This window comes from Lathyrus oleraceus, chromosome 3 (assembly GCF_024323335.1).
Source record: "Lathyrus oleraceus cultivar Zhongwan6 chromosome 3, CAAS_Psat_ZW6_1.0, whole genome shotgun sequence".
Taxonomy (NCBI): domain Eukaryota; kingdom Viridiplantae; phylum Streptophyta; class Magnoliopsida; order Fabales; family Fabaceae; genus Lathyrus; species Lathyrus oleraceus.
In genome coordinates, this window is record NC_066581.1 from 338134492 (window position 1) to 338206580 (window position 72089).

General features: G+C 33.7%; 1 protein-coding gene across 1 annotated transcript; it reads left to right on the forward strand.

Annotated features, from left to right (window-relative positions):
- Positions 1-26895: 26895 nt before the first annotated feature.
- On the forward strand, positions 26896-27363 carry LOC127131168 (uncharacterized mitochondrial protein AtMg00240-like). The gene has a single exon (XM_051060103.1). It carries the CDS (start codon positions 26896-26898, stop codon positions 27361-27363), a length of 468 nt encoding a protein of 155 aa, XP_050916060.1.
- The last annotated feature ends 44726 nt before the right edge of the window (positions 27364-72089 follow it).

Consider the following 72089-nt stretch of genomic DNA (forward strand, 5'->3'; position numbering starts at 1 on the left):
TATGTTTGAATTGGTTCTCAGAGAGGCTACATTAACTTCAGATTGTTTGGAATTGAGTACACCTTCAATCATAAGGAGTTTGTTGAGTTACTTGGTTTTCAGTGTGGCCTTGATGCTATGCCTGAAATCCCTTTAGGGTATTTTATGCAGGATGAGATAGACAAATTATGGAGTGATATCATAGGAGGAGAGAGCCATGACCCTTCTACCTAGTTGTCCTACATAATCAAAAACCCAGCCTTCCGATATTTCCAGATGATCCTAGCTCATACTTTCCTTGGAAAGAGTGATATAGATACCCATGTTAGTGCTGAGGAAATCCTTTTCCTATTTTGTATCACCCAGTCACGCCCTGTTGCCTCTGGAAATTTTCTGATTGACAACCTTAACCTTACAGCCAACTCTTCTGAAGGACATATTCATATGGGAGGAATTGTGTCACATATAGCATCTGCCCTAGGTCTTGACAGAAAATTACTTCACCTGACTTCTTACTGTGGGTACACCCTGATGGATGCTACCTTCTGTTTAGATCGTGGCCTGATGAGGAAAGACTCCTTTAACCCTAACCAATATAAGCTTCGGACCAATCATGATACCATCCATTACTTTCCTTTACCTGATCCCACGAAGACTAATGTCCATGACAAAGCGAATTGGACATACGCCTTAGAAGGCCAGGATGAGACACCTGATGTACCTAGATCCCATCCAATACTAGAATACCATCCCTTGCCACCATCAGATAGGATCATAGTGCTTTCTAATAATCTTGATATGCAGAGACGCGACACTCACACTAATATCATTGAGTTGCACAGAAAAATGACCATCCTTTGCCAAGAGATTACTGACCTTACCTTGCAGTTAGAGGTATCCGATGCTACTCATCCTTTTGCAGGTACATCCTCTAGATTCCACATTACTGAAGAAATATGGTGAAAGCTACAAGCTCGAGAAGAAAGGAGGGATGTCTTATTATCTGCCATGAATCAACAGTTGTAGGACAACATGGACTTCATGCGTGAATCACAGCGGCAAACTGATAATTCACTTCGCAGCATTATGGAATCCCAGCAAGCCCTCCTCTCTAACCAGCAGCGTCAACAAGTGAACTTTCAGAGACACCTTACCCTGATGGAGGCCACTCAAGGCTCCGTACTGGGTAACCTTTGATAACTGCGGGAATCTGATGCCTTATTATCAGCTATATTTGATCAACTAGAGGTTTCAAGAGAGGAGCGTCGTCGCAACAGGAGTCATCGTCCCAGGCATTTAGAGCCAGGAGGCGAGGGTACTAGTGGTCAGCAGTAGTGTCATCCATGTTACTCTTTTCTCATCTTTTATCGAAACATTAGGGACAATGTTCGGTTTAAGTGTGGGAGGAGATTTCTAAACTTTCCTTCTTTTTTTAATTTTTGTATTTATCGTTTTTTTAGGTTATTTTAGTTTGTTAATTTCTTTTCAATAAATTGCATGTGATATACGAGTCTTCTGTGTAGTGTAACCTTACATCCCCATTTCCTGAGCCTTACAAAAAAAAATAATTGACAAAGAAAACAACTTTTATTTTGAAAAATTTGGGCTTTTAGATAAGTTTAGGATAGAATGTTAAAGACTTGGGAAAACCTTTAATAGATATCGTCTCAACACTGTAAGCTTCTTGACTTTGAAATTGATCCCGATACTTACTATATTATAACCTTAATTTTAATCCCAAAAAAATAAAGCCCTTAAGTAGTTTATTTCAGCAGTCAGCTTCGGCTTAAGCATATTCTATGTAAGGAAATCAATGAAAATAAGTGAATGATTCTAAAAATCATGTATACAAAAAAAAATACCCGTTGTAGTTGGTTCAGAGGTATCTGGTGCTGGACTTGGTAGGGTTGATTACGATTTGATCCCCCATAGCTACAATAGGGAAAACAAAGGGGTTACACCAATTATGTACCAGAGTCCCATACAAAAAGAAAAAAATGATAAAATAAAATACTCGTTGTTAGTTGGTTCGGAGCTGTCTGGTTCCGAACTTGGTATGGAGAATTACGGTCTGATCCCCCGCGACTGCAATTGGGTAAAATAAAAAGGGTTACCAAACTTATATACCAGAACCCTACGAAAAAAAGGATCAGAATCACTAACCGATCGCCTTACTATGGACGTGTACGGATAATGGGATTAATGTCACTAACCGATCTCCTGAATGAAAAGGGATTTAAAAATTGGGATGAAAAAGGTAGGCTCAAGTATAGTAACATGATATGGATTGGTTTGTATAGGAAAGAAGTTTATGACCGCATTTGCAGGAAGTGTAGCCCTGATATCTTTGGTTCATCAGTTAGTACCTATCAACACATCCTTGATTGAGCTTAGAATATTTCATCCTAAATTGAATACCTGTATGTTGTTGTTTTTTTTCGTGACCCATAAAAGTTTTGTTTGAGGACAAACAAAGGTTCAAGTGTGGGAGAATTTGATATCACTAAAACACACTGCGTATTTGACTCGGATTGCACATGCTTATTAGGTTTTATTTGTCATTTTCTTGTGTTGTTTTTTCTTTTTGTCTTATTTCAGGTACTTTTCCTTACAAGAGCCTTTTGTGAAGAAACGAAGCCAAACGAGCAAGAAATCGAAGTTTTTATGGAAATTTGTGCACATGGCGTCCAACATGACAACCGCCAAGGAGGGTTCCATGACGTGTAAGTTGTCAACCGGTGGTAACTGCCACGTCCACATAAAATTTTCATGTTGTACACATGGCCGCCTTGGTGGGGATGGCGGGCGCCACCTTTGTTGGCATGACCCCACTAAGGGTAGTTGGAGGACAGCTTTGTCTTTTGCTAGCTTTTTAGAACCTCTATAAATAGGCATTTTCACTTCACGAAATGGCATCCAACTTATTTCACAACACTAAGCCTAAAGTTCACCATTATAAAAATGATAATCCATCACATTGGGGGGTTATCGCACTTGAGTTGTAGTTAGGTAGGAGCACTATACAAATAATCTTGCCGCCATTTTACTTTCTAGTCAAGTTTCTTTTTAAGTGTACCAGATTAAAGTCTTCGATTTGGAGCAGGTTTCTTATTCAAGTTCATTCGCGTTTACGTTTTATTTATCTTGCATGCTTTACTTTATTTATTTGCTTGTCTTGCTTTTACATACTCACTTATATAACTTGCACGTTTTATTTACTCGCTCTTTTAAACATGATTAATTCCGCTATGTTGATTTCTATTTCCATGTCTGGCTAAATCTTTAAAGGTTAGGATGTAAGGATCATTGTCAAGATGATACTCCATTATTTGTATCTATAGAAGTGCTTTAGGGGCTGTTTTGATTTTAACACAAGTTTTCAGTACTTATTTTGGCCGGTAACTACGAAAGTAGAGCCGAGGTATAGTTGGGTAAGATCGAAAGCCATCCAACTCTTAAAGATAAACTTGGTTAGTTTTAACAGTTCAAAAGTAGAGAAAGAGCTTTGTCCGGTTAATTGGTAATTCTTAACACTACTAGAAAACGATTTTAAAACTATTTTCAGACGCGTTAGTAGGTTTAAAATCGGGAATCTTGAGCGAAAGCCATGGATCCCTTTTAAGTTAAACTTTTCAAATCAAAATCACTTTTTAACTAAGTCAAGAATTTAATTTCTTAAAAATAGGTTTAATACTTTAACGCATCAAGCACCCTTCATCAATGACAATGAATGGCATTAATTAGGGAGTAAACTCGGTTCTAAATACGCGAAATCGACAATTCCTGTTAAATTGATTCTTCTCTAAGTAGAAAATATTGCCCCGTAAGTAGATCTGTTTAGAAACAATTAGAGTATTTCCTAACTGATGTGAATTACATCTGAACCTGCATTTTATCTGAATTTATTTACTTCATTATTTCCCTTTTTGCGTACTTGAACCTACTTATTTGATATACCTTAGATAAACATCGTAATAATAGAAATCGATGGATTGACAATTTGATCTTTGTGGGAACGATAATCTTTTGTATTACTTTGACGTGTTTCGTATACTTGTGGATAACAAATACAGACCCATCAGCGTGACAAGCTAAGTGATTGATTGGCATTCCCAATTGTCATTTTTTAGCTAATTAGGAGACATCTGGTGGACGACTCATCCCTCAAATTTAAGGTTTTCTAAGAAAAACCCAACATAGGGACTCACCGTTTAAAATTAGTCTCGCTTAACTAAGGGACTCGCCCCTTAAAAATAGCCACCTTTAATTGAGGAACTCGTCCATAACTGAGGAACTCACCTTTTAAATATATTCATCTTCAGTTGATGAACTCACCCTTAGCAGATGGACTCAGGCTCTTTTTATACAATAGGCTTAGGCACTAACTAGTAAGGCGAGGGACACACTTTAAATGAAAATAGAGCTTAAAAACACTTTGTCCTTAGCAAACTCCTCGTGCTTTATGGACTATGTAGTGTTATATTTGTGAAGGTCCCAATCTATGATATCCTCGCCCAAAAGTTGTATCGCTCAGACGATGTCTTGAAGACTCGCCCAGGGATACCGATGACTTGTAAGGACATTAGTCAAATGAGAGAGAGTCCTCTGCTGACCCCTAAATGATGGATGGTCAATAACTCCTACTTATTAGGGGGAGCGGTTTCCGCCACACGGGTAACCTAAACCCTAGGCACAAATATTCTATACAAAAATATTCCTCCCATCGAGGGAGGATGGGAATTAATTACACCCTAAGCATAATGCTTATTCGGGTAATAAGTTATACTGATCACACCCCTCACATGCTAACAAGAGGCACATCGGTCATCTACAGAACATCTCACCTCACGTGAGCAAGACTCCTAAAACCATCACAAAACACTATCTTACATGGTTTCTCGCTGCAGTGGGAAACTCCTAACCATCCCAAATTATTATACACCTACTAAAACCTCTGAATACTCCTATCATCGTAGAAGGAACAGAGAGGTGTACTTCTTTACCATTACAATGAAACAAACAATTGTTTATTTATATAGCTATTTTGTTTCCAAGTAACATGTTCTCAAAATTAAAGACATATTATATTAGTCTATTATTTTTTAAAGTTAATAATGATTTTTTTCTTTTACAAATAGACGATTGTTTTCTTCTGTTAATAAGAAATGTATGATCTGCATAAGGGAGTTTAATTAATATGTGCTAATTGAGTTAAATAAGTATAAATATTATATTCAATATTTATTTGAATTTATGTGTTAATGAAAATAAATCATTGATATTTATATGTCAATAATTTTTTAAAAATTCACATATCTAGAAAATCGGAATTATGACCTTGTCTTATTACAACCATGCTTGAACTCTAAGACACTTAATTTCAAATGACTGTATCTATAGTTAAATACATACAAATTATAAGAGAAATATTTTTTTAAAAATAATATTTAGAAAATCACTTACACTAATTATTATTTAATTTAATATATATTTAAAAATAAACTTCAATTAGAATAAACAAAATTCATCTGTGTCATTAGACAAATTAATATTAATTAGAACGATGTAAATTTAATGAGTAAAAACTCATTATATATGTCACAAATTATTATTTAAATGAATTGAAGTTAGATATTCATATAATTGGTAATCCTACACGTCACAATCATTGCTATTAAAAAGTAAAAAAAAAAGAAAAAAAGAAAAAAAGAAAAAAGAAAATATATATCTATATATATATATATATATATATATATATATATATATATATATATATATATATATATATATATATATATATATATATATATATATATATATATATATATATATATATATATATGTCTTAAATGCATTTTTGATTTTCGGTAAGTTATTGAGTTTCTAATTTTGACCTCTGTAGATTTTTTTTGAGTCCCTATGTCTCACTTTTTGTCCCTAAAGTCAAAATCAGTAGTTTTGTTGCGTATTTTCCTACAGATTTTTCTACGGATTTTTCTTTTAGGGACTAAAACCAACACAAAAGTAAGATATAGAGACTCAAATCCAAAAAAAAATTACAAGTACTCACTAACTTACCGGGACAAAAAATAAAAAATAAATAAAAAATAAAAAATAATATATATATATATATATATATATATATATATATATATATATATATATATATATATATATATATATATATATATATATATATATATATATATATATATATATATATATATATATATATATATATATATATATATATATATATATATATATATATATATATATATATATATATATATATATGCGGTGAACATTATGAGCCAGTTTCTGAACGCTCCTTGTGATGGTCATTCGAATTCTTAGATATATAAAGAATGCACCAGGAAGAGGACTATTATACGAAGATAAGAGTGATGTTAATATCATTTGTTATTCTGATGCAGACTCAGTCGGATCACCATCGAATAGGAGATCCACATTCGGATATTGTATTATGATTGCAGGTAATATGATCTCATGGATAAGCTAGTTAAATAAATAAATTGTGATTCTTATATGAGTATGTGGGTCATGGGAGGGTGTACGGAGAGTTTGGTGGGTTGGTAGAGTAATTAGAAGAAAATGGAATTTAAATAATATTTTAGATCATTTAAATAATTAAATTTGTTAGTAAATAAGAAAAATAGAAGAAACTATAGTTAGTACAGGAATCAGAGGTATTTTGGTGAAAAGGAGAATAAATGAGGACATTGTGGAGATAACCAAATTAAAAAGAAGTTATGTTTCTAATAAAAAGGGATCAATAAAGAGATTTTGGGTTAGAACGTGAAAACAAAAGTTTTGGAGAAAGAGACAAAGATGTGAAGAACAAGTCTAGAACTCAAAGAGAGAAGAACCAAACTTGATTATGGAGCTTGCTTGCTGGAAATATAAGGTAAGATTGGGGAATTGTTTTTAATAATTGTTATATGTATGAAGGGTAGAATGGAGGGACTCCTAATCTCCTATAGAGTTTGTTCTTCCTTTGAGTTATGATTAATGTTGATGAAAGTTTGATGATAATTATGTTTTTACATGTGATGTGAATTGCAATTGTATGTGTTGACATGTTGTTTTGTTCTTGAAATCAATTGAATCCATGAAAATTGATATGAGATTGAATGATTTAGGGCATGAATCTAAGTGTTTAATTCATGAGAAAAATGGATAGATTGATGATAATTATTGAGATATCTGTAGTGATCATGGTAAAAAATATATGGGGATATCAGTAGTTAAATTTGTTTTAGTGACAATCGATTGCATAAAATGATAATCGATTGCACCAGGCCAAATGGTGAAATTTTTTGTCTTTTGTTTTATTGGGTTGTTCGACAATTTTGGCTGCATATTTTGATTCGTAGGTCCAAATGACAGGTTGTTTGAAGTGTTTGAAAGCTAACACGCAAAGATATCTCATGGTAGTACTTGGTGAAATGTTTCAGTTGCAGTAATTTACCTACTATAGGGATGTTTGTGATGGTTTTCATGATCGGTTAGTTAATCGTTATGTTTATACGATGATGTGTTGTGGTTTGATGAAGTAACATGAATGAATACTACAATGAATTTGCTCATGACTTATGAGTATGAGTTGATAAATTATACATGTTAAGGTGTGTATTGTTGAGTTAAAGGTGAGTTGCATGTATGTGATTTAATAATTTTATTGAGTTGAGTTATCATATGTGCCTGAGTTGTGTTGCTATGACGATATGTTAAGCATTGAGAATAAGTATGAAATATGAGAATGTTGTGAATATGAATTATTTTGAATTATGTTGTTGTATTGTTGCATGTTTCAAATTTAATTTTGTTGAGATAAATTATTAGCATGCTTGTGTTGCACTGTTGATTGATAATGTGCATTTTATGATTTTGGTGTGATGTAATCTAGAGAGGGGATTACTTGAGTTGTCAATGCATTTATGTTAGGATCATAGAGGGGACTTAACACATTGATATTGATTATATGATCATGCATCATAAGAGTTGTGTCAAGATGAATATCTGCTAGTTCAGAGAGGGGACTAGTGGATTGTCTCAAGCTCAGAGAGGGGACACATAGATTTAGAGAGGGGACCAGTTCCAGAATGAACCAAATATTGAGTAAGTACCACATGAATATGCATATATTTTCATAATTGAGTTGCATAGATTAGTATTTTGAGTATCAGATGCATAATGAGATAAATGCATATGATATTGATGTTGTGTGTAATTGGTGTGTGATTGTTATGTGAATGAGTTGGTGTGAGAATGTAATTGATATACCATGATTTGAGATTGTGTATATTATGCTTTGTATGGGTATCCTACCTTGCAATATATGTTTGTTATTATTGAATGTGATTTCTCACCTCTTCTGTTTCATGTTACCTTTACATGTACATCATGCAGATACTCGCGAGTAGAGTCGCTACTATGAGTGGAAGCTTGTTCCTGAAGCTTTTTCTTTTAATTCCTTTATTTTAGTTTTGGTTATGATCTAATATGTAACACTAGGGAGCAATTTCTTTGTTTAATGTTGAGAATTTTGAGTGACCTTGTATGCTCTCGTATTTTATGTTTTGGTGTGATAAGCATTTGGAGAAGACTTACAAGTCGATTCTTTTTAATTATGACATGAGATTTAAATTGGTGTGGTTTAATTGAGTATTTTCGATGTGATGATACCCTAAGTGAAGGTGAGCATGCTATGACATATGTTGCATATTTATTTAAATTAAGTATTACATGATCAACATGCGATGACATATGTTGCATATTTATTTAAATTAAGTATTACATGATCAACATGCAATGACATATATTCGTTTCCTCCTTCTACGTTTGTTTCGACCATGATAGCGGATGCAATAGGAAATTGACGGTTGGTTTTTAGTGACCATGATAGCGCATGCAATGGGTTATACGACCTAGGTCCGAATGTGTTTGAACTCTTTTGAAATTGTTTTTTGTTTATTCTAATTAGTAATGGATAATACATGGATGTCTTCCAATCGATTGTCGAGAGAGTACGAGAATGGGGTATCAGAATTCGTTAAGTTTGCCGTTGCGCACGCCGAAGACCCCAGTAGAATGATATGTCCTTGCTTGGGTTGTTGTTATGGAAAACGGGTTGACGCAGTTCAGTTGACATCGCATCTAATGAGGCATGGAATTGATCGAAGTTATACATGTTGGAATTTGCATGGTGAGAAAAGTAACGATAATGTTGAACCGGGGGATAGTACGACCTATGCCTCAAACTATAGTGGCGCAGATACATACGATTGTGATCGAGTTGAAGAGATTGCAGAAGCACTTGAAGGAGATATTAAGGATTGTCCCGAAATGTTTGAGAGGTTGGTAAGTGATGCAGAGAAACCTTTGTATGATGGTTGCACTAAATTCACAAGATTGTCCGCGGTATTAAAGTTGTACAACTTAAAGCCGGGCAATGGGTGGTCGGATAAAAGTTTCACAGAGTTATTAGCCCTTTTGAAAGATATGCTTCCTGAGGATAATGTTCTTCCCAATCGAACATATGAGACCAAAAAGATGTTGTGCTCTATTGGCATGAGCTATGATAAGATACATACATGTCCAAACGATTGCGTTTTGTTTCGAAATGAGTATGCATCGTTAAATGAGTGTCCTAAATGCGGTGTCTCGCGATATAAGAACAAGTTGTCTCTAGCAAAAGTCTTGTGGTATTTTCCTGTTATTCCGAGATTTAGACGCATGTTTCGTAGTGAAACCGATTCAAGACACTTGACCTGGCATGCAGATGAAAGAATTATAGATGGAAAGTATCGACATCCGGCAGATTCACCACAGTGGTTGAAAATTGATAATGATTATCCTGAATTTGGAGAAGAATCAAGAAACCTTCGCTTGGCATTATCTACTGATGGAATGAACCCACACGGTATCCAGAGTATCTCACACAGTACATGGCCTGTGATTATTATGATTTATAACCTACCTCCATGGCTATGTATGAAGCGTAAGTACATGATGTTGTCTATGTTGATTTCTGGACCTAAACAACCAGGGAATGACATAGACGTGTACTTGAAGCCCTTAATCGAAGATTTAAAGATTTTGTGGGAGACTGGTGTGGAGGTTTATGATGGATATAGGAAAGAAAGTTTCAACTTGAGGGCGATGTTGTTTGGCACAATTAATGATTTTCCAGCATACGGAAATCTATCAGGGTATAGCATAAAAGGTTAATGTGCGTGTCCTATTTGTGAAGATAAAACAGATTGGAAGCGCTTGGAGTTTGGTCAGAAGAATGTCTTTCTCGGTCATCGGAGATTCTTAAATTCAAATCATCACTACCGTGGATGGAGAAAGGCGTTCAATGGAGAGACAGAACAAGGCAGAGCTCCACCTATATTGACGGGTGATCAAATTTTTGAAAAGGTGAAAGATTTGGATACTCAGTTTGGCAAGCCTTTTGCCCACACACTTGTCAAAAGTGGGTGGAAGAAGAGGTCAGTTTTTTTTGAATTGCCGTATTGGAAGTCCTTGTATGTGAGACATTTTCTTGATGTTATGCATATTGAAAAAATGTATTTGAAAGTGTTATTGGCACGTTACTCAATATACAAGGAAAGTCTAAGGATGGCCTTAAGGCAAGAAAGGACTTGATAGCGATGGGAATAAGAACTGAATTAGGACCCTTGAAGAAAGGAAAACGAACATATCTACCTCCTGCTGCTTATACTCTATCTAGAAAGGAGAAAAAAACATTGTGTAAGTTTCTAAGTGAAGTTAAAGTTTCAGAAGGGTACTCTTCAGATATTAGAAGACTTGTGTCTATGAAAGACCTCAAGTTAAAGAGTTTAAAGACCCATGATTGCCATGTTATAATGGAACATTTTCTCCCAATAGGTATACGTTCTATTCTACCAGAAAAAGTAAGAAGCTCTATAACTAAGTTGTGTTCTTTCTTCAAGTCAATTTGCAGTAAGGTGATCAATCCTGCGATCTTACCAATGTTGCAAAAAGAAATCGTTATTACTTTGTGTGAGCTTGAAATGTTTTTTCCTCCATCATTTTTTGACATAATGGTACATCTAGTTGTTCATCTTGTGAAAGAGACACAATTGTGTAGACCAGCTTATATGAGATGGATGTACCCTGTTGAACGTTATATGAAAATATTAAAAGGGTACGTGAAGAACCGAAGTCGACCAGAAGGTTGTATGGTTGAAAGATACATTGTTGAAGAAGCGATTGAGTTTTGTACTGAATATTTGTCTAATGTTCAGTCAATCGGACTCCCCAAGTCTCAGCTTGTCGAAAAGAAAGAAGGAAAAAATCTAATTGGAAATAAAATCGTGGCAGTATCAAGGGTCGAACGGGATCAAGTGCATTTGTATGTTCTGCACAATGAGAATGAGGTTGAGCCGTATGTTGAAATTCACAAGGATGTTCTCCGAGGTTTAAATCCCAATAGAAATGAAAATTGGATAGTACGAGAGCACAATCGATGTTTTATACCTTGGTTTAAGGATCATATTTATTCAAAGTATTATTCAGATCCCGCTTCAATAACAGAAAGGTTGAGATGCTTAGCATATGGTCCAAGTTTCCATGTTTTTTCTTATAGCGCATACGCGATTAATGGATACACATTTTATACCAAAGAACAAGATGATAAAAGTACTATGCAGAATAGTGGTGTCACCGTGGTAGCTGAAGCAATGCACATATCAAGTGTGAAGGACTTAAACCCCAAATTTGCAAATTTGTCGTATTTTGGTGTTATCGAGCGCATTTGGGTGTTTGATTATGAGAAGTTTCAGATTCCTATATTTGGTTGCAAGTGGGTTGAAAATAATAACGGCATTCGAATGGATAAGTCAGGATTTTTGCAAGTGGATCTTAATAGGGTGGGATACAAAGATGAGTCTTTTATTCTAGCCTCTCAAGCTAGACAAGTGTTCTATGTCAATGATCCGAAAAGTACGAAATGGTCTATAGTTCTTTTTTCCAACAAAGTAATTGATGAAAACACTGGAGATCAAGGTGATATTGATGTTGAGATTGAATCGTTTACCATAAATGATCAAGATGAGAATATTATATCAAATGATTCATATATTAGAAATGATCATAATGAGGGTATTTGGATCAATCCAACCGTCCGTGTTGTTAAGAGACATGTAGAACATATTCCAACCAAGAAAAGAAAGAGAACTTAGTGAAAAAGGTACAGGTCAAATGATTTTAATTGTTTTCTTTATTACAGGTAAAATGACTTTTATGATTTTAATTGTTTTTACATTTGTCATCTGATTTTAATTGTTTTCTTTATTACAGGTAAAATGGCTATTATGAAGTCAATTGATATTTGTTTAGGTGGAGATGTTCTATTGTCGTCAAGCCTCATTCGCGTAGATGATGATGCTGGATACTTGAAAGTATCCCTCTACGACAATGGAACATCTCCATCTAAACAAATATCAATTCTATCTTCAAAAGATAAGGGTGTAAAATTTGAAGTACATTGGAGTGCTGAAGACCAACTAATTGAGCCTAACGGTTCAATGTTGGCAAGTTACATTGGTTTCCTTGTTCGACAACATATTCCGATTACATGTGATAATTGGAGAAGTCCGGACTTGAAGGTTGGCAAAGAATAAATTCACTGCAGACCAGCTACAGAGTTTGACCAATAACTTGTGCTACACGTAATGGATGTGCGATAGAACTACTAGACAGCTTTTGGATATACAGAACATGTTTGCCACCATGGGTGGATGGGCGTTATTTTGTTTAGTATTGGTTAGAACTACTAGACAACTTTTGGATACAGTGGTCACTGTTGGTTGCTATGTTTTATTCTCTTAAATGTATATTGTTGATCAAAGAATCATATATTAATGTTGTATATATGGAGGATTAATGTTGTATATAAATGGATTCATGTTGTATATATCAATGGATTAATGGTGTATAACATTGGATTAAAGGATGAAATCAATATGAATTTTACACTTTTGCAGCATGCGAACAGGTTACCAATTAAATATATATCCACTGTTTTTCAAACAATTTTTTTTAAAATAACTAACACTTTAGAGGGCGCTTTGTCCAGAAAGCGCCCTCTAAACACTTTACATTGACAACTTTAGAGGGCGCTTTTTCCTGAAAGCGCCCTCTAAACACTTTACATTGACAACTTTAGAGGGCGCTTTTTCCTGAAAGCGCCCTCTAAACACTTTACATTGACAACTTTAGAGGGCGCTTTTTCCTGAAAGCGCCCTCTAAACACTTTACATTGACAACTTTAGAGGGCGCTTTTTCCAGAAAGCGCCCTCTAAGGTGTCCCTTTATGGACCACTCCAGAGGGCGCTTTTTTCTAAAAGCGCACTATAATTAAGTATTACATGATCAACATGCGATGACATATGTTGCATATTTATTTAAATTAAGTATTACATGATCAACATGCAATGACATATATTCGTTTCCTCCTTCTACGTTTGTTTCGACCATGATAGCGGATGCAATAGGAAATTGACGGTTGGTTTTTAGTGACCATGATAGCGCATGCAATGGGTTATACGACCTAGGTCCGAATGTGTTTGAACTCTTTTGAAATTGTTTTTTGTTTATTCTAATTAGTAATGGATAATACATGGATGTCTTCCAATCGATTGTCGAGAGAGTACGAGAATGGGGTATCAGAATTCGTTAAGTTTGCCGTTGCGCACGCCGAAGACCCCAGTAGAATGATATGTCCTTGCTTGGGTTGTTGTTATGGAAAACGGGTTGACGCAGTTCAGTTGACATCGCATCTAATGAGGCATGGAATTGATCGAAGTTATACATGTTGGAATTTGCATGGTGAGAAAAGTAACGATAATGTTGAACCGGGGGATAGTACGACCTATGCCTCAAACTATAGTGGCGCAGATACATACGATTGTGATCGAGTTGAAGAGATTGCAGAAGCACTTGAAGGAGATATTAAGGATTGTCCCGAAATGTTTGAGAGGTTGGTAAGTGATGCAGAGAAACCTTTGTATGATGGTTGCACTAAATTCACAAGATTGTCCGCGGTATTAAAGTTGTACAACTTAAAGCCGGGCAATGGGTGGTCGGATAAAAGTTTCACAGAGTTATTAGCCCTTTTGAAAGATATGCTTCCTGAGGATAATGTTCTTCCCAATCGAACATATGAGACCAAAAAGATGTTGTGCTCTATTGGCATGAGCTATGATAAGATACATACATGTCCAAACGATTGCGTTTTGTTTCGAAATGAGTATGCATCGTTAAATGAGTGTCCTAAATGCGGTGTCTCGCGATATAAGAACAAGTTGTCTCTAGCAAAAGTCTTGTGGTATTTTCCTGTTATTCCGAGATTTAGACGCATGTTTCGTAGTGAAACCGATTCAAGACACTTGACCTGGCATGCAGATGAAAGAATTATAGATGGAAAGTATCGACATCCGGCAGATTCACCACAGTGGTTGAAAATTGATAATGATTATCCTGAATTTGGAGAAGAATCAAGAAACCTTCGCTTGGCATTATCTACTGATGGAATGAACCCACACGGTATCCAGAGTATCTCACACAGTACATGGCCTGTGATTATTATGATTTATAACCTACCTCCATGGCTATGTATGAAGCGTAAGTACATGATGTTGTCTATGTTGATTTCTGGACCTAAACAACCAGGGAATGACATAGACGTGTACTTGAAGCCCTTAATCGAAGATTTAAAGATTTTGTGGGAGACCGGTGTGGAGGTTTATGATGGATATAGGAAAGAAAGTTTCAACTTGAGGGCGATGTTGTTTGGCACAATTAATGATTTTCCAGCATACGGAAATCTATCAGGGTATAGCATAAAAGGTCAATGTGCGTGTCCTATTTGTGAAGATAAAACAGATTGGAAGCGCTTGGAGTTTGGTCAGAAGAATGTCTTTCTCGGTCATCGGAGATTCTTAAATTCAAATCATCACTACCGTGGATGGAGAAAGGCGTTCAATGGAGAGACAGAACAAGGCAGAGCTCCACCTATATTGACGGGTGATCAAATTTTTGAAAAGGTGAAAGATTTGGATACTCAGTTTGGCAAGCCTTTTGCCCACACACTTGTCAAAAGTGGGTGGAAGAAGAGGTCAGTTTTTTTTGAATTGCCGTATTGGAAGTCCTTGTATGTGAGACATTTTCTTGATGTTATGCATATTGAAAAAAATGTATTTGAAAGTGTTATTGGCACGTTACTCAATATACAAGGAAAGTCTAAGGATGGCCTTAAGGCAAGAAAGGACTTGATAGCGATGGGAATAAGAACTGAATTAGGACCCTTGAAGAAAGGAAAACGAACATATCTACCTCCTGCTGCTTATACTCTATCTAGAAAGGAGAAAAAAACATTGTGTAAGTTTCTAAGTGAAGTTAAAGTTTCAGAAGGGTACTCTTCAGATATTAGAAGACTTGTGTCTATGAAAGACCTCAAGTTAAAGAGTTTAAAGACCCATGATTGCCATGTTATAATGGAACATTTTCTCCCAATAGGTATACGTTCTATTCTACCAGAAAAAGTAAGAAGCTCTATAACTAAGTTGTGTTCTTTCTTCAAGTCAATTTGCAGTAAGGTGATCAATCCTGCGATCTTACCAATGTTGCAAAAAGAAATCGTTATTACTTTGTGTGAGCTTGAAATGTTTTTTCCTCCATCATTTTTTGACATAATGGTACATCTAGTTGTTCATCTTGTGAAAGAGACACAATTGTGTAGACCAGCTTATATGAGATGGATGTACCCTGTTGAACGTTATATGAAAATATTAAAAGGGTACGTGAAGAACCGAAGTCGACCAGAAGGTTGTATGGTTGAAAGATACATTGTTGAAGAAGCGATTGAGTTTTGTACTGAATATTTGTCTAATGTTCAGTCAATCGGACTCCCCAAGTCTCAGCTTGTCGAAAAGAAAGAAGGAAAAAATCTAATTGGAAATAAAATCGTGGCAGTATCAAGGGTCGAACGGGATCAAGTGCATTTGTATGTTCTGCACAATGAGAATGAGGTTGAGCCGTATGTTGAAATTCACAAGGATGTTCTCCGAGGTTTAAATCCCAATAGAAATGAAAATTGGATAGTACGAGAGCACAATCGATGTTTTATACCTTGGTTTAAGGATCATATTTATTCAAAGTATTATTCAGATCCCGCTTCAATAACAGAAAGGTTGAGATGCTTAGCATATGGTCCAAGTTTCCATGTTTTTTCTTATAGCGCATACGCGATTAATGGATACACATTTTATACCAAAGAACAAGATGATAAAAGTACTATGCAGAATAGTGGTGTCACCGTGGTAGCTGAAGCAATGCACATATCAAGTGTGAAGGACTTAAACCCCAAATTTGCAAATTTGTCGTATTTTGGTGTTATCGAGCGCATTTGGGTGTTTGATTATGAGAAGTTTCAGATTCCTATATTTGGTTGCAAGTGGGTTGAAAATAATAACGGCATTCGAATGGATAAGTCAGGATTTTTGCAAGTGGATCTTAATAGGGTGGGATACAAAGATGAGTCTTTTATTCTAGCCTCTCAAGCTAGACAAGTGTTCTATGTCAATGATCCGAAAAGTACGAAATGGTCTATAGTTCTTTTTTCCAACAAAGTAATTGATGAAAACACTGGAGATCAAGGTGATATTGATGTTGAGATTGAATCGTTTACCATAAATGATCAAGATGAGAATATTATATCAAATGATTCATATATTAGAAATGATCATAATGAGGGTATTTGGATCAATCCAACCGTCCGTGTTGTTAAGAGACATGTAGAACATATTCCAACCAAGAAAAGAAAGAGAACTTAGTGAAAAAGGTACAGGTCAAATGATTTTAATTGTTTTCTTTATTACAGGTAAAATGACTTTTATGATTTTAATTGTTTTTACATTTGTCATCTGATTTTAATTGTTTTCTTTATTACAGGTAAAATGGCTATTATGAAGTCAATTGATATTTGTTTAGGTGGAGATGTTCTATTGTCGTCAAGCCTCATTCGCGTAGATGATGATGCTGGATACTTGAAAGTATCCCTCTACGACAATGGAACATCTCCATCTAAACAAATATCAATTCTATCTTCAAAAGATAAGGGTGTAAAATTTGAAGTACATTGGAGTGCTGAAGACCAACTAATTGAGCCTAACGGTTCAATGTTGGCAAGTTACATTGGTTTCCTTGTTCGACAACATATTCCGATTACATGTGATAATTGGAGAAGTCCGGACTTGAAGGTTGGCAAAGAATAAATTCACTGCAGACCAGCTACAGAGTTTGACCAATAACTTGTGCTACACGTAATGGATGTGCGATAGAACTACTAGACAGCTTTTGGATATACAGAACATGTTTGCCACCATGGGTGGATGGGCGTTATTTTGTTTAGTATTGGTTAGAACTACTAGACAACTTTTGGATACAGTGGTCACTGTTGGTTGCTATGTTTTATTCTCTTAAATGTATATTGTTGATCAAAGAATCATATATTAATGTTGTATATATGGAGGATTAATGTTGTATATAAATGGATTCATGTTGTATATATCAATGGATTAATGGTGTATAACATTGGATTAAAGGATGAAATCAATATGAATTTTACACTTTTGCAGCATGCGAACAGGTTACCAATTAAATATATATCCACTGTTTTTCAAACAAATTTTTTTAAAATAACTAACACTTTAGAGGGCGCTTTGTCCAGAAAGCGCCCTCTAAACACTTTACATTGACAACTTTAGAGGGCGCTTTTTCCTGAAAGCGCCCTCTAAACACTTTACATTGACAACTTTAGAGGGCGCTTTTTCCTGAAAGCGCCCTCTAAACACTTTACATTGACAACTTTAGAGGGCGCTTTTTCCTGAAAGCGCCCTCTAAACACTTTACATTGACAACTTTAGAGGGCGCTTTTTCCAGAAAGCGCCCTCTAAGGTGTCCCTTTATGGACCACTCCAGAGGGCGCTTTTTTCTAAAAGCGCACTATAATTAAGTATTACATGATCAACATGCGATGACATATGTTGCATATTTATTTAAATTAAGTATTACATGATCAACATGCAATGACATATATTCGTTTCCTCCTTCTACGTTTGTTTCGACCATGATAGCGGATGCAATAGGAAATTGACGGTTGGTTTTTAGTGACCATGATAGCGCATGCAATGGGTTATACGACCTAGGTCCGAATGTGTTTGAACTCTTTTGAAATTGTTTTTTGTTTATTCTAATTAGTAATGGATAATACATGGATGTCTTCCAATCGATTGTCGAGAGAGTACGAGAATGGGGTATCAGAATTCGTTAAGTTTGCCGTTGCGCACGCCGAAGACCCCAGTAGAATGATATGTCCTTGCTTGGGTTGTTGTTATGGAAAACGGGTTGACGCAGTTCAGTTGACATCGCATCTAATGAGGCATGGAATTGATCGAAGTTATACATGTTGGAATTTGCATGGTGAGAAAAGTAACGATAATGTTGAACCGGGGGATAGTACGACCTATGCCTCAAACTATAGTGGCGCAGATACATACGATTGTGATCGAGTTGAAGAGATTGCAGAAGCACTTGAAGGAGATATTAAGGATTGTCCCGAAATGTTTGAGAGGTTGGTAAGTGATGCAGAGAAACCTTTGTATGATGGTTGCACTAAATTCACAAGATTGTCCGCGGTATTAAAGTTGTACAACTTAAAGCCGGGCAATGGGTGGTCGGATAAAAGTTTCACAGAGTTATTAGCCCTTTTGAAAGATATGCTTCCTGAGGATAATGTTCTTCCCAATCGAACATATGAGACCAAAAAGATGTTGTGCTCTATTGGCATGAGCTATGATAAGATACATACATGTCCAAACGATTGCGTTTTGTTTCGAAATGAGTATGCATCGTTAAATGAGTGTCCTAAATGCGGTGTCTCGCGATATAAGAACAAGTTGTCTCCAGCAAAAGTCTTGTGGTATTTTCCTGTTATTCCGAGATTTAGACGCATGTTTCGTAGTGAAACCGATTCAAGACACTTGACCTGGCATGCAGATGAAAGAATTATAGATGGAAAGTATCGACATCCGGCAGATTCACCACAGTGGTTGAAAATTGATAATGATTATCCTGAATTTGGAGAAGAATCAAGAAACCTTCGCTTGGCATTATCTACTGATGGAATGAACCCACACGGTATCCAGAGTATCTCACACAGTACATGGCCTGTGATTATTATGATTTATAACCTACCTCCATGGCTATGTATGAAGCGTAAGTACATGATGTTGTCTATGTTGATTTCTGGACCTAAACAACCAGGGAATGACATAGACGTGTACTTGAAGCCCTTAATCGAAGATTTAAAGATTTTGTGGGAGACCGGTGTGGAGGTTTATGATGGATATAGGAAAGAAAGTTTCAACTTGAGGGCGATGTTGTTTGGCACAATTAATGATTTTCCAGCATACGGAAATCTATCAGGGTATAGCATAAAAGGTCAATGTGCGTGTCCTATTTGTGAAGATAAAACAGATTGGAAGCGCTTGGAGTTTGGTCAGAAGAATGTCTTTCTCGGTCATCGGAGATTCTTAAATTCAAATCATCACTACCGTGGATGGAGAAAGGCGTTCAATGGAGAGACAGAACAAGGCAGAGCTCCACCTATATTGACGGGTGATCAAATTTTTGAAAAGGTGAAAGATTTGGATACTCAGTTTGGCAAGCCTTTTGCCCACACACTTGTCAAAAGTGGGTGGAAGAAGAGGTCAGTTTTTTTTGAATTGCCGTATTGGAAGTCCTTGTATGTGAGACATTTTCTTGATGTTATGCATATTGAAAAAAATGTATTTGAAAGTGTTATTGGCACGTTACTCAATATACAAGGAAAGTCTAAGGATGGCCTTAAGGCAAGAAAGGACTTGATAGCGATGGGAATAAGAACTGAATTAGGACCCTTGAAGAAAGGAAAACGAACATATCTACCTCCTGCTGCTTATACTCTATCTAGAAAGGAGAAAAAAACATTGTGTAAGTTTCTAAGTGAAGTTAAAGTTCCAGAAGGGTACTCTTCAGATATTAGAAGACTTGTGTCTATGAAAGACCTCAAGTTAAAGAGTTTAAAGACCCATGATTGCCATGTTATAATGGAACATTTTCTCCCAATAGGTATACGTTCTATTCTACCAGAAAAAGTAAGAAGCTCTATAACTAAGTTGTGTTCTTTCTTCAAGTCAATTTGCAGTAAGGTGATCAATCCTGCGATCTTACCAATGTTGCAAAAAGAAATCGTTATTACTTTGTGTGAGCTTGAAATGTTTTTTCCTCCATCATTTTTTGACATAATGGTACATCTAGTTGTTCATCTTGTGAAAGAGACACAATTGTGTAGACCAGCTTATATGAGATGGATGTACCCTGTTGAACGTTATATGAAAATATTAAAAGGGTACGTGAAGAACCGAAGTCGACCAGAAGGTTGTATGGTTGAAAGATACATTGTTGAAGAAGCGATTGAGTTTTGTACTGAATATTTGTCTAATGTTCAGTCAATCGGACTCCCCAAGTCTCAGCTTGTCGAAAAGAAAGAAGGAAAAAATCTAATTGGAAATAAAATCGTGGCAGTATCAAGGGTCGAACGGGATCAAGTGCATTTGTATGTTCTGCACAATGAGAATGAGGTTGAGCCGTATGTTGAAATTCACAAGGATGTTCTCCGAGGTTTAAATCCCAATAGAAATGAAAATTGGATAGTACGAGAGCACAATCGATGTTTTATACCTTGGTTTAAGGATCATATTTATTCAAAGTATTATTCAGATCCCGCTTCAATAACAGAAAGGTTGAGATGCTTAGCATATGGTCCAAGTTTCCATGTTTTTTCTTATAGCGCATACGCGATTAATGGATACACATTTTATACCAAAGAACAAGATGATAAAAGTACTATGCAGAATAGTGGTGTCACCGTGGTAGCTGAAGCAATGCACATATCAAGTGTGAAGGACTTAAACCCCAAATTTGCAAATTTGTCGTATTTTGGTGTTATCGAGCGCATTTGGGTGTTTGATTATGAGAAGTTTCAGATTCCTATATTTGGTTGCAAGTGGGTTGAAAATAATAACGGCATTCGAATGGATAAGTCAGGATTTTTGCAAGTGGATCTTAATAGGGTGGGATACAAAGATGAGTCTTTTATTCTAGCCTCTCAAGCTAGACAAGTGTTCTATGTCAATGATCCGAAAAGTACGAAATGGTCTATAGTTCTTTTTTCCAACAAAGTAATTGATGAAAACACTGGAGATCAAGGTGATATTGATGTTGAGATTGAATCGTTTACCATAAATGATCAAGATGAGAATATTATATCAAATGATTCATATATTAGAAATGATCATAATGAGGGTATTTGGATCAATCCAACCGTCCGTGTTGTTAAGAGACATGTAGAACATATTCCAACCAAGAAAAGAAAGAGAACTTAGTGAAAAAGGTACAGGTCAAATGATTTTAATTGTTTTCTTTATTACAGGTAAAATGACTTTTATGATTTTAATTGTTTTTACATTTGTCATCTGATTTTAATTGTTTTCTTTATTACAGGTAAAATGGCTATTATGAAGTCAATTGATATTTGTTTAGGTGGAGATGTTCTATTGTCGTCAAGCCTCATTCGCGTAGATGATGATGCTGGATACTTGAAAGTATCCCTCTACGACAATGGAACATCTCCATCTAAACAAATATCAATTCTATCTTCAAAAGATAAGGGTGTAAAATTTGAAGTACATTGGAGTGCTGAAGACCAACTAATTGAGCCTAACGGTTCAATGTTGGCAAGTTACATTGGTTTCCTTGTTCGACAACATATTCCGATTACATGTGATAATTGGAGAAGTCCGGACTTGAAGGTTGGCAAAGAATAAATTCACTGCAGACCAGCTACAGAGTTTGACCAATAACTTGTGCTACACGTAATGGATGTGCGATAGAACTACTAGACAGCTTTTGGATATACAGAACATGTTTGCCACCATGGGTGGATGGGCGTTATTTTGTTTAGTATTGGTTAGAACTACTAGACAACTTTTGGATACAGTGGTCACTGTTGGTTGCTATGTTTTATTCTCTTAAATGTATATTGTTGATCAAAGAATCATATATTAATGTTGTATATATGGAGGATTAATGTTGTATATAAATGGATTCATGTTGTATATATCAATGGATTAATGGTGTATAACATTGGATTAAAGGATGAAATCAATATGAATTTTACACTTTTGCAGCATGCGAACAGGTTACCAATTAAATATATATCCACTGTTTTTCAAACAAATTTTTTTAAAATAACTAACACTTTAGAGGGCGCTTTGTCCAGAAAGCGCCCTCTAAACACTTTACATTGACAACTTTAGAGGGCGCTTTTTCCTGAAAGCGCCCTCTAAACACTTTACATTGACAACTTTAGAGGGCGCTTTTTCCTGAAAGCGCCCTCTAAACACTTTACATTGACAACTTTAGAGGGCGCTTTTTCCTGAAAGCGCCCTCTAAACACTTTACATTGACAACTTTAGAGGGCGCTTTTTCCAGAAAGCGCCCTCTAAGGTGTCCCTTTATGGACCACTCCAGAGGGCGCTTTTTTCTAAAAGCGCACTATAATGTGGCCACTTTAGACAGCGCTTTCTCCAGAAAAACAAAGCGCTGTCTTTACCTATGCCAGCGCCAGATTAGAGGGCGCTTAAAAGCGCTGTTATAGGCCAAAATAAGCGCCCTCTTTTCCCTTATTTGGCGTAGTGGTGTGATAAGCATTTGGAGAAGACTTACAAGTCGATTCTTTTTAATTATGACATGAGATTTAAATTGGTGTGGTTTAATTGAGTATTTTCGATGTGATGATACCCTAAGTGAAGGTGAGCATGCTATGACATATGTTGCATATTTATTTAAATTAAGTATTACATGATCAACATGCGATGACATATGTTGCATATTTATTTAAATTAAGTATTACATGATCAGAAGGTGTTTGTTTCGAGATGTGTAACATCCTATGTGTGAATGTTGTGAAAAATTCCTGATTTAAATATAATTATTCATTGGGGAAATAAGGTGTTATAAAAATCATCATAAATTTCATATAATCCTAAGATCAATTAGTTAATATGTTTACAAAGTCTCCTAAGAGTTCTCGAGTGAATTATATTTGTAAAAAGCTCGGTTCATGTGACATATATGATCAAACTTGGGGGGAGTGTTAAAAGTGTTTGTATATAAAATAGTCACACTTCGAGTATAGTATGTAATTAGATGTAATCTCTCTTTATATAATACAGTCTTCGTAGTATCTTTTAAACACACGATTTATTCAAACGTCTCTCACTCTCTTATATTTTAAAAGACATTTTTTGCGGTACCAGTGGATATGGCCAAAATACCATCCCAATATGAAGCCCTTATTTTACCTTCCGCAAAGGATGTGTGGAAAGCTGTTAAGGAAACATACTTTGATATTCAAAACTCCTCTTAAATTTTTATTTTAAATTTAAAGTTATGACATGCGAAACAAGGTGACAGGAGTGTAACTGTTTATTACAATGAGTTGTTGACACTGTGGCAAGAGTTACATCTCTGTTATGATGACAATTGGAGGTGTACATAAGACAATTTTTGTTTCTCAAGAGGCAAGAAAATGATCGTGTATTCATGTTTCTCGCTGGGCTCAATAAAGACCTTGATGAGGTAAGAAATATAGTTTTAGGAAAAGTACCATTGCCAACTCTTCGTGAAACTTTTGCAGAAATAAGAAGGGAGGAGACACGATAAGGAATTATGATGGGTAAGATACCACGAAGCTCTGAATTTGAAGGCTTAACTCTAGCTACTAAGAATCTTGACGAGGGAAGAAGGTCAGATAAAGTTCCTTGGTGTGGTCACTACAAGCGCAAATGGCATACACGTGAAACTTTTTGGAAGCTCAAAGGCAAACCTCATAACTGGAAGAAGAAAAGTGGTCATGGATTTCAGACTAGCAATTATGATCAAGGGAAGCAACCCCCTTTATCTCAGTTTCCACTCACTACGGAGCTACTAGACAGCCTATACAAACTCCTCGAGTCTCCAACCCCTTCTTGCTCTATAACAACAAAACATAATTTTTCATTTCTTAGTGTATGTCCCAGTGATACTTGGATAGTAGATTCAGGTGTCTTCGATCACATGACAAGTGAATTTACTTTGTTCTCTTCATATAGTCCATGTGCATGTAATGAAAAAATAAAAATCTCATACGGCTCTTTTTCAGCCATTGCAGGTAAATGGTCAGTTGTGTTGTGTCCAATGTTAACTCTTAAAAATGTCCTTCATGTTCCAAATTTATCTTGTAATTTAATGTCCGTCAGTAAATTAACCCAAGATATAAATTGTCAAACTAATGTTTTTCGATCTCACTGTGTCTTTCAAAATTTGAACTCAGGGAAGATGATTGGCAGTGCTAAGGAGAATGGAGAACTATACTACCTTGACATTGGATATGCATCACAACTACCTTCAAAAACAATAAGTTCCTGCTTTGAGTCTTTTTTCTGTTTTGAATAATAAAGATGACAACATTATGGTATGTCATTTAAGATCCGGTCATCCTAGTTTTCGTTACTTAAAACACTTGTTTCCTAAGATATTTCACAGTAAGAAGTTATCTTCATTTAAATGTGAAGCATGTGAGTTTGTAAAGCATCACCGTTCCCAGTTTTCAATACATCCTTATAAACCATCTAAAGCTTTTTTTTATTATTCACAATGATGTTTGGGGCCTAACCATACAAGTACACTCTCTTTCAAAAAATGGTTTATGACATTTATAGATGACCATACAAGAGTATGTTGGATGTACTTGTTAAAGGGGAAATCAGATGTTTGTCAGACTGTAATTTTTTTTCTCAATGGTGCAGAACAAGTTTCAAACAAATATCCAAGTCTTTAAAAGTGATAATGGCAAATAATATTTTAACACTATCCTGGATGATTTTTTTTCTAGAAAATGGGGTTGTACATCAAAGTTCATGTCCTAATACTCCTCAACAAAATGGAGTGGCCGGAAGGAAAAATAGACATTTACTAGAGGTTGCTAGAGCTCTACAATTTTCGAATAAAGTACCAAATTATTTGTGAGGCGAAGCTCTTTTAACAGATGCGTATTTAACTAACAAAATGCCCTCCAAAATTCTCAATTTTCAAACACTAGTTAAGGTCTTCAAAGAATGATTTCCTAGTACTCGTGCTTTAAATGATTTGACTTTAAAAATCTTTGGTTTTACAACATTTGTTCATGAACATAAAAATGTTAGAAAAATTGAGCCACATGCTATAAAATATGTCTTTGTTGGATACTCCCCAACCAAAAAAGGATATAAATGTTTTGATCCAAAAAATAAGAAAATGTTTGTCACTATGGATGTTAAATTCTTTGAAAATAAACCTCTTTTTGATGACACTCATCTTCAATGGGGGAGACAAATGAAGACTCATTTCAAATTGAGGACATGGGTTTTTTAAATAACTTATTGTTGCTAGTATCACAAAACTCTGAGACTTTTACACCTGCACCAACAAAAAGTGGCCATGATTCTTTATCTGATCCTACTCCTGGTATGAGTAAGGAACCTTGTGAGTCCGAGCCTACAAGTTCTCTTATAGAAAATAATGAGAATCCTAAAAACGATGATAATGATGATCTAATTAAAATGCCACAAAAAATAATGAGTCACTTCAAGAAAATAATTTTGAATTAGGAAACAAGACTTGGAAAGGAAAGGTTTTTGTGAAAAAGCACCACAAAGGAAAGGACCAGTCCACATCTCAACACTACCAGGAATCTGAACCGGGAAATGATCAACTTCCTAACAAAAGGAAAGGTAAGTCTATCTCTGTTTCTGAGAGTCGTATTTTATATCCTGATATAGATGATCTTGTTGCCATTAGAAAACCTGTCAGATCTTGCACTAAACATCCCATGTTCAATTTTATATCATATACAAATTTATCTTATCTATGTCTACCTTCACCTCAAAAATTTCTAGTGTAGAAATTCCAAAAAGTGTACAGGTTTCTGTAGAAATTCCAAAGTGGAGGGAAGCTGTACTTGAGGAGATGAAAACTCTTAAAAAGAACAAAACTTGGAGTGTTACGTCACTATCAAATGGCAAGAAGACAATTGGGTGCAAATGGTTGTTTACTGTGAAGTATAATCCAAATGGGTCAATTGAAAGGTACAAGGATGGCTTGGTGGCTAAAGGATTTATTCAGATCTATGGTATAGCTTACTCGGAGACATTTGCTCCTTTTGCAAAATTGAACATTGTAATAATTCTTTTGTCTCTTTCTACTAACATGGATTTCCATTTGCTTTAGTTAAATCTTAAGAATTCCTTTCTTAATGGAGATCTAGAAGAAGAAGTATATATGGACATTTCTCCTGGCTTTGAAAACAAATTTGGATCAAATGTGTGCAAACTAAATAAGTCTTTGTATGGATTAAAGTAATCTCCTAGAGTTTGGTTCGAAAAATTCACTTAGTCCACGAAGAAACAAGGGTACATCCAAGGACAGGATGACCACACCTTGTTCACAAAGTTCTCCTATGATGGGAAAGTTGTTGCCCTGATTGTTTATGTTGATGATATTGTCCTTACTGGAGACGATACAGTGGAAATAGCAAGAGTAAAAGAGAAATTGACAAGAGACTTTGAAATCAAGGATGTGAGATTCATGAGATATTTTATAAGTATTGAGGTTGCTCGGTCAAAGAATGGTATTGTGGTTTTAGAGTAGAAATACATTCTAGACTTGTTGAAAGAAACATGAATGAGTGGATGTCGTCCTGCAGATATCCTTATGGATCCTAATGCTAAACTTTGGGGAGAAGGTAATGTTTATGTTGATATTGGAAGATATCAGAGAATGATTGGGAAACTGATTTATTTATCACACACCCGACCTGATATTGCTTTCCCAGTTGGTGTAGTGAGTCAGTTTATGCATTCTCCTTTCGACGAACATCTTGAGGCAATCTATAGGATACTGAGATATTTGAAGGGAAATTCTGGAAAAGGATTATTTTTTAAGAAGACTAGTGAAAGAAATGTGTCTATCTTCACCGGTCCCTATTGGACAGGTTCAATCACAGATAGAAGATCAACCTCTGGACATTGTACCAATGTTTGGGATAATCTCGTGACATGGAGGAGGAAGAAAAGAGGAGTAGTGCAAAAGCCATGTTCAGAGCTATGTCTCAAGGTATTTGTGAAGGATTATGGATCCTTAGAGTCCTAGAAGAACTTAAGATGAAAATTGAGCTTCCATTGAAATTGTACTCTGACAGTAAAGCTGCGATTAACATGACTCATAATCCAATTGAATATGATAAAATCAAGCATATCGAGATTGATCGATATTTCATAAAGGAGAAGTTAGATGCGGGAATCATATATCTACCCTTCGTGAATTCAAGTCAGCAAACTGCAGATATCCTGATTAAAAGCTTGACAAGACCTACTTTTGAGCATTTGATTGACAACTTGGGCATAGATATCTATTCATCAATTTGAGGGGGTGTTGAAAAATATATTATTTTTGATTTTATTATTGCCTTTAATACTACCTTTAGTTTTTTTTTTCTCCATTAAAAAAAAAATCAATTATAATAATTATATCTTCACTATATAAATAAACTTAAAACTGCAAAATAAAATATAACATCTTTTCGTAGCAAACTTGATATAATTTCTATAAACTAAAGTTTACCCGTTAACTTTATAGAATGTCCGTCCACATTTTGGTGAAAAACCAACATTGTTGTCATCGTGAATACATTAATCACGTCAAATTTATTATGTAATCCTTACCCAATATTTATACCAACTCCACCATGAAGCAACATTCAACCGGTAGAAAATGAAAACAAATCGAAGTTGAGTTTACAGTTATTTATTGGTGATAAGAAAGAGATAATCCGCATTCCAAGGCTTAGATACAATTACGCAGCTTTTGTTCTAAACCTCAGGATGCAGATTATCACATCCTCACCCAATATACTCCCAAAGGACTTCGATACAATGCAAATATTGCTATAAATTCTAAACATCAAGATTCAGAAAGAGCTTGTGCAAATACTCTTAAGAGAAAAATAGCTTGAGTTAGGTTGGAATGAGTGATCTGCATTATCATGGTAGGAATTTATAATGTCCTTCAAATATAATTCTTAACTTGACTGCTTTCTTGAAAAGTATTTAGATCATTTGTTCTTTGCAAAAGGTCACATTCAATATGTAGGCTTATATTGAATTTCCTGTCTTATAATCAGAATAGATACCAGAAAATTTAGAGCCACAAGGCTGCAGCACCCTGCATACTCCTAATGAGATTAGCTAGCTTCATGAAAACACTTCATTGCCACAATACTTTCTGAATACATCCTATACTTTGAGGACCACAAAGAGTTTCATTCTTGAAGTTAACTTGAATGGTCTAGAATATCTAAATCTAATAAGAACAAGCACATATTTACCTTAGCATATTGGAGAACCATTTTTTTTCTCATTTCTAACTCACAACAAAAAAGAATAAATTCATGATTTTTTTAAGGTGTAGATTAAATAATCTGCGAGCAAAAATGTAAGCTAATTTCTAAAATTATCTAGTAGTTACTATGTTTATTATTGAGATGTTTTAGTAATGACTACAGTATCTAAGAGATATTTTATTAGTTATTATAATTGCGATGAATAACGTTTTCTTAATAATCGTAAATTAACTAGGATTATTCAAATTCAAACTAATTCAAATAAAAATTATAAATTGATTTAAAATATTGAAAACCAAAAAAAAAATTATTGGATAGGTTTGTTGTCGATTTTTAAAAACAGCTCAATTCCGATCGAATTTTATATTAATTTTTTTAAATTGATCCAAATCGAAAGCTGTGTATATATTCTTATACTTATTTATTTTTTATTTTTTATTTCTTAAAATGCTATATTGTATCGATAATACTTATTTTTTAATACTATTTATTAGTGTAGTTTAATCTATTTATATTTATTATTTTATTTGTTTTAACAATAATTAATGATTTTCATTTTGAAATATTAATTTCGAAAATAATACATGTTATATATGATATCAAATATATTTTTTAGTATTTTTTTTATAATCTTAATAAAAAATATAATTTGTAATTTAGATATTTAAAAATCGATTCAAATTAAACCGTATGAAATTGAATCGGATTGAATTGAATTTTTTAAATTAATCATTCAAAATCAAACTGAACCGTGAATAAATTTATTTTTGGATTAGATGAATTTTTAATTCAAAGCCGATTCAAACCAAACTACGAACACCTCTATAATTAAGTAAGATCCCCTTAGTCGTAGAGATGGACTGTGTTTTGCCTAACTCGTTCAAACTTCATGTTGGGTTCGTCGTCTAACCCGTAATTTTATTGCCAAAACCAACCCGAATCTATTCGTTTATTTAAGGGTTGGATTGAGTTGGAATGGGGGTGGATTCGCGGGTTGTATTTAAAATAAAAAAAAATATGTTTTTATCATTTTTTTTCGGTTTAAATTTTTTTAACACGAATCAATGCAATCATATTCATTTATAACATTGAAATCGATGAAACACATCATATAATATCTAATAAAATTTATTAACATGACATAATACTTAATAATAGTATAAAACTCAACAAATAAAATAGTAAGTTGGAAATGATAACAAAAATAAGAAACAACATTTAATCTTAGAATTACGTAAACTCATTGGTCTAATAGTATTATTATGGAGAACAATTTTTTTTGGATTTTTTTTTATTATTAGTGAGATATTAATTTTATTTTTTTATTTAAAATAATAAGAAATTATTAAAGTCACATCAATGGGTTGGGTCAACGGGTCCGTGGGTTGCAAAACTCAAACCTGATACTCGAACCAAAACTATAAGAGTTGTGTTTACCGTGAAAATTGATAAACAACCGCTGATCCTCCAAATTAAAATAGTTTGGTTACTTACAGGATCGATCAGATTGATCATAGGACATGTGTTAATTGTTTTTAGGGCGAAGTCTGATGAATGATAAACACTTCGACAATTTTCATACTTAAATAACTTATTAAAAAATATAAAGGAAAAATAACGCAAAGAAAGCAAGGAAAGTGCTGGAAAGTAAATGGCGACGAAGATAAATTTCTGAAAAGAAAAGATTGATTAAATTTCTTTAAGTAAACACATGGTGCAACATCAAACGTACATTTTCTCAATTTACACTTTCTCTACACACGGATACTTTGGGTAAGTTGATAAATTTGTACAAACTTGAACACACCTCTGATCCTAACACTAAGACCTCCTATTTGTACCAATCGAAATAACTGCTCCCAAAGGCCTATTCACCAGATCGAAGCACGTGGCGCTCGACATGTATATAACTGCCCACTACGTCCCACGTATATCCTTAGCAGTTAGATAAAAACAAAGAATTCCCTCCCTTATTTGAATTCAAATTTTGTGTCGAACTACCACCAGTGACGCTTCTATCGAAATATCTCCAAACTGCTAGAAATATTTCTAAGTCTACACAGTATCTTTACTCTGGCGTCAAGGTATCTTCGATTAGAATTTCAAATTATATAGTTTTGTCAAAACATTCAATTCCTTCACAGGAAACTTTATTTCCTTATTTAATTCCCTTAATCCATATCAGACGTCGAAATTGGAGCTAACAAATTGCCCCCGAAAAATGTCATTTTTGACACATCGATGAAAAAGGAATATTTTGAGACTATGGTTTGACGCCTTTGAATAATTCATGCATAGCTTCGATGCCACTAATGCTCCAACGTTGCAAAAAATATTCATCTATTCCCAGCTAGCCTATGACGCCAGAACCATCATTACCTTTTCCCAACCTGTCTTTTCAACCCATGCACAAATCTTTTTAATCATCACGTTTCCTAGACCCTAGGAGATCGTGGGACTAGGCCTTAATTACCACCGTCCCACTATGTAATCCTAGAGAGACACGTGTCCCACTCGTTTGTCAACCATTAATGTTGATTTGAACTGTTTTCTCTTCTAAAAAACCTATAAAAAGCGCATTTCTTACTAATTCCACTTTTTTACACTTTATGAAACCTTCAAGTACTTCAACTCTTCATCTTCTTCAAAACAACCTCAAAAACCCAGATTTTTCTTCCTCCTTCAAACCGTTAACAAAAATGGCCACTTCAAGCAAAGTCCCTAAAGAAACAACCAAGGTTGTCAAGGTTTCTATTAAACAAACGAAGGCCCCTAAAAAGATCTCAAACCTTCCTCCTTTTGCTACGCTTCCTGGCTAGTGATAATGTGTAACCAACAATATATTCCTGAACCAAGAACTGAAGAACATCACATAATTTATGAATCTCAGGTACTCATTCCAATCACTTTCTCTGGAAAAAAATCATGCTTTATTTGGACCTTTACCTGACCTGAACATCATTTCTAGCAGACTTAGGGACTTTTTCCCCACCTGTCATAAATGTAAACCAATAGGCCAAGCAAAAAAGCTTACGTTTGAAAGGGCTACCACTGCTGAGGAGTCCCAATCTTTAACAGATGAAACTATAGACTTAAGGTTTATGAATAATGGCTTTAGAGTTTTCCGAGCAACCCCCTCATTTAAAGATCCAACTGACTATCTAAGTTGGCTAAACAAGATAAAAAACCAAATCTCAAACCTAGAAAGACATGGGAACTTATTACCTAATCATGATGTCGAAGGTAGGACTAGATTACAGTTCGACATTATTAGTTTCTTCCTTGTACTTCTGGGACAACACTCACTACACCTTCCACCTCCCTTGTGGAATGGTAACACCCACTTTCTTCGACATAGACGTTATCACAAGGCTAAAACCAATTGGGAATACCTATAACCCAAATATAAAATTTGATGACCCCATAACCTTCTCCACCTCTAGGGCTGCCTACTTAACCCACATAGCATATTACCGTGACAAAGATACTGACACCGTCTCTGACGTAGAAGACATTGCTTTCTTGGCTTTATGGTTATCCCACTGTGTCTTCTGTTCGAAGTCACTACAGGTTGCCAAGAAATATCTCACTTTGGCGAACCAACTTCATTCTAGTCACAATGTCTTCCTAAGCGAAATGATTCTAGCCATCCTCTAAGAATATTTGAGTGATGAAATTACCCAACTTAAAAATCTGGGAGAAAAAGGAAATCTCCTCCTTTCTGGTCCTTTCTGGTTGTTGCAACTTTGGCTAAATGCCACCTTCGAGGCAAGTCTTCCTAACAAGAGCCTCGTCAACGAAGAAGTCGAGGAAGTAAAGAATATAAGGGTCAAATGTGGACAAATGTGGACAAATGATGCTTATTTTATAGAAGTTGTAGACAAATGTGGACCTCAAAAATTCTATGATGTATCAGTGCTAGTTTCAGAGATACATTTCCGATACTGCTCTATTATCTTATTTCATAGATATATCTCCGGGACCACTCCTAAACCAGGCAAAAGATAAAACCCGTGTGTTTTGTTTGACAAATTAACAAATTTTTTGGCAACTATCAAAATGTATTAAAATATTTGAAATTGTATATATTATACTGCATTAATATTAATACACAATTACATACACTTCATTAATGATGAAAAACTAAAAAAAATCAAAACATTTTTCACCGGCACACCTCTAACGCCCAAGTAGCATTCTCCTATTTTTCTCTATATATAAATGCAAACCCGACAAAATAGGTCTTCTTAGTATAGGTAACACCAACAATGTCAAATAATGGAGTTTTGTACTAATCTGTCTTGTATTTTGAATAAATGATGAGCACAATAGGAAATTTGTTAAACAACTTGATGGAATGAGGATGAGTCCAAAATATATCTCTAATGGTTACCCCATCCTGGTATGTTTGGTATCTAGAAACATAATAGTTATCATCCAAAAATTTAAAAAGTTGTTGCATTTCACCTTTATCCCCCCTTAGTGTCTTGTTATTTTGGTATCGAATATTGTACACTTGCTTGATATTTGATATATTTTTTGGGTCTTTTACGTTTCAAAGTTGCAAGTACGTTTTTCTTTTGCACTAAGTTTAATGTCATGTCTGAAACACATTTCTTCTCTTCCGACATTAGGCAACACGCAATTGGATGACCGACTAACTTTTCACACAAGTCATGGTTATGTAAACCACATATGTCATTAAATCTACATTTCTTATTTTCCAACAAATAACCATACAACTTAAAGGGATACTCTCATTTTCTTAAACCAATGTCATCTTGTTTAAAATTTCGTAGAGGAGGTATATATTTTCCACTTCTTTTCCATGTCATTGTCACAAATGCACATCTTTATTCCAAACCATTATCGAACCTTCCGATTACCACACCAAATCCCAGTTTGTGGACCTCTATATGAACCCATTGAAGCATGTGATACAAAATTCAAACTCTAATTCAATTTTAAATTGGTTGAAAACATCTATCTCCTTCACAACAACACATTTAGAATTCAGAGACACAACATATTTGGGAAAAGCATTGGGGTGCATCTTATGTAATGAGTTGGATGTCGTGTAAACATCTTAAGTGCTTACGGAGTAAAATGTTTTGTTCTTACCCGTGTTACGGAGCAAGCTATGATTATTCTGAGTGACACCCTAAGTGATTATATTTCATTAATTAAATTCTTTGATAATTACACGTGGGTTTTTAGGGTGTTACATAAAACATAAGCCTGCAGGAGCTAAGAATCAAATCTCAAACCCTGAGCATATATTTATGTCGGCTTTCCAAAAATACAAGGTAACAAATTGATTTTTTTTTATAAAAAAACAAGGCGGTCCTTTTACATACACCTTCGGTTTTATATTGTTCGTGGTGAAAGTTTCATCATAAAAAGCGTTATTTGTTATATTGGAGAGATTACATAATCAATGGTGAGACATCTGCACGACTAATTTATGATTCATCACTATCAATGCACATTTAATTCTAGTTCCAAAATGAAACATAATCTCTTTACATGAGTTGTGTAATAGAATAATTTCAATACAATAAGAATTCCATAATTATTGTTTCAAGGTTTAATCAAAAACCAGAATGATTTAAATTCCAATCTAACAAAACCTATACTTAAGAATGAAATCTCTATTATGGAAATAAGCCTAACCCCAGGAAATTTTAAGGAAGCGATAAGCCTAACCGAAAATAAAAATAAAATTTAAAAGATAGGGATTGAGAAGATTGCACCCGAATTTATTCTTGTTCGTAACTTTTGTCCTCACATGTGCCTAGTTCAGTCTACCATGGTTACCCATTGACCCTTTTTTGTTCTTCCAATATGATTTTGAAATATATTACAAATTTTTTTAGTACAATCATAATTTGAATATTGGTGAAAATAAATATACTTGATCCGAATCCTCGTTGACTTGTACACAATATCTGACATTGAGCTCTTAAAAAAACTTTACTCGAAATCGACTTAAAATCGTCCAACTCCAAGAATGTCACTCTAGTTCTCTATTTAACATCGATCTTTATTCGATCCTACTGGTATCTTTAGCCTTCGTATGTATAAATATGGTTGGGTATCTTTATAAACATTTCACTACTCTTTTTGACATGTGACTTGAGGTGACCAGTTAGGGAATGACGCTGCTTATAGTGCATTCTAGTTTGAGTAAGTTTCCAAACCAACACCTATGAGGAACCAAACACCTGACCTAACAACTTGAGAGACTTATCTTAAACTCTCAAGTAAAAATGAACCATCTTTTTGTTTTGTGTGAGGTTGCTTTTGCCACCCAACACACCCATAATCGCCCAACAACTTAAGCGAATCATGCTCTCAATCAACCAGAGAAATGGAAAAACATAAAGCATAAGCATGAACCCAATTCTAAATCAAAATAATAATCATATACATCGAGGGATTAACCGTCAAGTTTTTCGTACCAAATATAATTTTATTTCGAATTTTCAAAATAATTCGTACCATAAAATGTCAGTTCATGATCGACATTAAAAACACCTGTTTTCCAAGACTAAACCTCTAGAACAACTCAAAAACCCTTAATATCGAGTGTGGCAGAGGCCCGGGCCTCTCAACCCACTTTAAATCTCTATATAAAATGGCATAAGAAACCTCACACAAAATAAAAAAATGGCTAGTCGACTCCACATGCCCAAGCTCACTTACTCAGGGTCTAGTAGTAGGGAGTGTGTGTACGTTTTTATTCAGTTTCAGATTTAATATATTATGACAAAAATAGAGTTATATGGTATATGACATGTCGTGATATAGGGCCAGTTTGTTTTAACTTTAAAAAAATGGATTTTTTTCTTTGTATTTTTGAAAATGGATTGTACAAAAATATTTTTCAAAATATTATAAGTTTTTCTAAATTTGTTTTCTATAAATTAAAAGATTGAATTGTTCATTCTATAACATAAATATACATTATTGAAGATCAAAACATAGTCAAAATCACAATTTTTACAAAAAATTGTATCTTAAAAATGATTTTTATGAAAAGCTATTTGAAATAGCTTCAAAATTAAGTGATTTTTTGAAAATTTGATATCCAAAAAATGTTTCGATAAAATGATAAAATACCTAAAATAACATTTTAAGAATAACTATTCAAACCAAATTTTCATTTGAAACTTTTATGAAAAAGTTTCTTTGTAAATTTTTTTTACACTAAAATTTGTAACACAATAAAAATCATTTTTAAAAAAAGCCAAAACAAACGGGGCCATAATCTGCAACTTCAAATTTAGTATATTATAATAGATTAGTAAGTTTTGTAAGAATTTTAAATATTTTTTATTATGATTTTTTTGGCTATCATATATTTTATTTTATTTTTAAACGGTGTTCTGATTTATACTTGTGCGCCTCTTTAGATTTAATAAAATGATATTATTAATATTTTTTAAAATATTAGACTATAAAGAAAAATAAGAAAAAAAAGATATTTATGAATGTATAGATAAATATGAGAATCTTGAATGATATAATTGAAAAATAATAAAAAAATTATTAAAATTATTAAAATTAAATTGTGAGGATAGTTAATAATAAAGTTACTGTAACCTATGTTTTTGGAATAGAAGTTGAAATGATGAAGAGCAATTGAGAAAATTTGTTGTTAGATTTAATTCTAAGAGTGACACTTAGGATTTTAATTGATTTGGCAAATATAGAGTTATATGGCATATAACATGTCACGATATAAATCATAGCTTCATATTTAGTATATGAGATTAATTAATATGTATTGTCAGTGTAAAAAGTTTTACACTATCGTTTTATCACCATCACCCGTTTGCATTACTTTATAGATTTTAAAAATAAAAGTCAATCTTGTCCCAATATCCAACGATTATAATTTAGTGACGGTGTAAAATTCTTTTACACTGATAATGTATATCAATTAAATTCTTAATATATTACTAGAGTAAGACCAGCGCGATGCGCAATTGTAAATTAATTTTTATTTGATTAATACTTAATTTAAATTATATTTATTTTATTTTATTTTGAAAATTATGGTTAAAAAAGTTCTATTATAATATAGTATTATGAATTATAATATAGCAAAAATATGAAAGAGAAATTAATATTTTATTTGAAAGAAAAATTATTTGTTTGTGAGTTGACAGTGATAAATCAATAAGATTATTCTTTGTCTTTAAGTTATTTGTTCGTCGTAATATAAAGAATAGTGGCAAGTCTTTTAAATTTGTGTAAAATAAATTTGACACTAAAGATATTTGGGAGGTGTCACATAAAAATAATGGTGATAGGGAAAATATATAGTATGTGACCTATGATGTGTCTTGATATAATCTGTCGTTTCTAATTTAATATATTATATAGATAAATATAGATATAGATTATACTTGTTATTCTCATGTCTCTATGACACTCATATGTAATTCTTTATTTTTTATTTATTTGTTTGTCGTAATATGAAGAATAATGGAAATCCATTTAAACTTGTTTAAAATAAATTTGCCACAACACATTTGTTTTAACTTTTATCTTTGATATAATTTCAACAAAAAAAATTAATAGTGTTTGAATTGCCATGTCTCTTTTATTTTATTTTTAAATTAAAACAAATATACTAAATTGGAGTAATTATTGCACTGTTTAATTATTTTATTCAAAATAAATATTAAATTTGTGCCCTTTAAAATATTCTTTAAAATAAGGAGAAACTATTGGATTGAATTGAATTTCAGATATATCATTAATAGTTAAGAAAATTTTAAATGTATTATATAATATTTAAATTTTTTACATTGTGATTTCAAAATCAAACGTTAAAACAACCAAATTACTTTTAATGATAGTTTTCTTTATTGTAAGTAGTATGATAAATATACTATACCATTTAAGTTTTAAAAATAAAAATGAATTAAAATTATTTTAGACACATTATATCGAAAAAAATATTAAAGTTTATTTTCTCTCTTTTTTATATTTAAAAAATTATTCATGAAAAACATATAATACTATATAAGATTTAATCAAATGATATATTTTAAAATTATAAAATAATTTTTAACTTAATATATTTTTGTTTTTTTAAGATTCGAACTCATGATCTCAATCAAATAATAGTATGTGCTTTGACATTTTGAAAAATGGAGATGAATTTTAGGAGATGTCACATAAAAATAGAGGTGATGTAACAAATATATATTATGTGGTGTATGATGTGTTGTGATATAATTTGCCGCGTTTAATATATTATATAGATAATAGATTTTTCCTAGCTATAAAACTTTATTTTTGCAATTTCTATTAGAAATTTATCAAATTATTCAAAATTTGTATCTATAAGTTACTTAATTAGAAAGTAGTCATGCTTAGATATTATATAATACAACAATGTACTTAACTTAGGTAGATAAATGAAAAAGACAGCATACAAATGACACCACCTTTCCCACGTACTATATTTTGGAATCAAAACAACCAGCTTTGCCAACCGCCAACATATGTTCTCTTCACTTTATTCTGCAAAATCCTAATAAAACATGCTTAGAATCTGATGTCAGCTTTAATTATAATGACACAAATAAATAATATAAAATACCTATGCTTTGGTCCTGCTTTGGAGCTAGAAAAGTTAGTATATGGGATAAGCTTCTTATCGGTGAACAGAATAAGGAACTTCTGTTATTTGAAAAGAATGGAAGCTTTACATCAGAGGAAGTTATATATAACTTCAGTAAGTAATTATTAGAAAAAGCTTGAGTAACAAACTTGACATAATTTTTATAAACTAAATGTTACCGGTTAACTTTATAGAATGCTTGTCCACAGTTTGTTGAAGAACCAACATTGTTGTCAATTATAACAACATTAACCACGTCAAATTGATTATTTTATTTTGCATTTGGTGATTAAAAAAGGATAATTTGTATTCTAAAGATTAAAGACAACTATAATATTTTTGTAAACCTCAGGATGCATATTATTTAATCCTTACCCAATATTTATACCAACTTCACCATGAAGCAACATTCCACCAGTAAAAGATGAAAACTATGGAGTTGAGTTCACAGTTATTTATTGGTGATAAGAAAGAGATAATCCGCATTCCAAGGCTTAGATACAGTTATGCAACATCTGTTCTAAACCTCAGGATGCAGATTATCACATCCTCACCCAATATGAATTTGTAGTAAGAAAATGAGAGTGGCAGAAAGAGAATGTGCAATACTCTGATAGAAAAATGCTTGAGTTAGGTTGGATTGATTTATCTGCATCATCATATGAATTTATAATGTCCTTCAAATATACTATGATTGGTTTTGCCAATCATTCTCTTAAAGATTCTTAACTTGACTGCTTTCTTGAAAAGTGTACAGATCACTTTTTTTAGCAGATGGTAACTTTCAATATATAGGCTTATACTGATATTCCTGTCTTTTTTTACGATTAGAATAGATACCAGCAAACGCAGAGCCACAAAGCTTCCAAACCCTGCAACACTCTAATGAGATTAGCTAGCTTCATGGAAACACTTCATTCCCATAATACTTTCTGCATATGTCCTATACTTGAGGACCATTAAGAGGTTGATTCTTAAAATAATTTGAATAGTATATAATATCTCATTTTGTTGAGAACATGCCCATAATTATCATGGAATATAGGAGGACCATTTTGTTCTCATTAATAACTTACACCAAAAAATAATATATTCATGATCATTATTTTAAGGTGTAAATTAGATATTATCCGCTAAAATATGTGGTCTAAAATATGCATTTTCATGATTGTTTTTAAATTCAAGACTTCATATTAGCCTAAATGAAATAAGTCCATAATTATTTTAGAATATATGAAAGGAAGGCAAAGGAGAAATGGGGATTTGAATTGGGTTTTACAAAACAAAAGTTTTTTACCAATTCAAGAACACCACTAAAAAGTTAATAACAAAGAGATAGAAACCCAAGTATTTTTATCCTGATTCGCTTGAAATTCAAAGCTAATCCAAACCATCCGCCATGTTGATTTTTCCTTATACACACGGATTTAATTCACTATAATCAACAGATTACAATAATCGCACAAAATAACCTTATTTGTCTTCTCAGGGATCCGACTATACCCTAGTCTCCTTAAGGACTCACAAAGAATAACCTTCTTTGTCTTCTCAAGGATCCGACTATACCCTAATCTCCTTAAGGAATCAAACAAACAGTTTGAATAATATTTTGTGTGTTACAAGTTGCTTCTATACAAGTAGAATTTACACAAATGATAAACAAACACTTAAAGAAAAACTGTGTATAAAAGTGTAGCGGAGTTTTCGTTACCTTTAGGTTTATTGACTAAACCAAAAGTCAACATACAATTCGAGTCGCCACCGCACTTTTATTTGTCCAAAGGAAAGGCTAAAAAGCGAACAAAAGTCAAGGTAAAAAGTTTTTCAAATAAAAAATTAATAAAAATGTCAGAGATCTGGGTAAGGGGGTTGGTTATGAAATGAGGTTTTACACACCCAAAACATCCTTAGTACTCTAAGGGAACCCTTTTTGCAAATATGTGTTGTAGGTTGATATTAGTGAAAAGATTTATGGACAAAGATTGGAGGGATGAGAAGAGAATATATTATATTTACAAATTTTGTTGTTTGAATGGATGAACCCATTGCCTACGTACCATCACAAAGGAGGATCAAAACCTCGTAGTTCGGGGTAAAGATCTCAAAGATTGGTGAATTGATTTGAGCAAAAGCCTTAAGGTCTTTCGTTATCAAAGGGAGAAAACTCAACCTAAACCAACAATCCACCATGTGAGGAAGGCTTCAACATACTAGTGAGGGATTAACCCTATAATAAGTATGGAAGACTTATAATCCAATCACTAAGGATGAGGTGAGATTTACATCAACCACTATGATAACTCAAACCTATGAATAATGTTTTATGAAAAGGTTTTAACAGAGGTGGCCATTGGAACCACAAAAAACAATTTGAACTGAGTTATATTTATAAGTTAATTTATTTACAAAAATGAAGTCAAAGTTGAATTAGGATTTATTCACAATGAGTACTTATGAAAAAAGTTTGAAAAGTCAAAGGCTTAAGGCCTAGGTTTCTAATTTGAAACATAGTCATAATTTTGAAAATGATTTTGCCTTGGTTAGAGGGAGGAGAAGAAGAGAAGGGCTAGTCCTAAAGCATACAAAGATAAGAGGGAAAAGACAAAACCCTTGGAGTTCTTTTTCTTGAAATCATAGGGATGATTCAAGATGCTCATTTCCTTTGGACTTAGCACACAATCAAGCAATCACACAATTTGGATTCAAGCTCCTAGGATTTTCACTGGCTTGTCTCTTAATTTGACTACTCCTGACAATGGTCCTCTTTTCACAATCTCAAGATGGGATCCGTATCACACAAAAGCAAACATCAAAAAGTTCACAACAAAATAAAAGGAATGGACAAACAATAGGTTTGGATGAGAAGTCTTTTAAGATCAACTTTGAAATTTAGCATTCTAAAGGCATGAGGCCTAGTTGCTCTTAAACAAATTTAGCATTCTAAAGGCATGAGGCGTAGTTGCTCTTGATCTCCTTTTAGCATAGGTGAATCCTAATTTTAAGTCCTTTCTCCTTTTGCATTTGGTTCACCCAAAACAAAGACAAAGCAAACACAAGATAACAATATATTTATATACAATAATGGGCTCAAATGAGTAAAAGAAAAATGACATAATCATAAAATATGGGCTCAAGTGAGGAAAATGAAAAGCAAAATGAATAAATGAGCAAGAAAATAAATGGCATTAAAAGTAAAGGGTAAGAAATTAAATGCTCAAATTAAAGTTAGTAATTAGTGGAGGTTATGTTAGCTTTTCATAAGATAATGTAGCGCTATGTTAAGCAATCGTAAGTGGACTAATGTAGTAGTCACACCTATCTGAGGCCGGTCAATAAAAATATAGGCAAATAACACAAGTTAAAGATCATGACTAGTAAGCCTAGCTCCACAAACTTGCCATGCCAAAACAAATGGGGAAGGGCCTTGTATGGACTTTAGGTTATTTGCTTGACCAAGAAGCAACCTATCTTGGACATAAAACAACACACTTGATCATGGATCATGTTGAGCTTGGTTTGGATCAAAGAAGGTTAAACCTCTCATTTGTCAAGACCAACCATAAAACATTAACTCATTGGCAATTAATGATAAGAGTTGGATGTAGATGAAAGGGATGGAAAGAGAATACAAGTATCAAATTCAATTGATCCAATGTGAACCAAGTCATCATCAATCAATGCCAAACAGAAAAGAAATGAAGATTACAAGTCAACAATATTTTTTTGGTATTTTTTGAATTAAAATAAAATGCAAATATAAAATGAACAAATAAGGTCAAACCTCAAATTTAATACAAATCAACTTCAACAAGTCCAATTAAATTCTCATAGGTCTAACATGGTCAAATAAACTTTGACTAATTTTCTCAACAATTTTAGAAATCAGAAAGTATTTTAAAACAATTAAAAACACTAAAAAATAACACAATATGAATTAAAATCTCAAATAAATCTCAAATCAAATAAGAAATTGATGAGACTATTTTTCATTGATTTATCATGATCCATAGGTGTTAGGAAAATATTTTTGGATTTTTTCTAATATCAGAAAGTATTTTAAAATGAATTAAAACTATTAAAAACCAAATAATTCACAAAAAATATTAAATGAAGTCACAAAAATATTTAAAAATCAAAATATGAAACTTGATTTTTCAAGAAAGTTTTTGGAATTGGTCTCATTTTTTTCTGACTTCAAATAAATTTTTTATGAATTTTTGAAAATAAAAGGAATTAACTGAAAGTAAAATGAAAATGGAAATAATGAAAAGTCCAGCACCACAGGATCCACTTCATTAATTGACGTGGCATGGGTCAAAGGCTCAGATGCAAGGGCGCATGGTAGACTTGAGTCAAACACGCGACATAATGATTTAAAACAAGTAAACATAAGGAATGGTCAGGATTAAAACGTGGGAACACAATCCAAGGGTCATGAATGCATACACGTGGTGATGGTGGTGGAAACCACCATCTTCTCCGGTGAGCTACCAGATTCCGGCCACCACTTGCAGAGAATTTTTTTTAACAAAAATGAAAAACAAGGACATCAAATTGAAGCTCAGGTGATGTACATCACCACTGTATCCATGGATCTTCCTCACTCTTCCTATTTTGAGAGAAATATGAAGTGGAAGATCATGGTGTTCAAACTGAAAGTGCACGAAATGGAAAATTGGAACCACCATTGGCTTGCCTCAAGCGTGAGGACTTCAGAAAACCACACAAACAAGAGAAAACTACATTGAATTGCAAAATCTAGATCCAAAAAGTTTGAAGTTCTACCTCTGAATTGGAGCTCTTAAGACCACGAATTCTTCAAGATCTTAATTCCTTTTTGCTCTGAAGATTTAATGAAGATGAGAGGCTAAGGAATTGAGCTTTGAAAATCAACTAATGATGTTGAATTTCAAGCTTGAAAATGAGAGAAAAATCTAGAAAATTCCTTTGGTAATGGTTGGGATTTCAGTTCTGCAGCATTTTAGGTCTCCAAAGGGTTGTTAAATGAATGAGAATGAAGCCTTATTTATAGTTGAAATGTGGCTGAGTTCATGATTCCCTCGTGTGCATGGCAATTTGAACTTTGGTGCATGGGCCTGTATAGGCGCATGTGAGGCCCAATGATGGGTGCAAAACCAAGCTGAACTCATTTGAAATGGAATTGGACGTGTACATGTGATGTAATCATCTTGCACATTGAGTTTCACCATGAAATGTTAAAATGGACATAAAAGAAGAGCTCTTCGAAACTCCCACATGGAAAGTCCAAAAAAGTAATGTGAGTAATGGTTGGAAGGCCCTTGAAATAAGGAACAAAAGTCATGTTGGAAAAAAATTCATTTGGCATTTGGAAATTAATGAAAACTGGCTGTGATAGTTTAGGTACAAAACATGTTTAAGTCACCTTTGAAAATTTTCACCAAAAGCAAGCCTATTCAAGCCCCTATTTTTCCATGATGCAAGCTTCAAATGGAAAAACCTCTAACATCAACGTTGTAGATATTTTCAATATGATCAATTTAGACTCAAATTTTACATCATTTGGATTTTCTATGACAAAGTTATGGACATTTGAAGTTGGGTATTTTTTCAAATTCAATGAATTAGGTCCAAAGTGACATATAATGTTTTGTATTATCACATGTATTTATTTTAGGATTATGAATTTTTGTACAACATAAAATTTTAATTAGACACCTTAAGCTTTCAAATAATTTGTTCTCACCTCAAAATCATAAAAATTAAGGAGGTTATGTCTTTGGGAAGTTGACCCAAAATTAGGGTTTCAGTCCAAATGACCTATAATGTTTTGAAATGAATAATGACCTTCCAAGTTTCAAATGGATTTTTGGTGAAAATGAAAGTTATTCATATGGTTCTTAAGAACATTGTTTCTCTTGGGGTCATCTTTATTTGACAAACACATCACAATTTATATCTCAGTGGACCTCAGTTTAGTCAGATGACTTGACTTGTCAACTTTTCAAGGCCAAACTTTCAATCATGATGAATAAATGATTGATGATCTTCAAATAGGATAATATATGGATAAAATTATGAATTAAAGGACTTACCTTGATTAAATTTGATCATTGGTTGAGATTTCTTCATGGGCAATGCACGGTCAAATCACAATTGAATTAGGGTTTCCTTGGGAAACAATCCTCAAGCCCTTTGGGTTATCTTGATCAAATTGGAAAATTGAAATACTTGGGAGACATATATGATGATTAAGAGATTTGTGTACCATTGTCATGCTTTTTCTCATCTTCATCTAGCCATTGCATTGAGCTTAGGAGCCTCCTAGGAGCATTGGAGCACATGATCACTTGAGCTTCAAAACAAAAAGAGTTAGTGACATATTTTTGTGCTTTTGGTTAGTAAACAAAATAAGAAAATAAATAATATATAATACAAGCATTCTTGGTGGTCTCAAACCACTCACACAAGTCCCAATCCTTGGGTTAAGGAGCCAAACATGCTATGATCCCTGAGGCAATGCACTGAGCAATGATATGATGCCATGAGGGATCTTAGGGTCAAAATTAGGGTCTTACAAAAAGAATGATATCTTTTCAATGTTTAGCAACGCTTTTGTATATATCTTCGTCGTTACGTTTTTCTCTTCAAAACTCCATGTCTTACTTATATAGCATAAGAAGAAGATCGTTAGATGGCTAAATGCGGAAAACTCATAAAACGGTTGTCCACTGTAGGATGGTGAAAGGAGTGATATTGTGTATTGTCATTCGGCCACGAAATAAGTGACAGGTGTGATGTATAGTTTTCCCAACAAATCAGGTAGTGGAAAGGATATTCGATGTGTACTATGTATTATTTGATCATGAACTCATTTGATCTTATCTTCAAGTTGATTGGATTCTGATGACATTTGATGAAGCATGAAATGAAGAAACATAAAGCGGGATTCGGAAACTTCAAAATCTTTGGTCAGAACCTTGACAGTGTCAATAGTCTAGTTTGAGATCTTCAGTATCTTCAGAATCTTCATAGTCTTTGGAATCTACAATCAGAACCTTGATAATCTCAATCGTATGGCCTGAGATATTCAGATACTTCAAATACATAACACAACTTCAGAAGCTTGGTGATGAGAGTCACATCCAGAAGCACGAATTGAGAGAATGTTGCATCAGTAACATAACGTCTCCCCAAAAGCTTCTTAGGAGTGAATCAACATAGAAGCAGAAAGATTATTGCATCAACTATTCTGAGCATATTTCAGGACTTCTTATAACTAGCGCATAAGTGGAAATGAAACTCATTATTCAGAAATTGATGATGTTGCACGTCATATACTCAGAATTAGAACTGGTTGTTAAAGCTACACAATAACAAACCATTAGAGTACCAAAATTATTCTCACACAAATACAACATTGTTATCATCAAAACTCAAGATATAAATGCATAACCAAATCTTATTCTAACAATCTCCTCCTTTTTGATAATAACAAAACATGTATTTTGATGAACAATTTTATATAGGTTAATCATAGAAGAATACATCTTACAGAAGGACAAATCTCTCCCTGAGATGTATAATTCAAAAAGATAAAATCAGAATGAAAGAACACTTTCCTTATTAACCTTTTTGAAGTACTAGAGTAATTTTTAATTAGAATCTGGTTTATCTACAGAAGTTGATTGATGTTGTCTAGAGCACTGGTTTGTAAACATCAACATTCTGGTGAGCTTCACTTTAAAATCTTGGTTGAGTTCTTTTGAATAAGCTTTAGAGCTGATTATCTTCAGTCAAAGCTTGAATTCTGGTTCTCTTTAAAATTCTCTTTCAGAGCTAGATTTCCTTTGAAGAGCAGAACTCTTTGAAAATAACTTTAAGAACCTAGTTAAGAGTTCTTCTTAAGAACGTGATTGCCAAGTATGATTCCTATGGAGGATACTCTTCCTCATAGCTAGATGCCGAAATTTTATAATTTATTCAGAACTTGATGCCAAGTACCCAATGTTATTCTGATCTTTGAAACTTCACAAGAGCTTATGATATTTGAACTAAACCATTCTAGCCTATGAACTTAATCCTGCAAAATATTTAACAAACTATTCTTCGAAGTAGTAGTTAACAGAAAACATTAAACAAACTATTCTTCGAAGTAGTAGTTGACCAGAGCATTATCAACTTTGATTTCCTTAATGGTTTTCTGAAGCGCACCAGGGATTTCTCCAGACGAAGTTCCAGCAGAGTATTGAAGAGGAGCAACTTCAGTTTGTTGATCTTTAGACTGTTGGTCCTCATAAACAACTAGCTTAGTAGCAACTTCTTCCATATCACATTCTTGATGCCTAGAAACTACCTTAGCATCCTGAACAACTTCCTCACCCATTTCTTGAATAACTTCCTTAACCTCCGGGGTAGGAAGACAGAACTTGGAATTTCGTAACTTCCAGATTTCCATTAAGGGAACAAACCAAGAACGGAAGTTTCTTTCATATACTTTATACCGAAGTTCTTCAACTTAGAGATCTTGGAATTAATCTACCTTCTGTAAGGTTCCCAAGCAGATTCACTTTCATACAAATTTGCTGAAGAACGACTTCTCATCATTGCTTCATGAATACGACTTCTTAACTCTGACTCAAACTTCCTCAGAATCTTACTAATATTGGGAGAAGGTTTGGATGGTTTGGGGAAACTGACAGTAAATTCTATTCTGGTTTCATTATGATCAAGACCATAGAGAATAGGAAGTGAGTGGAAAATAGTTAGAGGTATTTTTGGATCAAATACTAATGGTTCAGGTTCAAAATTGAACATTCCCTAAGGAATACCCTCAAACATATGGTCTCCAGAATCTCTCGAGGGAGATATTCTAGGGGTTGTTATATTTGGATTTTCTGTATGGGGAGCATAAATAGATGGGGGTGGAGTGAATGAAGATTGTAATTGTGAAGGAGATGGTATTGATGGTATTTGTTGATGTTGTTGTTGTGATTGAGTTTCTGAAACTTGAGGAGTTTCTGTAACCGGTTCTATAATGGGTATTTTGTGGGAGGTGGAAGTAAGATGGGTCCAGATATTGGTTGGGAAAATATTGAAATAGGTTGAGAAGTGGGAGGTGGTTGGATGGTTATATCCTTTTAGAAATTATAGAACCATAAACAATGATATTTCTAGCTTTAGGAATCTTACTAGAAGTAGTGTCAGAAGCCCTAGAAGATTGTTGGATGACTCCAAATGTGTCCTTCAGAAGCATTGCTTTCTGACGCTCACTAAGAGGTATCTCATCTTCATCTAGAGAAATAACAACTTTCTTCTTCTTATTTTGTGGCCTTGTGGATCCTTCTTCTCTAGATTCCTTCTTCCTTTTCCCATGAACATCTAGATACGTTTCTGGTAGATTGAAAGGATCAACCATTAGGGCCAATACCATCCTTCAGACAACTTTCCAGATAATATGCCATAACTTCAGGAGGATCAACCTTGGTGAAGATTGGGAAGTTGTCTACTGGAATCCCCATTCCAAATATATCATCCTTTGAGGGAATGAATTATGGCCTTATAAATTTAGAAGTGAGACCCATACTCTTGAGATTATTCCCCCAGAAGATCATTCCAGCATCCTTGAGAAGTTGATCAGTTAAACCACTGACCATAAGGTCATCCACCATACCATTCTCTACAAGAATGTCATAAATAAGCTTTCCATTGGGGATGAAATTGCTTTTCCTCTTCTTTAAAGATCCACTAGTTCTGAATTCTCTGATTGAATCCCTCATGAATTTGAAAAAGATAGAAAGGAGTGCCAATTTGAGACCCTTCTCCAAAAACAATATCATAAACTTCTGATGAATGTTGACATAATTAGAACTGTTGGTACTAGAATTATGGTGAATGCAACCCATAATGATCTTGAATCACACTCTTAGGTTGTTTGTCAAGTCCTTAGCACTTGGACCTTTATCATCCTTAAGATTGGTTCCAACTTTGAAGATGACAGGAGAAATAGTTGCTTCTCTCTTAGCATTGATCTTGGCAATGTGAATTCTTTTATCCTTTTCATTGTGCAATATTAAGTCAGTAATGGATTTCTCAGTAATGACAATCTTCATGTTCATAACATAGGAAGTTATCGTTTCCTTTTCCATTGTAGCATGCACCCAACACTATTTCACCAATACTAGATAAATAGAACCAATCAATATTTCAAAGAAATTCATCCATCCTTGGAGTTCCAAGGTTTCAAAGAAATTGAAGCCATTGTCCTTTAGATTCTTCAATTCCACAATCGTTTCACAAAGCACCATTAACTCACTAACCGGAGTGTTTAGAGTTAACTCAGGAATCCCTTCCATGACGGGATGGTTTTCATCAGCAATGGAGCAACTGGAAGAAAGTTGTTGTTGAATCTGTTGTTGAGTATGTTGTTGAGGAGTAGCCATTGTTGAATTTGAAAGAGAGGTTGAATAGTTTCAGAGAGGTATTTTAGGTTTGAAAGATGAAAGTGTCAGAATATGGTGCGTGTAGTGTGAAAATGTGAGTGAAATGGGTTTATATAGAATTTTTTTTCAATGATGGCAAGGTAAAAATACACAGTCATGGGGGGAAGCGTAAGAGTTTTTAACCTAATTCCAAGAATTGTGAAACTCAATGTGCCACGCTTTCATCACGCATACTCAGAAAGTGGGACAACTGTCACCATTTAGAACCACATGAAATCAAACGATAGGACAACCATTTAATGCAACAACTGTTCAGAATCAAGAAGACAAATCAATAAGATTTCTTCTGATCAGAACCTTTCTGATTCATGAAACTTCCTTATTTTAGAAAGCTCGTGTTTCAGAGTCAACAAAAAAGATTCTCATAATCTAATCTAGAGTTCTGAAGACTTAAACATTATGATATACATCTTTTCATTCTAAACATAAATCCATAAATAAGTTTTTTAGAATGAAAACGAATCTATCTCCAACAAGGGGATTTGTAAACATATCAGCCCATTGATGGTTTGTATCAACAAATTTTAGATGAATAATACCCTTTTGAACATAGTCACGTAAAGGGTGATGTTTAATTTTAACATGTTAAGCTCTAGAATACAAGATAGGATTCTTTGATAAACAGATAGCAAAAGTATTATCACATATAATAGGAATGTTACTCTCAGATATCTGATAATCTTCCAGCTGACTCTTCATTCTGAGTATCTGAGTGTTGCATTTAGAAGCCGCGATATATTCAACTTCGGTTGTTGAAAGCGCAATTGTTGACTGTCTCTTGTTGCACCATGAGATCGGATTGCCTCCTAGAAATTGACAACTTCCAAAATGACTTTTCCTTTCTATTCTATCTCCAGCATGGTCAGCATCATAATAACCTACTAATTTGTATTCACTTGATTTTCTGTATAACAAATCAAGGTTAGTAGTACCTTTTAGATACCTAAAGATTCTCTTAACATTAGTCAAGTGAGTTTCCCTTGGATATGATTGGAAGCAAGCACATAAGACGACACTGAATAAAATATCAGATCTAGAAGCAATTAGATAAAGGAGAGAGCCTATCATACCTATTGTAAGACCCCAATTTTTACCCTAAGATCCCTCATGGCATTATAACATTGCATTTGCATTTGCCTCAAGGATCATAGCATCTTGGCTCCTTACCTTTGGGTGGGAACACTTGTGAGTTGGTTTGAGATCACCAAGCATGCTTGAATTGTATATTATTGCTTTTCTTCTTTTGTTTACTAACCAAAAGCACAAAAATATGTCACTAACATCTTTTGTTTGTAGCTTGAGCAATCACAAGATCCAAGGCTCATAGAGGCCCCTATGCTCATTGATTTGGCTAAGTGAAGATGAAAGCAAGCATGACAATGGTTTCCAAAGCTCTCATCCTTCCCAAGTATCTCAATTCATCATTTTGATCAAAGCAAACCAAAGGTTTTGAGGCTTGTTTCTCAAGGAAACCTTAATTCATATGTGCATCAACTTTGCCTTGCTCATGAAACAACCTCAACCCATGATCAAATACAATCAAGGGAAGTTATTTCATTCATAATTTCATGCATATTTGAGATTATTTGAGTGTCCTCAATCATTAATTCATCAATATTCGAGGTATGGACTTGAGAAGTTGATCAGTCAATTAATCTGACTATTGTGAAATACACTGAGACCTAACTTTTGATATGTTTGTCAAATGGATATGATCCCAAGAGACAAAATGTTGTTAAGAACCATATGAACAACTTTCATGTTCATCAAAAATTGATTTGAAGCTTGTAAGGTCATCATCCATTTCAAAACATTATAGGTCATTTTGATTGAAACCCTAATTTTGGGTCAACTCCCCAAGAACATAACTCATTCATTTTTCATGATTTTTGGGTGGGATCAAATGCATTGGAAAGTTTACGATGTCTACTTCATTTGTTATGTTAAGAAAATTTTCATAATCTTAAAATAAATACATGTGATAATGCAAACCATTATAGGTCACTTTGGACCAAAGGCATTGAAATGTGAAAAAGTCCAACATTAAGTACCCATAACTTTATTATTAAAAATCCAAATGATGCAAAATTTAAGTTCAAATTGATTCTATTGAAAAGATCTACAACTTTTATGCTGAAGGTTTTATCATATGGAGCTTGCATCATTGAAACAGAAGGGCTTGAAGTTTGGCCATCTTGGAAAGTTTCACATGCACATATTTTGCACCTTGCACTTTATGATCAATTTTCACCAATTTCCCAATTCCAAATGAAGTTTTGGTCAACATAACAATTGATCCTCATACCAAGAGATTTCCAACCATTACCCATAAGGCTATGTTTCATTTTTGAAAATATCATTTTCGAAGAGAAGAACAATTTGGTGCATTTTCGGAAACTCATTGAAAACACATTGCATGAGCTCATCACATTACTTCTGCCTGTCCATTTTAATTCCATTTGGTATTATCTTGCAATTCCAATCAGAATTGGGCCCTCCATGCACCTGTACAGGCCCATGCATGGAGGCCATATTCATCCATGCACATGCTTTGATCATGCTTCTACCTTGTCAATTGTTATATATAGGAGTGCATAGCTTCACAATTAGACAACCTGAAGGCGTCTGTTATGCTGCAACAATCCCTCCATAGCCTCACTTAACGAAACTCTCTCTTTCTCTTCAAAATTTTCAGATCTGAATTTCAATTGCATTGATTGATCTTTAGATATATAGATCCTTAACCTTGCTCATCTTCATCCTGAGATCATACTGCAAGCAAAAGCTTTGAAGGATCGTGCTCTCAAGCTCCACATTTCAGAGGTTTATGCTCAAACTTATTTTCTCCGAAACTCTTTGATTATTGTTGTTTTCTTGCATTTACTGGGTTGGCTGAAGTCCTCTCATCAAAGGCAATTATTTGATGCTTTGAATTTTGCAAAATCATTAAGTTTCATTTGAACACCACAAATTTCAACCTCTGATTTCTCTCTCCATGGAAGTCTAGAGTGGAAATGGTTGGCACAGAGGTGATGTACATCACCCCAGCTTTCATTTGATATATGGATCGTGGCATTTGGTTGAGGTTGCCATGTCTGCAACTCTCACCGGCGTTGAGGTCTCGCCGGAGAAGACGGTGGTGTACACCACCGTCTGGTTGCCAGATTAAATCATGGCCACACGATCTTGTTTCCAGATCTAATCTGGATCTTTCATTCTTATGACTTTTAATGATACATGTGGCTCGGTTGACTTAAGTGTATGGTGGATGCACGCATATGATCCGTGTGATGTGTCAGCTCAATTAATGAGCTCAATCCAACGCCTCACGCTTTTTCACATTTTTAATTTCTGATTTTAATTTCCATTTTATTTCTTTTATTTTATTTCTTTTATTCTATTTCATTTCGAAAAATTATATCTCACTCATTATTGGTCCAAAAAATGTGAGACCAATTGCATTTTTCTTCTTTTAATTTCTAGTTTCTAAAAATGATTTTTAATATTTTTTATTTTATCAGTTGATATTTTTTGTGAATTTTCTCTTTTCTAGTTATTTTTAATTCATTTAAAATAGTTTTTGATATTCAAAAAATACAAAAATATTTTCTTAACCTCTTTGAATGAGGACAGATCTATGAAAAATATTCTCATTAATTTATTAATTGATTTGAGACTTATTTGAGATTTTAATTCAATTAGGTTATTTTTTATGCATTTTTAATTGATTAAAAATAGTTTATGGTTTCAAAAAATGCTGAAATTTTTTGTCAAACTTTGTTTGACCTTGTTGAACTTAGGATGATTCACTTGGACTTTTCAAAGTTGATTTGAAGTGAATTTGAAGTTTGACCTTTAGTTGTTCATTTTAATTCAAGTATTATTTTAATTTTGAAAAATACCAAAAATATTTTATTTGTTTCTTGACTTCTAATCTTCATTTTGCTTATGTTTACTAATGTTTGACCTTGATTTCATCTATCTTTGGTCAATGTATGTTGGTTACCTCATTTGATTTCCATTAATGCACTTTCTTATTCATCTTCTTCTTCTTCTTCTTTTTCTTTTTTGATCAATGAGTTAAAGATTGGTGGTTAGCCTTGATGAATGGGAGGTTTAACTTTCCTTGACTCAAATCTAATTCATCTTGATCATAGATCAAGTGAATAACTTTGCATTAAGGATAGGTTGCTTCCTAATCAAGCAAAGAACTTAAATCAATACAAGATCATTTCTCATCTTCTTTTGACATGGCAAGTTGTAGGAGCTTGATTCACTAATCAAGATCTCTAACTTGTGTTTGTTGCCTATATTTTATTGGCTGCCCTTAGATAGGTGTGACTACTACATTAGTCCACTTACGATTGCTTAACATAGCGTTAAATTGCCTTATGGCACACTAATACTAACCATTAACCATTAACATTTAATTCTTGCACTTTACATTTATGCAATTTACTATTCTTGTACATATTATTCATTTGCTTTTACCCTTTTCTCATTTGAGCACATGTTTATGTTAATGCAATTTGCCTTTTGCTCACTTGAGCACATAATTGTGTATATACTATTGTGCTTGTGATTTGTTTTGATTGTTGTGAACCAATTGCAAAATGGACAAAAGGACTTAGACTTTAGGATATTCCCTATGTAAAAATAGAGTCAAAGAGCAACTAGGCCTTATGCCTTTAGAGTGCTATAAAAGTCAAAGAGCAACTAGGCCTCCTGTCTTTAGAATGCTTAATGTTGAAGAGGAATTGAAAGGACCTATTCTCTAAACTCCCTCTTGTCCATTCTTTGTTTGCATTATAGAACTTTTTGATGTGTGTGTTCTTGTGCTAGGGATTCCAACTTGAGCCTAAGTGAAGAACCATTGTCATGTGCATCTAAAGTGAGAGATACAAGAGCCATTGGAAGATTCCTAAGAGCTTGCTTGATTGATTGATTGCTTGAGTATTTGCTTATTTGCTTGCTTATTCCAAAGGATGGGAGCTACTTGGATCATCAATATGATCTCAAGAAGGGAACTCCATTTTTGGTCTTATTTCTTTCCCTTCATCTCTTGTATGATTAGGACTTAGCAATTCTTCTTCTTCCCTCCACTCTAACCCAAGTCAAAACTTTTGTGCAAACATTAACTTTCGTTTTCAAACATTAGAAACCTAAGCATTATGCTTTTGATTTTCAAACTTTCTTTTCATAACACTTCTTTTGAATTGAATTTTTAAGTCAAATTTGACCATATTTTGTAAATGCTTTTCATTGGTAAATATAACTCATTCAAATGTCTTGTGGTTTCAATGGCCACTTTCTTATTAAAACTTTTCATAACCATTAGCTATTAGGTTTAAGTTATCCTTGAGTTAGATGTAATACTCACCTATATCCTTAGTGATGGACAATGAGTCTTCCATGCTTATTATAGGGTTAACCCCTCACTAGCATGTTGAAGCTATCCTCACATGGTGGATTTGTGGTTTTAGGTTGAGTTTTCTCCCTTGGATAACAAAAGACCTTAAGGCTTTTGAACCAATCAATTCACCAACTTCTTTTTGAGATTTTTATCCCGAACTACGAGGTTTTGATCCTAATCTTTTTTAAGATGGTACGTAGGCAATGAGTTTATCCATTCAAACACAAAAATTGGAAATAACTTGTATATTCTTCTCTCATCTCTCCAATCATGTTTGCACAAATAATTTTGCATAAAATACCAACCTACCATACAACAAGTGTGAAAAGGGCTCCCTAGAAGTATCTAGGATATTTTGGGTGCTTAAAACCTTCCCAATGCATAACCAACCCCCTTACCCCGATCTCTGACATTTTTATTAGTTTTTGATTCGATAAAACTTCTCGGATTTTGTTCGCTTTCTAACCTTTCCTTTGGATAAATAGAATTGCGGTGGCGACTCGACTTGTATGGTTTACTTTTGATTTAGTTAATAAATCTAAAGTTAACGAATACCCCGCTACACCTATGTATAGCTTCTGATTTACCTTACTACTTACCTCTTCTTTCTCCAGAATACATGTACGATACATTGGAGTATTTTCTTGCTTGTATTCTTATAAGTTAAACTTCTTCAGAAGTTCCTTTGTATATTTGCTCTGATGAATGTACGTTCCTTCTGAACGTTAATCAATCTGGATTCCTTGAAAGAACTTGAGTTCTCTCATCAGACTCATTTAAAATTCTTCCTGCATTCACTTAGAAAACTCCTTACACAACGAAGAATTAGCAGAACCAAAAATAATATCATCAACATAAATTTGCACAACTAGAATATCATGCTTAAAGGTTTTGCAAAAGACAATTGTGTCCAATTTCCCTCTGGTAAAATTATTTTCCAAAAGGAAGTTAGTTAGTCTATCATACCAAGCTTTGGGAGCTTGTTTCAGACCATATAACAACTTTTTCAGTTTAAAAACATAGTCAGGATTTTGAGAGCTTTCAAAACCAGGAGGTTGGTGCACATATACTTCTTCAGAAATATATCCATCTAAGAATGCACTCTTAACATCCATATGATAAAGGATGATATTATGATTGACTACAAACGAAATTAAAAGACGAATAGACTCTAACACGACAATTGGATCTAAGGTTTATGTATATTCTATACCTTCTTGCTGTCTATAACCTTGTGCTACTAGTCGAGCCTTGTTTCTAACAACCTCTTTCTTCTCATTGAGCTTGCTTCTGAAGACCCATTTGGTTCCAATAACATGGAAGCCTTTTGGTTTCTGAACAAGTTCCCAAACGTCGTTTCTTGTGAATTGATTCAATTCCTCTTGCATATCCAAAATCCATTCATTATCCAAAAGAGCTTCATCGAAAGATGTGGGTTCTATCAGAGATACCAAACCTAAAAGAGTCTCTTTAAAAGGTTTGAATGAAGATCTAATTCTGACTGGAGCATTTTTATCTCCCATAATTAGTTCTTCAGAATGAGGGGTTCTTGATCTACTCTTATTTTGATGAGTTGGACCAACGACAACTTTTGGTTGAGTCGTATCTGAGTCGTTTGCTTCAGATTCTTTAGCTTTACCTTCTGATTTTTTTCTCCAGAATCAGTATCCTTGGATTCTGAAAGATTGATCTTCAAATCTGCAAATTTCTCAACTAGCTTTGACTTTTCAGGGTCAACATTATCATTGAATCTAATATGAATTGATTCTTCAACAATTCGTGTTTCAGTGTTAAAGATTTTGTAGCCTTTGGAGTGTTCAGAACATCCTAACAATAAACACTTTTTTACTTTAGAATCAGACTTGCCAAGATTGAATTTAGTGTTCAACATAAAACATTCACACCTGAAATGGTGAAAGTAATAAATGTTAGGCTTTATGTTCTTCTATAATTCATAAGGAGTCTTACGCATAATAGGTTTGATAGAAATCCTGTTCTGAATATAACATGTTGCCTTAACTGATTATGCCCAAAAATACTTAGCCATCTCAGTTTCTTGGATCATGGTGCGATCCATTTTTTGGAAAGTGTTGTTCTTCCTTTTTACAATCCCATTTTGCTAGGGAGTTCTAGAACAGGAGAAATCATGGGACATGCCATTTGCATCAAAAAATATTTTCAAAATGTTTGTTTTCAAATTCTCCACCATGATCACTTCTAACTCTTACTATTTTGCAGTTCATTTATGTTTGCACTAGTGATCAAAAAGTAGAGAACACGGAATGTGACTCAGTGTTGTGTTTCAAGAATGTTACCCATGTCCAACGACTATAGTCATCAATAATGGCCAACCCATACTTATTTCCATTGATAGAGGAAGTTTTCGCTGGTCCAAACAAATCAATGTGCAAAAGTTATCACGGTCTAGAGGTAGAAACACCAGTTTTCACTTTGAAAGATGTTTTAAAAAACTTGCCTTTATGACATGCTTCACAAAGAGCATCTGAAGCGAATTTCAGGTTGGGTAAACCTCTGACTAATTCAAGCTTATTTAGTTGAGAAATCCTTCTCATGCTAACATGGACCAAACGTTTGTTCCATATCCATTTCTCCTCATTAACAGACATTAGACATTTTACATTTTGATCCTCAAGATCAGAAAGTCTAATTTTATAAATGTTGTTCTTTCTCTTTCTATTAAAAAGGATTGTACCAACTTTCTGACTAACAGCCTTACAAAACTTTTTATTAAAAATGATATCATAACCATTGTCACTAAGTCGACTAATAGACAAAAGGTTATGGATCATACCATAAACTAAAAGAACATTAGTAATAGAAGGAAGTTTACGGTTACTAATTGTTCTAGAGCCAATGATCTTTCCTTTTTGGTTTCCTCCGAAACCAACGAAGCCTCCAAGCTTAAGTTCCAAATCTTGGAACATAGACCTTATTCCCATGATATGTCGCGAGTTTCAATTGTCTAGGTACCATGACTGGTGAGTTGCTAAGGATATATACAACATAAATTATTTTATCTTTAGGTACCCACTTTCTGGGTTCTCTCTTGTTAGTTTTCCCAGGGTTTCTTACAACTTTGACTCTTTTAGTAGAAGGATAATCATGGGGAATTTGTGCATGATACTTAGGTTTCAAAATTGAGTTCTTACCCTTTGTATGTTTCTGCGTCTGTGCATAAATATCAATCTCAATGACCGCAGGCATGAAATGCACATAGAGAGGTTTTGGTTTTACCTTCTGACTTTCATCAGGTTTTATAGTTTATGTACAACCTAAACCTTTATTGCAATTTCTGCTAACTCCATATCAGAGAAGCCATTTTGCTTCTATCTATGCTTTTAGCTAAAAGGTATTGGAATGCTCTGTCATATCTAATGATACAATCAGTACCAGAAGCTTCTGAGACTATTTCCTCCTCTAGTTTTGAAATTTTCCTTTTCAAAGCAGAGTTGGTACTTTCTAAAGAAAATACTTTTTCATTTAGAGAAAAAATATCTTTCTCAAACTTACTGTGAGTTTCAGAAGCAACTACTTAGACCTGTTTAAGGTCCTTGTATTTACTCTGAAGACTCTGGTACTTTTCCAGCATTTCAGAGAGACATGATTCAAGATCAGAACAAGATAGGTTTGAAAGTACCTCTTCAGAATCAGAGTCAGATTCTGATTCTGATAATACCTTGTCTTCTGGTTCTTCAGAACCTTTAGGGTTATCTATAGTTGCCATCAATGCAATGTTGGCTTTTTCTTCGTCATAATCTTCTTCTTCGGATTCTGAGTCATCCCGTATAGCCATCAACCCCTTCATGCCTTTATAAAAACTATTCTTAGGCATGATGTCATTTCTCAACTTAGGACAATCATTTTTGTAGTGGTCTGACTCCTTCCACTCAAAGCAAATAACTTCTTTTCCAGAACCTTGCTTCTTCTTACCAGACGAAGAATCAAAATTACCAGCAGTCCTTCTGCCTCCTCGGAACTTCCCTTGACCATTGTGCCTTTGCTTCCAGAGTCTGTTGACTCTTTTTGAAATTATAGACAACTCATCATCATCTTTTAAGTCATCATTAGATCCTTATGATTCTTCCTTAGCTTGATAAGCTTTTGTCTTCTTAGGCTTATACTTTAAGGCAACAAATTTACTTCGCTTCTGAGGTTCATCTTCGTCGAGCTCAACCTAGTGGCTTCTTAAAGAACTTAAAAGTTCTTCAAGTCTTATACTATTAAGATCCTTTGCCAGCTTCAAAGCAGTTACCATAGGTCTTAATTTTTTAGGAAGACTTATGATAAGCTGTAGAGTAACCTTTGTTCAGAATTTTCAGTCCTGTAACAAGCATCTGAAACCTTGAGAACATAGTCTCAACTGTTTCATCATCTACCATTCTCATCCTCAGAGGGAAAAATATGGATTTGGAAGAATCTTTGTTTGTTATCTTCTCATACTCAGTATAAGAGATATCATTTAGCAATATAGTTTTGGTCTTATGATGATTTTAGAAATATTTCTTCTGTTGATCAATCATAGCACTTCTTGATATATTATTTCCTTCAGCATTAACTAGGTGAACATAGCCATCGTCCACAAGATCCCAGAGATTAACATCGTAACCAAGAAAGAAGCTTTTTATTCTATCTTTCTAATAATCAAATTATCACCATCAAAGATTGGTGGTTTAGCACTATAGTGATCTCTTTCATTATTGTTAACAGCGTTAGCAACATTAGTAACATCCATTGTTTCTTACACAAACTGGATCGATACTGAACACTGTAAGGTGTTGATAAAACTTTTATCACAATCAGAACAGGAGCTCTGATGCCAATTGAAGGTGTGAAAAACACAAGTAAGGGGGGTTCGAATTGGGTTTTGCAAAACAAAAGCTTTTTACTAACTCAAGGACACGACTAAAAAGTTACTAACAAAGAGATAGAAACACAAGTATTTTTATCCTGGTTCGCTTGAAACTCGAAGCTACTCCAATCCACCCGCCAAGGTGATTTTTCCTTAGACACAAAGGACTTAATCCACTATACCCTCCAACTGTCTTCTTCTTTGTCTTCTCAGTGATCCGACTAGACCCTAGTCTCCTTAAGGACTCACGAAGAATAACCTTCTCTGTCTTCTCAAGGATCCGACTATACCCTAGTCTCCTTAAGGAATAAAAAAACAGTTTGAATAATATTTTGTGTGTTACAAGTTGCTTCTTCTATACAAGCAGATTTTACACAAATGACAAAAAAAAACACTTAAAGAAAATTGTGTACAAAAGAATGATAACTTTTTAAAGTTTTGCAGCGCTTTTCTATACATCTTCGTCGTCACATTTTTTTCCTTCAACTCTCCAAGTCTTACTTATATAGCATAAGAAGAAGACCGTTGGAGGGGAAAATGGGGAAAGCTCATAGAGCGGTTGTCCACTGTTGGATGGTGAAAGGAGTGATACTGCGCACTATCTTTCACCCATGAAGTCAGTGACATGTGTCATGTATAGTACTACCATTTGCCCACGAAATCAGGTAGTGAAAAGGATATTCGATTTGTACTATGTACTATTTGATCACGTACCCTTTTGATCTTATCTTCAAGTTCTTTGGCTTATGATGACAGTTGATGAAGCATAAAATAAATAAACATAAAGGTGGACTCAGAAACTTTAAAAACTCTGGTCAGAACCTTGACAACGTCAGTAGTCTGGCTTGAGATCTTAAGTATCTTTACGCAATTTTTGTTCTAAACCTCAAGATGCAGATTATCACATCCTCACCCAATATACTCCCAAGGACGAGATACAATGCAAATATTGCTCTAAATTCTAAACATCAAGATTCAGAAAGAGCTTGTGCAAATACTCTTAAGAGAAAAATAGCTTGAGTTAGGTTGGAATGAGTGATCTGCATCATCATCATTGGAATTTATAATGTCCTTCAAATATATAAGAATTGATTTTCCAATCATATTTTCTAAGATTCTTAACTTGACTACTTTATTGAAAAGTATTTAGATCATTTGTTCTTTGCAAAAGGTCTCATTCAATATGTAGGCTTATACTGAATATCCTGTCTTATAATCAGAATAGATACCAGAAAATTTAGAGTCACAAAGCTGCACCACCCTGCATACTCCTAATGAGATTAGTCAGCTTCATGAAAACACTTCATTGCCACTATACTATCAACATATATCCTATACTTGAGGACCATGAAGAGTTTCATTCTTGAAGTTAACTTGAATGGTCTAGAATATCTCAATTTGTAGAGAACAAGCACATAGTTACCTTAGCATATAGGAGGACCATTTTCTCTCATTTCTAACTCACAACAAAAAAGAATAAATGCATGATTTTTTTAAGGTGTAGATTAAATATTGTGCGTGCGTAATCGTAGAGACAAATTTCTATTATTATCTAGGACCCCAATGAGTTTTTTTATTAATAAAACACATTATGAAAAGGTGGACTCAGAGACCAGTTGTGACTAAGTTTACAATTATGGTGTTTTAGTATGTCTAAGTAAAAGGTATATTTATTAATATAATAAATAAGTAACATCTTCTTGATAGATTTTTTTTTAGTAAAGATTATATTAAAAGACTATCAGGAGTATTCTTGCCCGATTATAATAAAACACTTGCAAAAACTGAGAAAGTAAAAATTCCAAACCAATAGAAATTTAAGCTAAACAAAAAATGAGATCCTTACAAAATTCGTAAAAATTACAGTTGGAATGAGGAATATCTCATAATAAAGATCATTTCCAATCCTTCCGCTTAATATCCCAAATTAGATATAAGACATTGTAGATCGCATCGTTAAACAAAATACCATTCCAGAGCTTCAAGATGCTCCATAAAACCGCCAACCACACAACTCTTTCCTTTTCCTTTTTCAATTTCTTACTCTTAACTTTATTAATCCATCTAAGGAAGTTCTTCAAATTATCCCTTCACCCTTCCTAGATGTAGCTAACTACTCCTCCCCCTTCTGCAAAATCATCTTTACTATCTTATAGCTGAAGAAAACATGATCCAAGCTTTCGTCTTTCTATCAAGCTGTCCAGGCTTGTTTTCAAAGTCGGATGTCACATAGGTTATATTCTGAAGTGTTGAGATCAGTGACGGGCGCCGCGACCGTGATGGGTAACCCGTTAAGAGTTTGCGGTGGGTGTAGATACTTGTTTTGAAGATATTAAGTTACAAATTTTAATTCTTTGACTTTTGCAAATATTTTGGGTATTGTTAGACTCTGATAGTACTGTTTAAATGATGTTTGATATGACTTAACGATTAAACATGGTTTTAATCGAATTTGTGAATTATTTGATGAATGATGGATATGTGTAGATTTGATGATGATGGTGTGTTAATTTTTGTGAATTTTGATGATGATATGTTGTTGTATGAGCATGAATTATGGTGTTGAATTGTGAGTATGTTACTGTAGAATGCTACTTCGGGAAGGGAACTATTATTGTTGGGTCAATGCATGCTTTGTTTGTTTTCGGGCGGGAACTTTAAACATTATGTTGTCGTTGTATTGACGTGTTGTGACATGCGTTCATTATGTCGTTGTTGTTGATGAAAGAGGCAAGTTGCAATCTGAGTAGAGTGGATTGGTGATTTGTACCGAAACCGAGAAGGGTGTATTTGAGGTTTGAGTGAGGTGAACTTGATTCCTGAGTGAACCAATTGATGATGATATGGTAACACATGCATATGAGTCTGGTTGGACTTGTGAATCTCATTGCATAATTTAAATAATGAATATATCATTTCTTTGTGTATGTTGCTAGATTGAATGTGATAATGATGTTGTGTGATTATTGAATGTGTAAATGTTTGAATTCTACCTTCCAGCTTATGTGGATAATTTATTGATGGGAATTATCACCCCCATTTGCTTTGATGTTGTCCACCATGGACGTCCTGCAGATACTCAGAAGCGGGGGTGCTTCTGTGAGTGAGAAATAGCTCTTAGAGTTATTTTCTTTAGTTATCACATTTTATAATTAGTCGTTATGCTTTGATTCTGTAACATTGGGGGAGAACGGTATTTTCTTTTATTATGTTTGATGTCGGTGTACTTGTTTTATTAAAGTTTAATAACTATTATGTTTAGTTGTTTTGAAGTTGTTGAGAGTTGGATATTGAAATTCTTTTTGAAATCATTTGTTGTGAAAGTTAAGTCTTCATAAGATCCAAATTGAAGTTAATACGTTTTATTACCACGTTTAATGTGATTCTGCTGCGATGATACCCTAAGTGAAGGTGAGCATGTAATGACAAATGTTGTATGTTTACTTTTCCGTTGTATGTTTTAAAAATGTTTATGCTTTGTTGAAGGGTTTTCGTTGGTGACACCTTGAATTTTCGATTAATACGTTATATATAAGTTTCAGGGTTTAGGGTGTTACATTATGGTATCATAGTAGGTTGGCCCGTCCGACCAAGTTTTGGCACGATGTTTGTTCCCTTGTAAATGATAAGTATATGAACACTCATGATACCTTATTTCTTCTAACATTGGTTTGTTTGTTAGGATAAGTAAAGTTATGGTGGGCGGAAGAAATGATGATGCTATTGCTGAAGCTTTGGAGTCGTTAGCTCAAGTGATTGTGCAAAATCCTCTGAATAATCAGAATTTTGGAGAGAATGATGAGTTTTGTGCTTTAGGGAAGTTACAAAGAAATAACCCGCCAACCTTCAAGGGTGGGTATGATGCAGAAGGAGTGCATGTATGGTTTCCGGAGATCGAGAAATTTTTCCAAGTGGTGGGATAACGTGCGTCAGATATTGGAAGGTGATGCTATTGAGATCACTTAGATTATGTTTAGAGCTAGATTATTAGAGAAGTTATTTCTTGAGGATGTGCGTAGCAAGAAAGAGATTGAATTCCTTGCACTAAAATCGAGGAGTTTGACTGTTGTTGAGTATGCTACCAAGTTTGAGGAGCTTGTGAAAAATTTCCCACATTATAATGTTGCTACTGCTGAGGTGTCTAAGTGTATTAAGTTTGAGAGCGACTTATGACCAAAGATCAAGCAGGGTATCAGGTATTAGGAGATTCGCCAATTTGTTGAACTTGTTAATAAGTGTCGGTTTTATAATGAAAATTACAGAGCCCATTCTGTTCACTATAAGAGACTTAGTGAGAAGAAAGTGAAGACACAATTTCGAGGAAAGTTGTATGTGACTCTTGTTGAAAATGGGAAATAGAAAGCTACAGTTGAGAAAAAGTCAAGTGAGGGAGGAGATCCTACTTCGATCTAGTGTTATAGGTGTGGTGTGATAGGTCATCGTGCCAATGAGTGCTACAATGTTGAGAATGACTATTACAATTGTGGGAAGATAGGGCACCTCATCGCTGATTGTAAGGGTAATGTTGTGACTTACTACAATTGTGGAAAGCAAGGCCATATCAGTACAAATTTCTTGAAACTGGAGAAGGCACAATCTGGAGGAAATGTTTTTGCCTTGTCTAGCATAGAGACTAGTAGTGCTAATAGATTGATTCGAGGTACATGTTTTATCAATAGTATTCCTCTGATTGTTATTATTGACACGGGTGCAACACATTCTTTTATTTCGCTTGATTGTTCTAAGAGATTGGATTTAAAGTTGTCTTCTATGATTAGAAGTATGGTTGTTGATACCCCATACAATGGTTCAGTAACTACTTCATTGGTGTGTTTGAAGTGTCCACTGACTATTTATGGTAAGAGGTTTACGATGGGCTTAGTATGTCTATAGTTGAGTCAACTTGATGGCATCCTTGGAATGAACTAGTTAGAGTTCAACCGAGTTCACAACTATTTTTCCAAGACCGTGACATTTCTAGAGATGAGAGGAGATGTATAATTAATGTTTATATCTGCTAACCAAGTAGAAAAATTCTTGAAAGAGGAGTCGCGAGTGTTCGCTATGTTTGCCGCTTTGGGAATCGACAACAAAGGTGATGATATCAGTGATTTTTTTGCCTGAATGTGAGGTGGAGTTTTCTATAGACATAGTACCTGGTACTAGTATTGCTTCGATGGATCCTTATAGAATGTTTGATTTAGAGATGAGTGAAATGTAGAAACAATTGGAAAAGTTGCTTAAGAAAAAGTTTGTCCGACCGAGTGTTTCTCCGTGGGGAGCACCGATGTTGTTATTTAAAAGAAAGGTGGTAGCATGAGGTTGTATTTTGTTATAGAGAACTTACTAAAGTGAATATCTAGAACAATTATACACTTCTGAGAATCGATGATCTTATGGATCAGTTACTTTGCGCTTGTATTTTCAGCAAGATTGATTTACGGTCAGGTTATCATCATATTTGAGAGAAACCATAGGATATTCCAAAGATTTCATTCAAAATAAGATATGGTCATTACGAGTATTATGTGATGCCATATTTTGTATCTAACACGCATGGAGTGTTCATGGAGTACATGAATGGAATATTCATCCGTATCTAGATCAGTTTGTGGTTGTATTCATCGACGATATTCTGATATATTTAAAAAGAAATGAAGATCATGCAGAGCATCTGAGAATCGTGTTGCAGACCTTGAAAGAAAAGAAGTTGTATGGAAAGTTATCTAAGTGCGAGTTCTGGATGGAAGAAGTGAGTTTTTTAGGCCATGTGATTTCTAGTGGAGGTATTGTTGTTGATCTATCGAAGTTTAGTGTTGTGTTACAATGAGAAACTCTGAACTTTGTTGCTAAGATTAGTAGTTTTCTAGGTTTAGATGGTTACTACAAAAGGTCTATTGAAGGATTTTGGAAGTTGGCGATTTCTTTGACCCAATTCACTTGAAAGGGTCATGCGTATGTGTGGGATGCTTTGTTTGTAGGGGTGTGCATGGATCATAAACCAAATCAAATTGAACCATATATATGGTTTGGTTTGGATCTTAAAACTGTTTTCATAAAACCAATTTATTTTTTTAAAACCGGTTTATAAATGGATCGGTTCAGTTTCAAACCGGTTTCTCATAAAAAAAAAAATTTAAACTGATTTCTTTCAAAACCAATTTTTTATTTTCTTTAAAAAAATCAATTTCAAATCCAATTTTATAAAAAAAAAGTTTTAAAACTATATTTTTAAAAAATCAATTTTATATCAAAAGTAGTTTTATTTTCTTTTAACCAACTTTTTATTATAATTAGTTATAAAATTATTTTATGTAAAAAAATTATTTTAAAATATTAATTTAAATTTGACTTTTATAATCCCTACAAGTAATATCTCGATTAAAAACAATCACAAACTATGATGTGTTACATAAAAAGATCATGAAATAAAATAATTATGAACTATATATCTATAAATCATAATTATTCATAAAATGAATAACTCATCAAAAAAATTGTTCAAGTTTCTAAAATCTATCTTAATTATTCATAAAATAAATAATTTTTCAAAAAATTGTTCAAACTTCCGAAAACTCTAATGTCATTAGAGGTGTTAAAACCGTATTCTCGAAAGTTGCATACGTTGACGCCTTTAAGAAACTATGTAAAAAGTAAAAATTAAATGAGATTATATAAAACTTTAATTTCTTCACTTTGGAAAACATTAGTTTTTCCACAAAATTTTGTTAAAAGTATAATTTGGAAACAACTATTCTCAACTAATATTGCTAATACATTTAACTTGTGGACTAACAACATACAACAATTAGAAACAAATTTCAAAGTTCAGGATGAAGTTTTATATTATAACAACCTATGAATTACTATATAATATTGTGGTCATATATTTTTTCATAAATAGAAAATAAAAATTCTGCAATTTTTTTTATTTTAAAAAAATATCTGAATTTCTTTTATAAAGTTTAAAAGAATTAGTAAAATATAAATTTAGTTTATAATGTATATATATCTATATGATAAAAAATAAAAATAAAAAAAATATATAAATTAACACATAATAGAATTTGGATACCGAATAACTAAATGACTTTATTATTATGGTTATCGATTTATATTTGGATAATAAAATGAATATCCACGTTTATATTTTAACATTTGTATTGGATTTTTAAAAATGAAATAATTTGGATACAAATTTGATTATGAATAACCGTTTTGTTGCACACCTCTATTTGTGTGAATAGAGTTTTATTGAACTCAAGAAGAATTTGAGAATTTGACGTCTGGTCCACTATTGATTTTGTTGAATCCGAGTGAGTCTCTTGTTGGGTATTGTCATGCTTCAATTATGTCTGAGTGGTGTACCGATGTAGAATAGATAGGCTATGGCGTACGGGAGCACCATCTATATGGCACCAAATATAAAGGGATTACTCACTCATTCTTAAGGGAATCATGGTATTTAAAATGAGAAAACAAGGATTAAGACTTAGAATGATGAAGAATGAACTTCAATTGATAGTTTATGTTTTCACCCTCTTCCAAAAACAAGGATTAAGACTTAGAATGATGAAGAATGAACTTCAATTGATAGTTTATGTTTTCACCCTCTTCCAAATCTAAAAAAACCTTAGTAAATATAAAATTCAACCCGTAATCCATAAACATGTTTCTTTCTTTATAATTAAAAAAACTAAAATCCTGTGAAATTGAGTCACACTATTCCCTTGATGTGTCGTGCTTCATACTTAAAATGATTTTTAGTCCTAGAAGAAATTTAAGACCGTCTCATTGTGCCTTTGGCATGCCACAGTAAGCTATAGGCACTACAATTTATATTCTTTTTGGAGTCTTCTATGATTTTCCTCCATTATTCATGTTTCAATTCTTCTTATTTCTTCATAATAACTTTCATAATAAAGTATTGTATAACTTAATCTTTACCATGATTTTTTTTATTCTTTATTAAAACCTACAACACAAAAACCTAGTAAAAATACTAAATAACAACAAAGTTAAGTATTAAAAACATAGTATGACAATCTATCCCACTAGTCCTCCCAATTGTTGTTTTGTTTTTATCTTATCACTTTTAATGTTTTATCTCTATTATATTTAAAAAGTTAGACATAATAAACATTCCATTTCAAAAACATTTATACACAAATTTGAATTTATGATTAATTCTTTTTAATATTACAGGCTTGCTAGTTCTATAAGAATATAGCATAAAGTGTTCCATTCAAATTCTTCAAAATTAGTATCTATAATCTATTTTATCTATCACACGACAGCATGCAAACCACACCACTTGGAATCAAAACAACAGTTTTGCCAACCACAAACATATGTTCTTTTCATTCACTTTAGTCGGAAAAATCCTAATAAAACATATCTGATGTCAGCTTTTGTTATAAAGACAAAATAAGAAAAGTTAATAAGTATATATGTGATATGCAATAATATATATGTATGAAATGGAGAAGGAACACTTGTTATTGTAACATGCTAGGTCATGAGAGAATTGGACTAGACAATCATGTGAAGAAAATTTGAGACATCATTTTCATCTAATCCTTTCCCAATATTTATACCAACTCCACCACGAAGCAACATCCCAGCAGTAGAAAATGAAAACTATCAAGTTGAGTTTACGGTTATTTATTGGTAATAAGAAAGAGATAATCCGCATTCCAAGGCTTAGATACAATTACGCAACTTTTGTTCTAAATCTCAGGATGCAGATTATCACATCCTCACCCAATATAATTCCAAGGACTATATACAATGCAAATATTGCTCTAAATTCTAAACATCAAGATTCAGAAAGAGCTTGTGCAAATACTCTTAAGAGAAAAATAACTTGAGTTAGGTTGGAATGAGTGATCTGCATTATCATGGTAGGAATTTATAATGTCCTTCAAACATATTATGATTGGATTTTCCAATCATATTTTCTAAGATTCTTAACTTGACTGCTTTCTTGAAAAGTATTTATATCATTTGTTTTTTGCAAAAGGTCACATTCAATATGTAGGCTTATACTGAATTTCCTGTCTTATAATCAGAATAGATACCAGCAAATTTAGAGCCACAAGGTTGCACCACCCTGCATACTCTTAATGAGATTAGCCAGCTTCATGAAAACACTTCATTGCCACAATACTTTCTGAATATATCCTATACTTGAGGACCACTAAGAGTTTCATTCTTGAAGTTAACTTGAATGGTCTAGAATATCTAAATCTAATAACAAGCCCATAATTACCTTAGCATATTGACGAAGATGACCAACATGGAGAAATTTTTAAGACAAAGCTACAAGAAAATTTTGATAAACTTTGATAAATTTTGTTAGATATTTGGTTTGGGCCCTTAGTTCAATAATAGTGAATTGGTTAAGAGGAAGTCTTAATGCATCGTGTGAAAATATAAAAATACAATCAGATTTAAGAGATTCATCTTCGGATGAACTTCTAGCACACACATCTTATGTCAATGATGAGTGACGCTTTAAGAATGGCCTTGTTGTTACCCCGGAGACACATTTCTGAATTCTATCCGTAGATATATTTTTGGAATATTGTGAAACAGAAACAGTAGCAAAAAATTAGAAACTTGTAGTTTGACAAAATAAAATTATCATTCATAATATAACACCAGCATTACATAAGTGATGTCAACATAAAATGAAACATTACAGTTCAATATCCAGGTGGACGCTTCAATATCTTCACAATATCTTCGACCGATCTTGAAATCATTACTTCCCACTCGATCAAAACTTGTGTTTCTAAACGGAAAAATGTATTCCACGTAGCTCTTACATCTACATCTGATTTGAGTTGTTGAACTCAATCTTGCTTTCGTTGTAAATTGACGGTGAACGGTACTCGAGCTTCACAATTGTTCGATTATCTCCATAAGGTAGGAGATTATGCACTTCGTATTTCAGTTATGCAAAAGAGACAAACTCATTGAGTTTTAACTTTCGTTCGAGTGTCGCGCTGGAGAAGGAGACATTTGCGACATACCATATGATGTTTATTTGTGACATTCGAGATATTTTCTGTTTTTATAAATAAAAAAGATTCTAAATTTATAGAAGTTGTAGACAAATGTGGACCTGAAATATTTTATCATGCATTAGTGCTGGTTTCAGAGATACATTTTCAATACCGTCCTATTATCTTATTCTGGACATATATCTCCAGAACCTCTCCTGAACCAGGCAAAAGACAAAACTTATATGTTTTGTTTGGCAAATGAACAATTTTTTTTGGCAAACATCAAAATGTATTAAAATATTTGAAATTGTATATATTACACTTCATTAATATTAATACACGATTACATACACTTCATTAATAACGAAAAACTAAAACAAATCGAAACTTCTGTCACTGACACACCTCTAAGGCCCAAGTAACATTCTCCCCTTTTTCGCTCTCTATAAATGCAAATCCGGTAGAATAGGTCTTCTTAGTAGAGGTAACACCAATCATCTCGAATAATGGAAGTCTGTACTTATTGGTCTTCTATGTTGAATCAATGATGAGAACAATAAAAAATATGTTGAACAACTTGATGGAAGGAGGATGAGTCCAAAATAAATCTCTAACGGTTACTCCATCCTGACACGTTTGGTACCTGGAAACATAACAGTTATCATCCAAAAGTTTCAATAGTTGTTGCGTTTACCTTCTATCCCCCCTTAGCGCGTTATTATTTTGGTACCGAATATTGTACACTTGCTTGATATTTGAGATATTTTTGTGTCTTTTACGTTTCAAAGTTGCAAGTATTTTTTTCATTTGAACTAAATTCAGTGTCATGTCAAAAACACATTCCTCCTCTTCCGGCATAAGGCAACACGCAATTGGATGACCGACTAACTTTTCACACAAGTCATGGTTATTTAAAGCACATATGACATTAAATCTACATTTCTTATTTTCCAACATACAACCACACAACTTAAATCTACATCTCATTTAAAATTACGGAGAGAAGGTGTATATTTTATCAATTCTTTTGTATGTCGTTGTCACAAATGCGGATCTTTTATCCAAACTATTATCGAACCTTCCGAATACCACACCAAATCTTAGTTTGCAGATCTCTATACGAATATATTGAAGCATATGATTAAAAATTCAAAGTCTTACTCATTTTTAAATTGATTACCAATATTTACTGCCTTCACAACAACACCTTTGGCATCCGAAGACACAACATATTTGGGGAAAGCATTGGGGTGCATAATATCTAATGAAAACAATTACAATAAAATACTCAATAAGTGCTAATACTCTGAACATAGACGAAAAATGATAACAAATAGATATCGGAGATGCATTTATGGGAGAGTTCATACATGTTCTGGAGATGTATCTACGGATTAAACACATGTTTTTTTTTACTTAAAACAAGATTAATGTGAGCAATAAGGCTTGAAATAAATCATCATTACCTGGAATTCCAACTTATTTTCCTCCATGTGATGTGATGAAACACAAGATTGAAGACTTGTAGTGAAAATATGGATTGAGAGCGGAAGGGTTTTTTGTAAGGGTTTGTAGTAAAAAAACTAGTACGGATGTGTGATTACAAAGGTGAGTGTTTTATCAACATATTCCGGAGATGCATCTACGAAAATATATGACATGCAAAGGTGACATAAATTTCAAAATTCCGCCCCAAACCTCAGTACATGAATCTCCGAAAAATCCACTAGGTTGCTCAACTATAAATATATTTTTTAATTTGAAGGGAATTTTTTATTTTCCATATGGTGTTTTTCTATCCCATAGGGTGGAATAAGAATTTTCCATTGGTTAATCAGGCTTATGGGCCAATCTGTTAGAGTGAAAAGTTAGTTAGTTATATAAGGATATGGTTAGTTAGTGAGAAAGGGATTCAATATGACATCTCTTAGGAACCTTTGGGGTCGGGAAAATAGAAAATCATATCTTCTCTAAGGAGCACTTTCTATAGGATCAGAGGTATCTTTCTCTATAATAGATCATTATTCAATCCATAATACATCTTCCATTTATCTTAATTTTGGATCCTTATCATTAAGTGGATTGAAATTGAAGCCCTAACAAAGATCACATCAGCCAACATTCAGAAATTCCTCAGAAAGATTGTTCAATCAAGGTATGTGATCTCGTAATATATTATCATGGACAATAATACCCAATCCACATATAAGAACTTGAAGAAACTCTGAAGATCTCAAGTTCAAGCACCATTTCACATCGGTAGAACATCCTAAGACCAACGGACAAGCTGAGGCCACCAACAAATTATTGTTGAAAGAACTAAGAGAATTCTTAAAGGATCTAAGGGTATCTAGGTAGAGTAAATCATGCATGTCCTTTGGGTCGTTCATTCTACATCTCATTCTACCACAGGGGAGCCATCTTTGAGACTCACCTATAGAAACAGGGTTGGCATCCTCATTTCAGTAGGAGAAATCATATGGAGAATAATACATCCCCTATATGGAGAATAAATTCATATGCAGTCAAAGAAGAGATGGACATCCTAGATGGGAAAATATACATCACTGCCCTTTCCAATGCCATTGTCAAACCAACCAATACTACCAATAACAATAAAATGTTCAAGCTTAGAGGTTTCTACCCCATAGACCTTATTCTTTGAAAGGCTAACATACGAGGTAAAAACATCGGAGAAAGGAAGTTTATACCTATCTATGTGTGAACTAACATGTTCATATGATCTTATACCTTTTAGATCCTTAATGGGAAAATTATTCAAAGAACATGTAATATCATGAAGTTGAAGAAGATGAAGAACACCCTAAAACCTTAAACGAGGAATCAAAGAACACTTACAAACACCAACCAATTCGAACACGAATACAGTGCCTTAGGTAGACCAGCTGTTGGTAACTAGCCACTCTAGAATACAGGCGGTGGAGTCTCATTCATATCGGCCTCAAATCAGATTTTTCACTTGAGGGCAAGGAAGAGGTACATACCTTTCGTAGGGTGCAATTCCCATAGACTTCCATTGAATTTAATTTCACGTCCTGACAA

Excerpts from the sequence above, each read along its gene's own strand:
- LOC127131168 (XM_051060103.1), top strand. The coding sequence starts at position 26,896 with ATGAGTGGATGTCGTCCTGCAGATATCCTTATGGATCCTAATGCTAAA.